General features: G+C 37.1%; 3 protein-coding genes, 1 long non-coding RNA gene and 2 other non-coding genes across 11 annotated transcripts; 2 read left to right on the top strand and 4 right to left on the bottom strand.

Moving 5' to 3' along the window:
* The first annotated feature begins 2,329 nt into the window (after window positions 1–2,329).
* On the top strand, window positions 2,330–5,266 carry LOC122278845 (jasmonate-induced oxygenase 2-like). Its single transcript, XM_043089053.1, has 3 exons — window positions 2,330–2,996; window positions 4,356–4,689; window positions 4,827–5,266. Exons 1-3 carry the CDS (start codon window positions 2,479–2,481, stop codon window positions 5,073–5,075), a joined length of 1,101 nt encoding a protein of 366 aa, XP_042944987.1. The 5' UTR covers window positions 2,330–2,478; the 3' UTR covers window positions 5,076–5,266.
* A 16,860-nt stretch (window positions 5,267–22,126) lies between these two features.
* LOC122280307 lies at window positions 22,127–22,233 on the top strand. Its single transcript, XR_006229884.1, has one exon. It is a non-coding gene; the product is annotated as a small nucleolar RNA R71 (small nucleolar RNA).
* Window positions 22,234–32,977: 10,744 nt separating this feature from the next.
* Window positions 32,978–34,855, bottom strand: LOC122278959. Its single transcript, XR_006229403.1, has 6 exons — window positions 34,748–34,855; window positions 34,458–34,642; window positions 33,949–34,281; window positions 33,767–33,830; window positions 33,582–33,660; window positions 32,978–33,427 (listed from the first exon to the last, which is right to left on the bottom strand). It is a non-coding gene; the product is annotated as an uncharacterized LOC122278959 (long non-coding RNA).
* A 3,944-nt stretch (window positions 34,856–38,799) lies between these two features.
* On the bottom strand, window positions 38,800–43,427 carry LOC122279512 (dnaJ homolog subfamily B member 13-like). Of its 2 annotated transcripts, XM_043090198.1 has the most exons (4): window positions 43,013–43,427; window positions 42,503–42,921; window positions 39,835–40,316; window positions 38,800–39,400 (listed from the first exon to the last, which is right to left on the bottom strand). In XM_043090198.1, exons 1-3 carry the CDS (start codon window positions 43,175–43,177, stop codon window positions 39,875–39,877), a joined length of 1,026 nt encoding a protein of 341 aa, XP_042946132.1. In that variant the 5' UTR covers window positions 43,178–43,427; the 3' UTR covers window positions 38,800–39,400; window positions 39,835–39,874. The 2 variants fall into 2 exon arrangements, with proteins under 2 accessions (XP_042946132.1, XP_042946131.1); XM_043090197.1 differs by lacking the exon at window positions 38,800–39,400 and having other exon boundaries at window positions 39,642–40,316.
* On the bottom strand, window positions 40,509–40,643 carry LOC122280256. Its single transcript, XR_006229838.1, has one exon. It is a non-coding gene; the product is annotated as a small nucleolar RNA snoR111 (small nucleolar RNA).
* A 3,592-nt stretch (window positions 43,428–47,019) lies between the features above and the next one.
* Window positions 47,020–62,348, bottom strand: LOC122279265 (E3 ubiquitin-protein ligase APD2-like). 5 transcript variants are annotated; one of them, XM_043089777.1, is made up of 11 exons: window positions 62,187–62,348; window positions 61,770–62,059; window positions 61,442–61,548; window positions 61,228–61,353; window positions 60,992–61,085; window positions 51,355–51,462; window positions 51,206–51,288; window positions 49,426–49,572; window positions 49,022–49,094; window positions 48,530–48,881; window positions 47,020–47,473 (listed from the first exon to the last, which is right to left on the bottom strand). In XM_043089777.1, the coding sequence occupies exons 2-11, from the start codon at window positions 62,056–62,058 to the stop codon at window positions 47,398–47,400; spliced, it is 1,455 nt and encodes a 484-aa protein (XP_042945711.1). In that variant the 5' UTR covers window position 62,059; window positions 62,187–62,348; the 3' UTR covers window positions 47,020–47,397. The 5 variants fall into 5 exon arrangements, with proteins under 5 accessions (XP_042945711.1, XP_042945707.1, XP_042945709.1 ...); XM_043089773.1 differs by having other exon boundaries at window positions 62,144–62,346; XM_043089775.1 differs by having other exon boundaries at window positions 62,150–62,346.
* Between the last annotated feature and the right edge of the window lie 9,741 nt (window positions 62,349–72,089).

Genomic DNA, 72,089 nt, shown 5'->3' with positions numbered 1-72,089 from the left:
TCTTCAACTTCTTCAAATTTTAAAAATAAAATAAAAATAAAAAATACAACTTTTCTAAATTTTAAAATAAAAATAATATAAAAAAATTATATTCAAACATTTTTTTAAATTTATAATATTATTTTTATTCAACTTTTTTTTTCTAATTTCTCAAAATTTAATCAAACATCCTAACTTAAATTAATTTACTATTATTGATCAATTATTTCAATATTATTCATAAATATTTTAAAATATTTCAAGTGTTCAGATGAATCCTAAAAGTTTCAAGAAAACTTTAGAAATACATATATGATAAGTATCATGTTCGGTCTATTTCTAGCCTTCTAGATAAATACTTTCCCAAACATCCTTACGTGTTTTCTCCAAGTCCATAAGATTATTTGGTACAAAAGTTTCGTAAAGGTATTCCTGAAGGTATAAGTGAAAGTGGAGATTTCCAACGAAATGCGCAAAACCAGCACACGATCGAATCACGTGTGACGATCAGATAGCAAACAACCAGCTTAATTCTAGCGGCCTGATCTTCATTGTTTCTTTCTTTTACTCGATCTCCTCTTTCAAACCAAACTCTAGCAATACGATATTTTTTTTTCCAGAAATGCTACTTTGTCGTTTTAGTTATATTGTTCATTTTATTTCATATCATTGATCTGACTTCATCATGTGATGCTACATGATTTATTAAAATAAAATAAAAATAAAGACAAAAGGAGTAGAGAATTACTTCGAATTTTAATATGATCTTTTGTGTGTTTTCATATATTTTAATAAGATAATTGAGATCGCAAAATAAAATATTTTTAGTAGCTGTTTTAACATAAACACTATAGGAACTATTCGTTTAAAGCATTAGATAATCAATCACATAAAACGTCATTTTCTTTATGTGACATTTAGCGGCTGCATTTAAAATGAGCCGATCTATAATCGTTGCGACTATAGTCCCTTTTTTGAAGTGTAGTGATAATTTCCATCCTCTACAATGGTTGAAAGGAATCTCATTAATTAAAAGAAATATATATATGGACATCTAGATTTTATTTATTTATTTTTCACTAAAATATTACAACCTCTAAAGTCTTCATGTGCATGTGGCATATTGTACAATCACGATCGATCGATGGAGATTGAAAACGAATTTTATGTGACATTTATCACTGTCCATGAGCACTTTTCCTTCTAAATTAGTAAGAAAACCCAACCAAATTCAGTAATCGATCCTGTGCAAGTAGTCACGATCGATGGAGATCATCATTAACGCCAAACGTCAAACATTAAAAAAAATGAATTTTCTTGGAATACCCTATACAGCTAGCTAAATTTTCTTATTTTTATATATTTTCTTCGTTAATATTAATGTTGTTGATATTTTTACGGCCGTAACAGTAATAAGCATTATATACACAGCCTTAATATTCTTAATAATGTTAAATACAATATAAAAATCTAATTTATATATATTTATTTATTTATTTTTAAAACTCCATACTTTTCATGCATGTAATAGCTAGCTACTAGCTAGATAAGGATCGAAATTATTGAAATCCTCTTAACATTAAAATATGTAGGGCCTAGTAATACTACATTTGATGCTACCCATGCCGGCAAGCGGTGCTGCGCGCTACTTCTGGCCATTTGGTCCCTCTCAAATATACTGTACAAGTAGAGTCTTTGAATATCAGTTTCTAAAATAAAAACAGTCCTGCATGCTCGCAGTGCTACTCCTCATGTCCACCATATATAGTTGATTGAAATTCGATAAGTAATAATGGATCGGTGATCGATCTGTAGTAATATATATATATATATATATATATTCCTGTGCCCTTTTCGGCGAATTAGTGACAAAAAGATAATGGAATTTTATGAAATTCACGTTTCCAATGAAATTTATATATACATAGTCTTAACAAAACAATTAACTCATGTATTGCATGAGTTTACGTGATATATATGGCGATCTGATCACGGCGGTGGCCTCTCTCGGAACCAAAAAGTAAATCCACTAAGCATGCACTTCTGTTCATCTGATTACAGCTGTAAGAATTTGACTATACTGCCTCATCTAATGAAAATATGACACGTGTATTGAAAATCTTATTTGTTCCTCATTCTAAAAGACACGTGGATTCAACTGACGTCAGGTATTAAAAACACGTGTCTTGGAAAAATGTCTCATTTTTCCCTTATTTGTCCCTCATTCAGTCAATTGCTAGCGTTTTCGTGCTTACGTACCAAACCCTGGCGCATAAACGCCACGATCTTTATGGGATAGCGCAGTGAACCACCCCACTCATCTCAGCCTTATTTAATGGTAGACCCTCAGCCTCCCAAGAACACATGAAATAAGCCAAGGAAGAGTGGAAGAGAAAGAAAAGTATATCGAAAGAGTACAATTTTCCAATCTTTATATACATATCAAATTCCATACATAAAACCCAGTACTTAATTCTCTGTTGAACAGCAAAAGAGACGATGAATTGCTCGCTAAATTGGCCGGAGCCAGTTGTCCGAGTGCAGTCCTTATCGGAGAGTGGGATATGCTCAATCCCAGAGTGCTTCATTAAACCTCTCTCTGATAGGCCTTCAAGGAACACCGTCACCACCACCACCACCAATATTTCAGAGACTCATGTCAATATCCCAGTAATTGACCTCCAGAACCTGTTCAGCAACGATCAGAGACTCTGCGACGAGACTCTGAGACTGGTATCGGATGCCTGCCGGGAGTGGGGCTTCTTTCAGATTGAGAACCATGGGGTGAGCCATGAGTTGATGAAGAGTGCCAGAGAAACCTGGCGTCAGTTCTTTGGCCTCCCGCTTGATTTGAAGCAAGAGTATTCCAACTCCCCGAGTACGTACGAAGGGTATGGCAGTCGTTTGGGAGTGGAGAAGGGGGCAATTCTAGATTGGAGCGACTACTTCTTCCTCCATTACATGCCTCTATCTCTCAGGAACGAGGTTAAATGGCCAGCAGTCCCGCCATCATGCAGGTACGTTTTAAAACAAACGTGCTCATGATCTCATGCAGCGCACGCTAAACTAATATATATATATATTTTTTTTGTTTAGTTAACTTACCGTACTCATACCTTTTATGCCATTAGGGTCAATATGCCATGTATGAAACAGAGGGATTAAAGTCTTTTATATGGAATCACATGCATTAAAGGTATGTTATTCTTAGGGGTGAAAAAAAAAAAATAAGTGAAGCGGTAAACCGAACTGGAATGGATTGAACCGGTGGATTTGGTCCGGTATCGGGTCGGTCCAATCTAGTAACGGTTCCATTTTTCTCCAAACCAGTTTTGTTTTGATTTTCCTTTTTTTAAGATTGGACCGAAATGGACCAAACCAATTTATATATATATATATATTTTAATTTTTTATATGATTTTTATATATAATATCACTATAGTCTATAATACAATATTAATAATACATATTATAATATACTATAATATATATGCAATATTATATATATTATAATATATTGGAACAACTGAATCAAATGAAACTGGTAAAACAGAAAGTATCGTTTAAGGGGTGTAACTAGTACGGTATTGATTCTTTAAATATCAAAATCGGTATATACCAGTTTGATTTTAAAATATGTTCAAAACCAGACCGAACTGGACTGGTTACACCTCTAGTTATTCTCTCTAACATATAGTAGCACTGTGCTTGACATTGAATACAGGACCTCACTTCTCTGATCTGATGGATTCTTCAACGTTGATGAGTTATTTACTATGCAATTAATAACAACCTAGGTTTTGGACCTTGATGCCGCTGGTGTTGATTTCTTCCAGTTCAGCATATAAATGCTAGCCCATTTGTTAAAAGGCAAAAAAGAAGAGAAAAGAAAAAGATTTTCACTGATTCGTGACTATAATAACCATTCCTAATATATATGAGGGATCGTTGATGTAAGCGCATATATAGGCCAGAGCCCCACGTCATTGTCGAGTATCCAAGTATATATGCGAAAAAGTATCCGTAATCACGAGCTGCCGCCGCCTAAATTGACGCTAGACCTTGGAATTATCTTGTTCTTTTACGTGGATTAAGTATTAATATGAATGTAACAAATTAATATATTAGCCTGACTTCATTACGCTTATAATTTAGAATATCCTACAAACATGTGAAGTATGATTATAATCATGTATTTGTTCTAATACATGTTAAATTAACGTCCATTATTTCCAAGACATAAAAAAATATATATAATATATATATATATATATATAAAGAATGTAATCACTTAATTTTGGATGTTGATTGATCAAGAGCGAGTTGCACGTTAAGCATATAAATAAATAATTATTTTTTTTATTGGATATATATAGGAAAGTGATTGCAGAATATGGTGATGAAACGGTAAAGCTATGTGGAAGATTGATGAAAATATTGTCCATAAATCTGGGACTAGGGGAGGAGTATCTTCAAAATGCTTTTGGAGGCAGTGAGAGCATAGGTGCATGCTTAAGGGTGAATTTTTACCCGAAATGTCCACAACCTGATCTCACTCTTGGTCTGTCTCCACACTCCGATCCCGGCGGCTTCACCCTTCTCCTTCCTGATGAGGACGTGTCCGGACTTCAAGTCCTCAAATGTAATGAGTGGGTTACTGTTAAACCTGTTCCAAATGCTTTCATTGTCAACATAGGGGATCAAATTCAGGTTAATGATCTCTCCTTCTTTCTCTAGTACTACTTAAAAGTACTGTTGCAACTTTTTCTTTTTATCCTCTATTTATACTGACAACTTTCAAACTTATAGTTCTATGCATATACAAATGATCATGTTTCTTAATTTAGGTGCTGAGTAATGCAATTTACAAGAGTGTGGAGCACAGGGTGATCGTGAATGCTGTGAAAGACCGAGTTTCGCTGGCCTTATTTTACAACCCAAAGAGCGATTTACTCATCCAACCTGCCGAGCAGCTTGTGACCGAGGATCGGCCTGCACTTTATTCACCAATGACATTTGACGAATATAGACTTTATATCAGGACAAAGGGTCCTCGTGGCAAGGCTCAAGTCGAATCCTTAAAATGTCCCAGATAAGTTCAAGATATATATATATATATATATATAAAATAAATTAATAGTGTTATTTTTCCAAAACGCCTCGATCGGTACTACCATGCATGCAGTACCTTCTGAGTAATCCCTCCTTTTCAATCTGTAATGTTCGTTAATAAAAACTTGAATTGCATGACCAGAAAAGTTATGACAGACAACTTAAGTTAATTTCATAGTGCTTAATTTTATGATGAAGTACGCACATATTTTTTTTCGAGTTTTGTTATGTATAAACAAAATCTTATACTAATTTGCATTCCTTCATATTCAATAAATTGGTATTGTTTTTAATAAAATTTATTTTTTAATCAATCACATTAATATATTAATGCACATATTATTGTGCAGTTATACTTGCAACTAGATTTTTCTATTTTTTTTCTTACCAATCCAAGAAGAAAAGAAAATAATTGAATAACTTTACTGATATTGTGGTGAATGTAGAATAATTCTATATGCTATACATGCGATCTATCTCTTTTTGTAAAATGATAATAATTTCCATTATTCTTAATTTTATCATTTCTTAAATTTTTTAAAAATTAATTTAAATTTGCTGGATCAACATAATTTCATCATAACGAGATAAGAGTGAGATGATCACGCGTCACTACAAAAAAAAAAATATATGAGTACTGTTAGCTGAAATCAAAACGAATCATATGAATAAAGAGAACGTACGGTACTACTCGATCCGTGTCTTATATATTGCCTGATTACAAACATGCAAATATATAATGTTCCTGATTAATTAAGCCACCTAATTATTATATATAATTAAAGATCGTGCGGGTCGTGTCAAAGTTCATATGGTACTCCATCATGTGTTTATAATCTTGAAAATGAATTTTCATATACTTTTCAAAGCACTAATTTGCCTTTTGAAAGTTGTATCATATTTGACGTGACGTCCATGCATGGGGCTCCACACGCTATACCCACACGTTTCTAATGTTAGTCTATATATATATAGTTTCAATATTCAAAAGCAATAATGTCAAGCCAATATATAATATTAATATCACCTTTCGACTTACCGCGCGCGTGTGCATGCGTACTTATATATATATAGTACGTGACAATAACATATATAACAACCCCGTTTTTGTCTGATTGTACGTGGACGTTCGTAAGACGGTAAGAGTTCTTAACATTCGAGTCCCTCTAGTACTTGTTTTTCCAATTTCTTTTTTTTATTTGGGCTAAAAGTAACGGTAATTAAAATGATTTGAAGGAAGTGAAAAACAATTAGCTAGGGCGGGGCTTCCATAGTTAATATTGCGCAATTTGGAACTCTACATGTCCATGATGAGGGTTGTTGGGCCAAAACTACCAAAAAACAGTGATTTGCTTAAGTTTGATAAGCGCCGGCAACGGTTAAAATAAGCGCAGCTAATCAATTAACGACGTTTTTTTACCAGTATAACCAAACGCCGGTAGTGATTAAATTTTGGAAGAAACAACGATGACATGATATGGATGTTATCAATAAAGGTTATATTTTCTTAAGGGTACAAATCTTTGGTACACTTAATATTAGTCTAATACTGATTTCTATACTTATTCTGCTGCAATATACATTTCACTTCATGTGCACTGTATGCGAGAATGCACGGCTAGACTCGAATTAGGTCTTGGGTGTTGCCAACCGGTTGGCACCGCGAATCCTTGCCAAAATCTTTAATTGCCAAGGAATGAGGGTGATCTATGAAATCTTCTTTTTAAACAAAAAAAAGAAAAAAAATTAAAACTATCGTTTAGGATTTTATTTATTTAAATTAATCCAAGAGCCACCCATTGCACTTTTTTATTTTAATTACAATTCATATTCTAATCCAAATCTTACAAGAAAATCTCAATTTTTCTTATAATCTTTAAGTTCTGGCTTTAGCAATTTTTCTGAAAGTAAAACATATGTATTGAAAAAAATTGCAATATTCTGTAATATTCTCTAATCTTCTTTGAGTCCTCTTCAATAGGGGTGCTGGGTGGGTGCTTGCATCCGACCCCTGCAACAAGCGGGCTTGGCCTTAAATACACTCACCTGTGCACGCGCATGCGCACACACCCATATATGACCTTTTAGGGACCATATAACCCCAACCCCCCAGCGAATGTCCTTCATTCTCTCTTGAGCTCTTGCCTTGTCTGAGTCATCTCTATCACTTTCTCATGTCACCGTAGGCCGATCTAGTTTAGGGTTTCAATTAAGACCCTAATTAAGTGTGATTTTAAAAATATAAAATCTTTTATACTTTGCATTATATTAGGTGTTAGATAGTTTAATAATTATGTGGATAATGGTGATTGTGCTAGTGTCGGTGATGATAATACTTCTCCAAATTCAAACACTACCACTAATGTTACATCCCCTACAGCTAACCTTAAACCTACACCCGTGGGTCCACCAAAGAAAAAAATCATCTCCAACATGTGGGAACATTTCACAAAATTAGAGAGTGGTGACCCTATGACCCACAAGCAAAATGTAACTATTGTGGTATTGTTTATGGTTGTCACTATAAATGATATGACACTTTCTAGATGAAAAACTATTTAAAAGAATAATGCAAGAAGAGTCCTATGAGATTTAAGCTACTTGAAAAGAATCAACGGAGATTGGGTATAAAAAATAACAGATTGAAGTAGTGGGGGTAATACATTGAAAGAATTTGTGAAGTTTGACCTAGAGAGGTGCAGAAAGTCTTTAGCTCATATGATTATAATTGATAAGCTACAATTTCGATTTGTGGAGGTTCAAGGATTCCAACCCACTCTATTAGTTCTCATCTGCGGAGTTTGGATTCCAACCCACTCCATAATTGATAGCTTATCGATTTAGTTCATATATTCTTAAAATATATAGGCTTGAGAAGGATTTGTTAACAAATTTATTGAATAGTCAAAGAGTTTTCCTCGTCACTGATACATGAATATTGATCTAAAATTTGAACTAAATGTGTTTAACTGCTGATCATTTTGTAGATAGTGGTTGGAGGTTACATAAAAATATTCTTAAGTTTTGTTTAATCGCCAATCACAAATGTGAGACCAATGGAAAGGCAGTGGGGTCCGGAATAATATTAGATAATGGCTCGTCTAATAATATCACATGGCTTGAGTATTTGAATAATAGAGTAAAAGAAATTCTAGCTCTAGAAATTTTATAAAATTAAAAAATATATTTTGAAAAAACCATAACATGTAATCTTTCTCTATTCTTCTTTGAGTCCTCTTTAGTCTTCCTATATTTTATCTTTCATATGCATGACTATTTTACCTTAAGCAAAAATATAATTATTTTTATGTTGTGTTGATAATTATAGAAACTTAAGAGAAATTGAAATAGCAAAGAGACATCTAGAAGAGAGAAAAAAGTTAGAGATAAAATAAAGAAAGCTAGCTGTTAGGTTTCATTCAGTACAGCCCTTAGTTACCACGTCATGTGTGTAAGCTTCATATGCTATATATGACTAAAAATAGGTTTCAAGAGCGTAGTATTTTCAACTTAGTGACAAAATCCTCTCTCTTGGGTTTGCTAACCCCAAAGTAAAGAAGTCCTTATTTATTTACCGGGAATCCTTAGTTACCCTTTGTTGGGAGCTTATATATATGTAGCCTAGCTACTACTTTTATAACTCACATGAGCATAAGTTGAAGAACAACCAAACAATAATTTTATTAAATTTGAAAAAGTACACTAAAACAAAGTTTCTAGTTCTCTATAAATCTCTCGCTAAATTCTAGATCTTCACTGTCTGATATCTCTATCTCGATGCATACAATCCTAGTCTATTTATAGGCAAATCTTAAAAGTGTGAATGCCAACTAAAGTTAGCCATATCAAACTTGAATTCTAATTTGACCTTTGACTATGGTTGTAATGCCCCTGACTCCCACGTACAAAAATGCAGGAATTGTGACATCAGGATAATGATAACATGAGTCACACACCCCAAACGACAACTACTAAATGTGTGCACATGCAAAAAGTGTATAACAAAAATCGCAGTGGATAAATAAAAGTTAGTCAACTAAGTACTAAAATTTTAAATACATACTTTCCAAAATAAAAGTACTTTCAAAAGTTATACAGTAATCCAGTAAAAATATAATACAAACCAAAATACATAACAAAAATGGAAAACAGATCTCAAAACACGAAAAGTGACCCCAGGTCCCGACGGAGCCGATACCTCAGGCTCAACGTTCTCATCTGCATCAAAATCTACGATTCCATGAAATGTAACCGTAGGGTTCGAATATCACATGAGATTATGAGTCTTAGTAAGTAATCAACCAAACAACTTAAGAGATAAAAATACATTAATGCAACCAACATGTATAAGACCCAAGACCATCATTTCCTGAAAATGATTATTTTTCCAACAAAAGCCAAAATCTCATTTAGCCTAAAACAATCCATTAAAATACCAAACGTCATTTTTCCAAAAAACGGCCTAATTATAAAATCAGCAATTTTTCCAGAAAATGGTCAACTTGTATCCATTTATAAAAAATCCACAATTTGTTCAAAAAAGGCCTACATATTCAATTGAACCGTATACACCATGATCTCTTCTAGGGACCATCCGCACACCCTAGCTCCCTTCATCACACCATAGGTAATGATCATGCATTTAACTTCATAACAAGCGATGCCTAACTCCTCACCCAGCACATTCGTGATGAAGCATCTTCTAGTCCCTGCCAGTAGAAGGGTCATGAAGTCGGCATGAGAGTATTACCATCTTTTCCAAACCCGTTGTCATCCAACGACAACTAATGAGACGTCACTCAATATATTACAATCCAAGTTAGCAGAGGAGCTCCACTGAGATAATGTATCATTTCAGCTTGGGGTTGTGATACGCATACACCCAAAACTCTTTCTCACATGAAAACCCAGTTTTCATTTACAGCCTATAAACATGTATGAACATATATTGAATGTCATGACACCAACATGACATAAAAATCCAACACAATCCAATTTTACAAACAAACTCATCCTCCTATCCAACCTAACATCCATACTCCTCGGACCCAAAGTCTGGCACAACTAACCAAACTATAGAAAATATATTAATATATTTAAATCTCATAAAATTCTTTGAAAAACTACTTACAAAGGCGGAAGAAATTTCTGAAAGATTAAGGGTGATGCCAAAAGTGGTGGCGCAGCGGCAAAGCAGTGATTTATAAGTGTTGGCCATGGGTCTTGAAACAAGGAAAATTAAGGAACATAGGGGAGACTTGGGCCAGGCATGGAGGAGCTAAGGGAGGTCTGTGGGGTTGGTGGTGGCGGTTGAATGCCGTGGGTGGCTGATCTGGCCATGCGAAGGGGGGGAAAACTCATCTCGGGTTGTACTCGTGTGGGGGAAAGGGGCTACCGTGAAGGGCTGGGGGTTCATTGGTGAAGGGGGAGGTAGCTGGTGGCATGGGCTATGCCACGGCGGCACTTGGAGCTGCGGAGAGGAAAGAAGCCGTGGGTCTTTGGTGGGGCGTAGGAGAAGCTGGCAGCTAGGTGGAGGCTGGACTTGGTTGAGGGTGATGGCCAGCAAGAGGGGAAGCTGCCATGGTGGTTGACAACGTCCTCGGGTGGCGCACAACGGCGCATGGAGGAGAAACCCGTTTGGGTTTAAAGTGTTGTGATGAGTGTGTGTGTGTGTGTGTGTGAGAGAGAGAGAGAGAGAGAGAGAGAGAGAGAGAGAGAGATCAATGAGAAGAGAGTGAGAAACCAAGAGGGTGGAGGCTGGTGAGGGACGTCACCAGTGTGAGGTGGTGGTGGTGGTCGGCGGACTGGGTGGCTCATGGTGGTGAGGGGCTTGGCAGCCGAACGAAAATGCAAAGGGGAGGGGGTGTTTCCGTCGGGTTCAAAGGAGGAGGGAGGAAAGAGAGGAAAAGAAAGAAAATGGGGAAGAAAAGAAAGGGACTTGGGTTTTAATCCAGGCCCTCGTCTTGAGGTCTTAAAACTAATCCAACGAAAATGATTTAAAATACTAGTTTAACTGACTTGGAAAGAATAGATAAATAAGAAGATAAATAAAACACAACTTAGTCAAATAAAATAATAACATCCAAAAGTAAAATAACTTGAAATAAAGGGCCAATAAACAATAGACAATAATTGATAAAAATAAAAAAATATAATAAAATAAATTACACAACTTAAGCAATAATAACGATAAAATACTATAATAATAATAATCAATTTAAAATAAAAGAACCAATAAAATAATTAGTAAAATTACTAATTAAAAACAGTAGGAAATGAGGGATGTCACAATGGCAGTTCCTAGCATCTTCTTTTCTTCTACACATTTATCGAGTTACTTTATAGCTAAATAAGAAGCTCCTGGAAATATGTGGGGAATTATGAAGATATCTGGAAAATCAAAGTTTAATTTTCAACATCCCTTCTTAAACTTGATTCACCAAAGACTATAACTCCAAGCAATTCATGTAGTTTGTAAAACAACATTGTCTTGAGGGGTTTTGTAAAAATATCTGCTACTTGGTCTTCATTTTCTGTATACACCAGATGAACTTCATTATTCTTGATACATTCAAGGATAAAATGAAATCTTGTATCAATATGCTTGCTTCTGTCATAGAAGACTGGATGTTTTGCCAATTGCATTGTTGACTTATTATACACGTATGTCTCGGTGGCGTCTACTTGTTGTTCATGAACTTCTTTCATCAAATTCCTTAACCATATTACATGAAATTTTGTTGATGCGAGAGCCACATATTCTGCTTGTCATGTTGAGAGAGTTACAATTGGTTGCTTCTTTGATGTCAACGTAAAAGCTACATTTCCAAGATAAAATACAAAACTAGCTGTGCTTTTCTATCATCCATATCTCTAGCCCAATCACTGTTGCTATATCCAACTAGCTTGAAGTCTTATGTATTTGTATAACATACTCCAAAGTCACTCATACCTTTACATATCGCATAATTCTTTTGGCAACTTTCAAGTGTGATGTCTTGGGTTCTTCCATATAGTGACTAAAGGTAGGTTTGGTAAAAGTATCTCAATTCATAATTTTTATCTCATCATTACAACTTTTTCACATTTTCACACAAAATATAATAAACAATTTAACTTTTTCAAATTCCAATTCAACATTTTCAAATCCGAAAATAATAATAATACTCAAAACTAATATTTTAAACTTTCATCTCAACTCAAAATTCTCATCTTACTTACCAAACTTGCCCTAATTAAGCCGACTGCAAACAAAATATCAGGTCATGTGGCTATGAGATATCTCAGACTTTTGAGTATACTTTTGAGATATGTCGTGTTAATCCTTTCTCCTTTCTCATACTTAGAAATTTTTCCACTTCCTTCTGTTGGTGTGTTAACAGAATGACAATTTTTCATGCCAAGTTTCTTTATTATTTCTTTGGCATACTTGGCTTTTGATACAAAAATGACTTCATCACTTTGCTTGACTTCTATTCCCAAGAAATATGCCATGAGTTCGATATCTGTCATCTTGGACTCTCGTATCATGGATGCTTTGAATTCTTTGGTCATATTTAAATTGCTGCACGTGAAAATCAAATTATCAACATAGAGGCAAACAATTAAAATATCACATTTCTTGTTTGTCTTGATATACATAGAATGTTCATATGGGAATTTGGTAAATCCATTATAGGAAGTACTAGTCGATCCTTGCGTTCCAAGCTCTTGGAGTCTACTTCAATCTATAGAGGACTCTTTTTAATCTGTAGACTTTCTTCTTTTGTTCTTTTTTCACAAAGCCTAATGGTTGTTCAATGTACACCCATTCTTCAAGATGACCATTTGGGAATGCTGGTTTGACATCCATCTGATAAATTTTCTACTTTGTTGGGTTGCTAGGGAGATAACAAGACGTACTGTCTCCAATCATGCAACTGGAGCAAACACTTCATCATAATCGATGCCATATTTTTGTTTGTACCCTTTTATCACTAGCCTTGATTTATGCTTTTCTATTTCTCCTTTAGCATTTCTTTTGGTCTTGTATACCCATTTGACTCTTATAGCTTTATGTCCATTTGGAAGATTTGTAAGCTCCCATGTGTCGTTTCTTTCTATAGCTTGAATTTTTTTCATTTAAGGCTTTCCTCCATTTTTCTTCTTGTTGTGCTTTTTAGGATCGCTTCCAGAGAAAAGGCAAAACATTGTGAAATCATCATATTCTTCAAGTCTTCTTGTAACATCATATAACTCTTGAATGGTTCTTGTCTTGCCTTTTATGTACTCTGATGAGGATGATGGGTCAACACTTTCTAAAACACTATTTTGTTGAGGTGTGTATGGAATAGTAATAGTATGTTGATGAATAATCCCATTTTCTTTGCAAAATCTTTCAAACTCTTTTGAAGTGTATTCTCCACCACAATCGAATCTTATTTCTTTGATGTAGTATCCGCTTTGTTTTTCAAATAAGGATATAAATTTCTTAAGTTTTTGAGAAGTTTCACTTTTCTCTTTCAAGATGTAAACCCATGTTTTTCCAATAAACTTGTCAGTGAAGGTAAGAAAATACCTATTTCCACCGAGTGTCATAGGTTGTATGAGACCACATATATCTATGTGGATCAATTGGAGAGGTTGGGTTGCCCTTTTTGTTCCTTGATTTTAAAACTCTTCCAGTGTTGTTTACCAAGGAGACATCCTTCACATTTCTTCAGCAGAAACTTGATCCATGAAATTCCCATCACCATGTTTCTTTTTGACATAATATTCAATCCTTGAAAGTTCAAGTGACCAATTCTAAGATGCCACAATATAGTATCATCTTTGATTTTGACTTTGTAACATTTGGATTAAGTACCATGATAAGCTTGCAAATATAAAGGAAACAAGCGATTTTTCATCATATCTATGTGTGTGATCAGCCTGTTTTGTTGATCTTTGATGGATAAACGCAACTCATTTGTGTGGATATTGTAGCCTTTTTCAAGTAACTAACCCAAACTGTGAATGTTACTCTTCATCTCTGGTACGTAATAGACATTCGAGATATATTGTTGTTCTCCATTTTTCAACTTGATGCCAATTGTTCCTTTGCATTTCATGAGTCTCTTTGTTAAATCTCCAAAAGTGACATTTCCCTTGTGGCTTTCGTCAAATGTCACGAACAACTCCTTCTTGCCGCACATATGGTTGTTGGTACCAAAATCAAGATACCATAAACTGCTTTCATTAGCTTCACCACTATCATACGTTGGGAGAATTGTAGAATCTTACTTTACTTCTCCATAATTTACTTCTTTTTCTTCATTGATGGTTTTTCTATATTAACATTGACCGGTGCAAAATTGCAAGTGCACAGTATCGCAGTTTTATAGTAAAGTAATAAGAAGAGTATCGTCTTCAAGAATTAGTACCTTACGTTTGCCAAATACCAAAATTATACTAAACTTGATTTTATCTAGAGGAATCACTAAGATTTTTGTAGTTGCAATCTAAACTAGATCAACTCAAAAGAAAAAATGTGCAAAGGAAATAACACTGACGTTCGAAGATCAAATTAATGGGAAGAAAACTTCTAGGAAATCGATTTCACCTACTTCTTCACTATGCTTTTCTCATCCAGCTAATTTAATTTAAATCTCTTTTGTCTATTAGCAAATCTCTAATTCATCCAAAAGCCTCTTTCGATAGTCAATTGGAATTGACTCTTGGTTATCAATTCACACAAGAATATGCAAATTCAATAATCAAGAACGCAATAAGACCAATGATTTAATTACTACATAGGTTCATACAAGTCTTTCGATCTCTATACTTACCTATGCTGAAATATCCAAGATCTACCCTATGATTCCCTCTTTCGATAGCAAATCACAAGATTACTTATCATCTAATCAATGGCCAGTTAATTAGAAGTAATAAATTCAGAATAAATCAGATAAACAAAGAGAGAATTGCATTAAATTAGCATAGACAATCAAGCATAGTTCGGAAATAGGTTACATCGTTTTCCTAGAATGAAGAAAATTTAGCTCATGCTAGAAATAGAATTCAATATAAACGAATTCACCATAATTGTTCTGAGAAGATGGGAAGAAAATAAACACTGAAAAATCCTCCTTGCAGCCTCAACTAGTCGTCAAAAGCTCAAGGGAACGATTCAACGCTTTTCTCTCATCCGTGCTCGTGTATGATTCCAACGTATATGCAATAATTGGAATTTCCTCTCCAAAAATAGATGATTTGAATCCCTCTAACTGTGTTTTTCTCTCCCAAGAAGTGTTCTCCAGTCAAAACTCGCGGCTCTAGAGTGAAAAATTGCTTTTATATGGTCTCACGGCGGAAAACCTAAAATCTATCAAAATACGATGTTCGCTCGAGCGAGGTGTCAAGCGCGCGTCGAGCGTTCGACTCTGCCTGATTTCGCTCGAGCGTCCTATCGAGCGCACATCGAGCTTTCGACTCTGCCTGATTTCGCTCGAGCGGCCAATGTCTCCGCTCGAGCGATCTTTGTTTTTCAGCAACCCGCTCGAACTCCCTGTCGAGCGGCAGTCGAGCGTTTGAATCTGCCTGAATTCGCTCGAGCGGCCAAAAGCCTCCGCTCGAGCGAACTTGTAAAATCTGCAATATGAAATTTTGCAAGTCATCAAATACCCCCAAACTTACAACTTTGTTTGTCCTCAAACAAAAAAAAAAAGCAAATGATAGTTTAGGCAATATCGATTCAACCCGAAAGAGAAGTATCATCACTCACCAAACTTTTATGAATTTAGATTTCATCTCTAGTATATTACTCTTTTAACATCAAAGATGGCAGGAAAATCAATCAAAAATTTTGCAATTTGTCAAGCAAGAGTTAGGCGTTTACTTCAACCTAAAGCTAAGACCTTGAGTGTGTGTGTGATATAGTCAATTTAATCTCAAACCACCTGCAAACTCAGATAAAAGTAGAACAACCAAAATCAGAAGAATTCTCTTAAAACTTAACCCCATAAGTCCAATTTTCAGAAATCATCTCCATTAATGTAGTCAACACCAAAATCAGAGATCAAAATGTCTTTAATAAGGTTGTAATGATAGGCCATAGGGTGAGGGTTAAGAAAGAACTAGATATGAGAAATTAAATCAAACTGGAAAAATACTTAGTGAAAAGAACATTAAAAGAGAAACTCACATGATTCAAATCATAGCTCTTTCTTGGCAATATGCTCATACTTGTGGCATTATTATTGTTGTAATCACTGATATAATACCAACACTTCCCTTAACAAAATCTAAGGTAATTCACATTCCGCTTGGCGACTTCTTTTTTTTTTCTTTTTTTTTTTTCAGTCACTTCCTTTCTTCTTCTTCTTTTTCTTTGATCAAACAGAGCAAACATAATACGGTTCATCATGAAACCAATTTTCTCTTTTAAATGTAACTCTCCACCAAAGTATTTTCTCAAACTATCAACGGTAGATTCATTGTTTTTCAGGCTTAGAGCGGGCATGGTTTATGTAGTTTAAAGAATTAATAAAGGCTCATGAAGGCTCAAGGGGGTTGACTATGGAAACACACCATGTAATGATGGCATGACATTTAGGACGGCTTGGAAAGCTTTTTGGTTATGCCAAAGAAATGCCTAGATCATTTCTCTGATATTTGGTCTCAACTAGGATTTCGCCTCAAGGACCTATCAACGGATTCTAGAGCAAATCAAAATCGAACCTCCCTCTTTCAATTAATTCAACTTCTTCTCTTCATAAGCAAAATGGAATAAGAGAAAAATGACTATGTGCTCAATTGTGTTCAAGGTCAAAGATTTAAACCAAAGTACCTACAAAACTTCACTTGACATAAAAGAAATTTTTGAAAATTTTTCTCAAAACCATCTTCAATCACAAATTTCAGAGTCATAGAGAATTCAATCTTACTCCAATGCATGCTTGGTAAGAGAATCAAACAACGCATCAACAACCCAAGACTTAGAAAACAAGAGGATCAAATGATTATAGGAGTTTATACCCCCAAACTTAAACTAAACAATGTCCTCATTGTAATGCAAAAGTAAAAAGGATTGAAGAAATAAAAGGAACTTCCCTGGTTGCATCATGAATCTTCCGTAGATTAGAATTTTTTAGCTCTTTATTCTTGCTAAATAAACCTGCATCAAAAACCAATTTATTAAAACTTAAATAAATAAAGATAATAAAATAAATGAAAGAAAGAAAGATAGATCTATGGGTTGCCTCCCATAAGCGCTTGTTTTAAAGTCTACAGCCAGACTTTTCAATGATCATCAATTAGGATCTCCAAGAGGAATAAATGCATAGTTTCTCTCCATTTACTCTCCATAGTAGTGTTTCAATCTCTTACCATTAACTCTGAAAATATTCCCAGTCTTGTCCTTCAAATCTACTGCTCCAAAAGAGAAAACCTCATGAATTGTATAAGGACCAGTCCATCTTGATTTCAACTTTCCTGGAAAGAGTTTGAGTCGTGAATTGAAGAGTAAAACTTGTTGTCCTGGAGCAAACTCTCGCCTGAGAATATGTTTGTCATGCCACTTCTTCGTCCTTTCTTTATAGATCTTTGCATTCTCATATGCATCATTCCGGAACTCTTCCATCTCATTCAATTGAAGAAGTCGCTTTTCACCTGCTGCCTTCAAATCAAAATTAAACTTTTTTACAGCCCAATAAGCTCTATCAACTCTACAGGAAGATAACATGCATTTCCAAACACTAATCGGTATGGAGACATCCCGATAGGTGTTTTAAAGGCTGTACAGTATGCCCACAAAGCATCATCAAGCTTCTTCGCTCAATCCTTTCTATTGATTTTGACCGTTTTCTCAAGGATGTTCTTGATCTCTCTATTTGAAATTTCAACTTGACCATTAGTTTGAGGATGGTAAGCAAGTGCTATCTTGTGCTTCACACCATATTTAGAAAGAAGATTCTCAAACAACTTGTTGCAAAAGTGAGTCACTTCATCACTAATAATAGCTCGTGGAGTGCCAAATCCTGTGAATATGTTCTTGTGCAGAAATTTGAGCACTACCTTTGCATCATTTGTTGTTGTAGCAATTGCTTCCACCCATTTTGACACATAGTCAACTGCTAATAAGATATAAGCAAAACCAAAAGAATGAGGAAAATGCCCCATAAAATCTATTCCCCAAACATCAAACAACTCAACTTCTAAGATTTCAATGGTAACTCATGACGCCTTGAAATATTTCTCATACGTTGGCACCAGTCACAAGTTTTCACCAAATTGTAACTATCACGAAAAATGGAAGGCCAAAAGAACCCACTTTGAAGTACCTTAGCTGCTGTACGGGTGGCTCCAAAGTGTCCTCCATATGATGAGGAATGGCAATGATGGAGGATGTCTTGCATCTCTTCTTCCGGCACACATCTTCTAATGATTTGATCAGGGCATCTTTTGAACAACAAAGGCTCATCCCAAAGATAATGATTCACATCATGCAAAAATTTCTTACGTTGATGGTAAGTAAGATTAGGTGGTAGAACTTTACAAGCTAGATAATTAACAATATCAGCATACCACGGAAGCTTGATCTCACATGCAAACAACTACTCATCAGGGAATGCCTCTTGGACCACTGAATCTGGTCTTTCTTCCTCTTGCTCTAACCGAGAGAGATGGTCAGCCACTAAATTTTCACTTCCTTTCTTGTCTCGAATCTCCAAGTCAAATTCTTGAAGAAGGAGGATCCAACGAATTAGCCTTGGCTTAGCATCCTTCTTGCCAAACAAATAGCGAAGTGCTGCATGATCAGTGAACACTATCACCTTTGTCCCAATGAGGTAAGACCAAAATTTGTCACAAGCAAATACCACAGCAAGCATCTCCTTCTCAGTTGTCGTATAATTCAACTGAGCTTCATTCAATGTCCGGCTTGCATAGTAGATGGCTCTAAACAGCTTGTCTCGCCTTTGCCCCAACATTGCTCCAATTGCAAAGTCACTTGCATCGCACATAACTTCAAAAGGTTGACTCCAATCAGGCACAATCACAATTGGTGCTGAAATTAGCTTCTCCTTGAGTGCATTAAAGGCCTGCAAACAAATAACATCAAAGTCAAATGCAGAATTTTTCTCAAGAAGATTACATAAAGGTTTAGAGAGTTTAGAAAAATCCTTGATAAATCTTCTATAAAATCCCGCATGTCCCAGAAAACTTCTGATTCCCTTCACATTCTTTGGATGTGGTAGTTTCTCTATGGTTGCAATTTTGGCTCGATCTACCTCAATTCCTTTGGATGACACTCTATGGCCCAGCACGATCCCTTCTTGAACCATGAAATGACACTTCTCCCAGTTTAGGACTAGATTTTTATCTTCACATCTCTGCAAAACAAGAGCTAAGTTATGCAAACAATGATCAAAAGATGTACCAAAAACTGAAAAGTTATCCATGAATACTTCCATTATATCTTCCACCATGTCAGAAAAGATAGCCATCATGCAACGTTGAAATGTCGCAGGGGCGTTGCACAATCCAAAAGGCATCCTCCTAAAAGCAAATGTTCCATAGGGGCATGTAAATGTAGTTTTCTCTTGATCTTCATGAGCTATAGCAATCTGATTATACCCCGAATAACCATCCAAAAAAATAATAGTAGGAGTACCCAGCCAATCGATCCAACATCTGATCAATGAATGGAAGTGGAAAATGATCATTCCTTGTTGCTTTATTCAACTTGCGGTAATCCATGCATATACGCCATCCCGTAACCGTTCTTGTAGGAATGAACTCATTATTGTCATTTTTCACCACCGTCATTCCACCCTTATTTAGTACAACTTGCACTGGACTTACCCATGAACTATCTGAAATAGCATATATAATTCTGACATTAAGGAGTTTCAAAATTTCAGCTCTCACTACTTCCTTCATTGCTGGATTTAATCTTCTTTGGTGCTCAATTGTTAGCTTGTAAAGCTCCTCCATTAAAATCTTATGCATGCAAATGGAGGGACTTATTCCTTTTATGTCAGAAATAGTCCATCCCAAGGCTGTTCTATGCTCCCTCAATACACGCAGCAACTTTTCCTCTTCTTCGGGTGTGAGTGATGTAGCAACAATCACTGAAAATGTATTACTATCACCCAAGAATGCATAGCGAAGATGCTCAGGTAATTGCTTCAATTCCGGAGTATTTTTCTACATCTTTTCTTTATCATTTTCAGATTCACTCTTTGGTACCACCGGCTTTAGCTTCCCCACTTCATTACTAAGTGATGTAACCTGCTGCAATGCTCCCAAAGCAAAAACATAGTGGAGAAATTCTTCACGAACAAAAGGCAAGTCAGATTCACAAACAGCAGAATTATTAAAATCAAAAGCATGAGATGAAGAGGTGATACAGCGTTCTAGGTGGTCGGATGACATATCTTCTTGAAAGGCCTCTTCTACACATTGCTTAATGACATCTACCCGAAAGCAAGTACTTGGATCTTCTGGAAATTTCATGGCTTGGTAGATGTTGAACATAACATCTTCCTTGTTTACTCTCAATGTCAATTCACCCTTTTGAACATCAATCAAAGCTCTACCCGTGGCCAAGAATGGTCGGCCAAGAATTAGTGGGACATCTTCATCTTCCTCCATATCTAACACCACAAAATCAGCAGGAAAAATGAATTTATCCACCTTTACCAATACATCTTCTATGATCCCACGTGGATACTTGATGGATCGATCCGCTAGTTGCAAGGAAATTGTTATATGCTTCATCTCTCCAAGTCCCAATTTCCTGCAAACAGAAAATGGCATAAGATTGATGCTAGCACCAAGATCACATAAGACTCTATCAAAAAATGAATCTCCAATAGTGCAAGGCAAAGTGAAACTCCCCGGATCTTTTAATTTTTGAGGTAATTTCTTTTGAAGAATGGCACTGCATTCTTCAGAAAACTTCATTGTTTCAAACTCCTCCAACCTTCTCTTCTTGAAAATGATGTCCTTCAGGAATTTGACATAGTTTGGCATTTGTTCCAAGGCATCTGCAAAAGGAATATTAATGTGAATTTTCTTTAAAATATCCAAAAACTTAGAAAATTGCTTATCTAGTTTTTGCTTTTGAAAACACTGAGGGTAAGGAAGTGAAGGAGCAAGAATAGGAGGATTGTCAGGAAATGAAATTGTAGGAGGCAAGTCGGTCTCCTCTAGTGTATCATTGACAATCTCCTCTTCTTCTACTTGATTTTTGCTTTGGCCATTGTTCGCAGCGGTAGGAGTGGACTTGCTCTCCTTTAATGGTGCCCTCTCAATTTCTTTTCCACTCCTAAGTGTGATGGTCTTGCATTGTTCCTTTGGATTCACTTCAGTGTTGTTAGGAAAAGCTCCTCTTTGTTGGGCATTGGTGGTAGTGGCTAGTTGGCCAATTTGCACTTCAAGATTCTTCATAGTGGCTCCCATATTGCTACAATAAGTCTCAATGTTATCCAACCTTGAATCAGTCTTTTCAAACCTTGCATTGGTCTCCTGAACAAAGGAAACTATGGCATCCTCAAGTGACATCTTCTTCTCGCTTGGTTGGCTATCAAATCCTGGAGGAGGTTGAGGTTGCAACATGTTCTTTGTATTTCCATATGAAAGATTCTCATGATTTCTAAGCCCTGGACGATAGTAATTTGGCATAGGATTACCACGATAGTTGTAGTTCCGATTGTTGACATATTAAACTTGTTCTTGACTCGCCTCATTGCTTGGAACTATCATACTTGTAGATGCAACATATTCTGTACTTTGTGGTATCCTTTGTGTTGTCAAGGCTGAAATCTGATGAGATAGAGTAGCAACTTGAGCTGAAAGGGCTGCTATAGGCTCCAAGTCATGAATTCCAACAACCTTCTTAGCCAAAGTCCTCTCAGTTGGCCATTGATAATTGTTTGAGGCCATTTCTTCCAAAAGTGCAGTAGCACCTTCAGCTGTCTTCGACATCAAAGTTCCACCAGAAGTAGCATCAACTATAGTTCGAGTTTGCCCATTTAACCCATTATAGAACATCTGAACTTGCAACCAATCTGGCAATCCATGTTGTGGGCAACGTCGAACCAAGTCTTTATACCTCTCCCACGCTTCATAGAGTGACTCAAAATCATTTTGCTTGAACTGGCCAATCTCACTCCTGAGTTGGGCTGTTTTTGCAGGAGGAAAGAATTTAGCAAGAAACCTCTCAGCCATGTCCTGCCAACTAACGATGCTTCCCGGTTGTAGAGATTGTAGCCAACCTCTAGCCTTATCCCTCAAAGAGAAAGGAAACAATCTCAGTCTAATGGTGTCTTCAGTAACACCATTGATCTTCACAGTGTCACAAATCTCCAAGAACATAGCCAAATGAATATTGAGATCATCCAGTGGCGATCCGCTGAATTGAGCCTGCTGCACCATGCTAATCAAAGCTGGTTTGAGCTCAAAGTTGTTGGCATTGATTGGCTGGCGCATTATGCTCGAGTAATTTCCATTCACAACTGGCCGTACATAGTCCTTCAAGGTGCATGGTAGTACCTCACGTTCTTCTTCAGCCATGACTAATATCTTATTTCTTCTTAGTGATCTAAGAGTTCTTTCAATCTCCGGATCAACTGGAATAATATCACGAGATCTAGCACGACGCATCCAATGTCAAAAACACACCTGTAGAACAAATTAAAACAAAATTCTAAATTAAAACCAAGATTACTTTGTATCGATATTGACAAAAAGAATAAGAATAAACCAATCCCCGGCAACGGCGCCAAAAACTTGACCGGTGCAAAACTGCAAGTGCACAGTATCGTAGTTTTATAGTAAAGTAATAAGAAGAGTATCGTCCTCAGGGATTAGTACCTTACGTTTGCCAAATACCAAAATTATACTAAACTTGATTTTATCTAGAGGAATCACTAAGATTTTTGTAGTTGCAATCTAAACTAGTTCAACTCAAAAGAAAAAATGTGCAAAGGAAATAATACTGACGTTCGAAGATCAAATTAATGGGAAGAAAACTTCTAGGAAATCGATTTCACCTACTTCTTCACTATGCTTTTCTCATCCAGCTAATTTAATTTAAATCTCTTTTGTCTATTAGCAAATCTCTAATTCATCCAAAAGCCTCTTTCGATAGTCAATTGGAATTGACTCTTGGTTATCAATTCACACAAGAATATGCAAATTCAATAATCAAGAACGCAATAAGACCAATGATTTAATTACTACATAGGTCCATACAAGTCTTTCGATCTCTATACTTACCTATGCTGAAATATCCAAGATCTACCCTATGATTCCCTCTTTCGATAGCAAATCACAAGATTACTTATCATCTAATCAATGGCCAGTTAATTAGAAGCAATAAATTCAGAATAAATCAGATAAACAAAGAGAGAATTGCATTAAATTAGCATAGATAATCAAGCATAGTTCGGAAATAGGTTACATCGTTTTCCTAGAATGAAGAAAATTTAGCTCATGCTAGAAATGGAATTCAACATAAACGAATTCACCATAATTGTTCTGAGAAGATGAGAAGAAAATAAACACTGAAAAATCCTCCTTGCAGCCTCAACTCGTCGTCAAAAGCTCAAGGGAATGATTCAACGCTTTTCTCTCGTCCGTGCTCGTGTATGATTCCAACGTATGTGCAATAATTAGAATTTCCTCTCCAAAAATAGATGATTTGAATCCCTCTAACTGTATTTTTCTCTCCCAAGAAGTGTTCTCCAGTCAAAACTCGCGGCTCTAGAGTGAAAAATTGTTTTTATATGGTCTCACGGCGAAAAACCTAAAATCTGTCAAAATACGATGTTCGCTCGAGCGGGGTGTCGAGCGCGCGTCGAGCGTTCGACTCTGCCTGATTTCGCTCGAGCTCCCTGTCGAGCGACAGTCGAGCGTTTGAATCTGCCTGAATTCGCTCGAGCGGCCAAAAGCCTCCGCTCGAGCAAACTTGTAAAATCTGCAATATGAAATTTTGCAAGTCATCAAACACTCAATAGCATAATGTCCATATTTTTTACAAACATGACATTGAATATGAGATTTGTCATACCTTGTGTTTCGTCCTCTTCCTCTACCTCTTTGATTATTCTGCATTGGAGGTCGATGATTTCTCTCATATTGTTGTTGTTGAGAACGACTTGTACCATTATTTTGGAAATATCTCCCTCTTCCTCTTTCTCATTGGTATTGATTGTGATTTGATGTATCTCCTCTTCCTTTTACTAAAAGCTTTGGTTGGAGAGCTTGCTCAAGTGAACTTGCAATTGTAGACTTTTTCTTAATTCTTTGCTCATGAATTTCTAATATTGCCAGAAGCTCATCAATTGTCAAGTCATTGAAGTCTTTTGATTCTTCTATTGTGATGACCACATGTTCGAACTTCAAACTGAGAGACAGAAGTATCTTTTCCATGACTTGGATGTCTTTAATCTTGTCGCCGAATCTTTTGATCTGGTTCACAATGGCCAAAGTCCTTGTAAAGTACTCAAAAATTGACTCATTGTCCTTCATATATATGTAATAACTCAAATTCACCTTGTAAGACTTGGAGCCAAATCCTTGTGGTTTTCTCAATTCCTCGATTGACTTTCAAAGAATTTCTCATGCTTCTTTTGAGGTGCTGGTAGTGGAGATCTTCTCGAATGATGCTTCATTAATGCCTTGATATATCATATACAAGGCCTTTTTATCTTTCTTCCTTGAATCTTTTAATGCGCTCTTTTGAGCTTCTGTCAGCTTTTCTTCATCTTCTTTAGATGTAGGTTCATCATATCCAAGTTCCACCAAATCCCATAAATCTTATGATAATTTCAGTACTTTCATCTATATGCTCCAATTCTCATAATTAACTTTATTTAATTTTGAAAATTGAGATTGAAAGAAATTTTCTGTAGATGCCATCAAAAATCCCTAGAGTAGTCAAGTTTAGCTTTAGACAACTTTATAAATTGAATCTCTAAAATCCAAACGTACGAATGTGTCCATAATATTCAATTGAGCTGGAAAAATGTTTGGAGAGTCAAAATCGGCTAAGGAATGGCAGATAATCAAAATCCAACTTTCGTTTCTAGGCAAAATTCAAAAAAGGCCTCTTTCTAAATTCTTTTGGCAACTCGTGGCTATGATACCACTATTGGGAGCTTATATATATGTAGCCTACCACTTTTATAACTCACAAGAGTATAAATTTAAGAACAACCAAACAACAATTTTATTAAATTTGAAAAAGTGCACAAATAAAAAGTTTCTAGTTCTCTAAATTCTAGATCTTCACTATCTGAGATCTCTATCTCGATGCATACAATCCTAGTCTCTTTATAGGCAAATCTTAAAAGTGTGAATGCCAGCTGGAGTTAGCCATATCAAACTTGAATTCTAATTTGACATTTGACCATGGCACTTCCTAGCATCTTCTTTTCTTCTACACATTTATCAAGTTGCTTCATAGCTAAGTAAGAAGCTCCTGGAAATATGTGGAGAATTTTGAAGATATCTTGGAAATCAAAGTTTAATTTCCAACACCCTCTACCCCCTTGTTTACATTAATGACATTGTGTTAAAAATCTGATGATTGTGCTCATAACTCTTTCATTACCACTCTCAATTTGGATTTTTCGTTAAAAGATTTGGGATATATACTTACAATACTTTTAATTGGGTATTGAGGCACTTGACTTCTTTAAGGCTCGCCTCTTTCTTACTCAACAACGCTAGTTGCATGCATACTTAATCTGCGTCCTTATAGTACTAATATTTTGGATCTCAAATCTGTCTTATCTGCTACTCTCTCTCTCTCTCTCTCTCTCTCTCTCTCTCTCTCTCTCTCTCTCTCTCTCTCTCTCTCTCTCTCTCTCTCTCTCTATGATGTGAATCGTATTGAGGATGAACAACTATATACTGTAGTATAGTTGGTGCCTTACAATATATGTCACTAACTAGGTCGAACCTAATATTTAAACTTGCTAACAACAAAGTTTTCCAATACATGCATCATCCAACCAAGACCCACTATACTGTTGTCAAATGTATTCTTGGATATTTGTAATTGAGTTTTGCTATATACAAGCACAGTTACGTACTAATTTGTGTACCAACACTGATTCATTCATACATAAAATTTAAATTAACATTGTTTTCAATAAAATCTACTTTTCGACCAATCACATCACATTGGTGTACAGATTAGTACACAATTGTACTTGCAACTATATTTTTTCTTTGTAATTTTGTAGTCTTCTATTGATCATGGCGTTGCTACTAACATCAAGTAGCTTTTTTGAGACATGATATAGTATATAGCTTGAGGGGGTGTGTAAAAGATAAAGACCATACCGCACACCAAAGCTGTGATCATAGTAGTAATGAACACTAGAATGAAAATGAACTTTTAAAATTTGATGTAAAATCTATGGGTGCTACCAGCACCATACAATGTGGGATAGCCCCCTCTACGCACCGGGGGAGGGGGTTGGGGTTTTCACTTCCGCTCCCACATCCTAGGGCAGGGTACCTTGTCGCGCTAGGCGAGGGGTGGGGTTATAAAACTGCAACCCGCCCCGCCCCCCCCTCTAAACCCAATGACCCATGGGGTCTATAAATTATTTATTGGTCTAAAATGTTTTTTAGACCCAAATTATAACATAATTTAAATTATAAATTAAAATTTATACATTCAAAAAGAATATAAAAATATTAGAATTTATTTTGGATTGCCCAATAAATCTTATATTGCTTAAGTATGACTATTGTATTACCTTGGCCTCCTATTTAAAGGTTGGCCTAAGAGGCCAAGGCAATCCATTAACTTGAATTCAATTTCAAATTTTTAACAAATTGTATATATTTATATACAATATATTTATATAAATTATTTATATAAGTATTAAAAATATAATGTTTTATATTAAATAGGTAAGGGGTGCAGAGTGGGGAGTAGGGTGGGGCCCTGCTGGAGTTAGTCTACACCCCAACCCCTCTAGAGGTCTTCGAGACGGACGAGGGCGGAGTAGCAGGGGGCAAGGCCCCGCTATCCACCCCTAGTAAATCTACCATTAGATAACTTATTTGATGCAATATGTGTTATAAGTACTGTTTGGCGAATATGATGTATAAGTGTATTACACTCATATTAATTAGTCTCAGGTTTCCTAAGATTAATACTGCCAATTCTTTTGGAAAATCCAACCAATATAAATGGTTGATGGTATAAGTATGATGATGATCAAGAAACTCTGCTGTCAACTAGTCGAGGAAATTAGTTCTTGTAATGTTATGTACGTGAGTTCTTTGGGCATGCAACTTACCCATATATATATAATCTTAAAGAAATAAATAAATGTAGCGTGCACATTTTTTCTCTGTGCTCGTTGATAAGCTCATTTAAGTTAACTTATAATAATGTTATATATGTACGTACGTTGCTGAACATGTGGTTGTATATTCAACTAACATAAATTCTGAATAATTATATATGAGATTGTAATGAAACTTTTAAATCAGAGGAAAGCTAGCTAGATCAGGCTTCCAAATAAGGTAAAGATCGTCAACACACCAACCCATTTGATGTAAAAGACGATCAGTACAGAAGCGATTGATCAATAGGTTTAATTTGCTTCCCTTCGTTCTTTGAAATTGAAGTTATAATAATTAATGAGAAATAGTACGTACTAGTGTATTAATTTCAATATTCATCGGTAGGTGCATTCTTATCTCTCTAGATAAATTGATTATTATATATTATCCTCAAGTTTTGGTGCATTTTGGAACGTTTGTCTGTCAAGTTTTTTCCAAAATGCACACATTTGTAAGGCACAAAACAGGCACAAAACAATGAGCATGTGTTATATATATACATATATATATAATCTCTGTCATGAACCCCATTTTGAATCGCACGTACGTTCACGAGTATGCCCGATTTTTATTTATTTTCTAATACAAATAGAGCAGTATATAATGCAGCGCATGCTGATCAACAAATACCAAAACTAGGAGAGAAATTAAAGATCCGATCTATACATAATGGTTTTTTTTTTTTTAATCATAAGTAGTGTCACCATGATATATCCTACAATTTTATTATGGCGATCGAACAGCCATCACATGCATGCAAAGGTGTTAATTTCCTTTCTTTCTTCCATGCATAGAAGAACTACGCCCAACTTCAATAGATAGTACTACTACTTATACTCATCGTACCTTTTCATAGGCCGCGCGCACTAGAAGCAGCCAAATAATTATCTCCGATTATATATATTTATCATTGTGCCTTAATTTTTATTTAGCAAATTAATATATCGTTCCATTTGAAAATTTTAGAAAAAGGTGGTTGGCACCAATGGAGATCATCCTGGGCTGAAGGGCAGGCTGTAAGCTGATTACATGCAAAGTTGATATATATCATGATCATGGGTAGGGTTAGGGTACGAGACTTGAGCTTCATATTGCGAAGAAACATCCCAGCTTGGCAGTAAGATTCCAAATTGAGTACTGAAGCAATGTTGTTAAATCTTGGAGACAAAACATCCTCTTCAAGTACCCTAAGTCTCTTTGGGGCTCTATGTAAAGCTGGTTTGAAAACCACCACTTGTTTCAGTAGTGAGTCATTGTATATATAGGAGTAATTACGTATATAGTCGTAGATGGTAATTATTACATGTATGGAATGATTACAAATAAATGGAAAGAATATTGAGCTACTACAATTATGGGTCAATGAGTACACAAATGGAAAGTCTTAGATTAAGGCAGAGGATCCTCAATATGATCCTCAACACCCCCCCCCCCCCCCGGAAGCTGAGAGTTCGATTTGAGCGGACGTGAAGCTTGGATTAGAAGAATTCAAAGAGAGGGCGAGACACACTTTTGGTGAAAATGTCAGCAACTTGCAAATGAGAAGGCCCATACTGGGTGCGAAGCTTGCCAGCAAGAACAAGTTCATGAAGAAAGTGGTACTCGAGCTCAACATGCTTTGCCCGTTTGTGAGAGACGAGATTGGAGCTTAAGAAGATTGCACTCTTATTGTCACATAGTAGTAGAGGCTGTTGAGAATGAGAAACGTTGAGGTCACGAAGAAGATGTGTGAGCCAAAGCAGTTCGACAGCAGTGAGAGCCAAAGCACAATATTCAGATTCACAATTGAAACGAGAAATAGTAGGTTGTTTCTTAGCACTTCAATAAACCAAATTATCACCAAGATAAATAGAGTAACCAGAGGTAGAACGGTGAGTATCAGGGCACCCAGCCCAATCAACATCCAAGTAAGCAACTAAAGCACTAGGAACAACAGAGGAACGAAAAGTAAGACCAAAATGCAATGTGCCCTTAACATAGTGAAGAATGCGTTTGATAGCAAGAAAATGGTCGTCAGTGGGGGAATGTAGAAATTGACTGACAGAGTTAACAGCATGAGCAATATCAGGTCGTGAAATAGTCAAATATTGGAGAGCACCAATGAGAGACCTATAAAGCCTGGGATCCGAAAATAGAGAACCATCAGCAAATAGGTGCTGGGAAACAACCATGGGAGTGTGGACTGGTTTGCTGTCAAGTAACTGAGCTCGTGTGAGAATGTCTCAGGCATATTTTAGCTGACTAATAAACTGGCCATCAGTAGTGGGTATAGCTTCAAGACCAAGAAAGTAATTAAGTGAACCCAAATCCTTGGTGGCGAACTCAGAAATAAGCTTGCAAGTGAAGTTGTCAAGAGTAGAAGAATTGTTGCATGTAATAATGATGTCATCAACATAGAAAAGCGAATAGATCATGTCAGACTGCTTATGAAAAACAAAAAGAGATGTGCCGACACAACTGCAATAAAAACCAATTTGAAGGAGGAATGAACTAAAACTCTGAAACTAGGCATGAGGAGCTTGCTTGAGACCGTAGAGAGCTTTCTTCAACTGACAAACATGGTTGGGAAAGTGAGGGTCAATATATCCCGATGGCTATTCCATATAGACATGTTCAGTGAGATGCCCATTGAGGAACGCATTTCGACATCTAGTTGGCGAAGAGGCCATTTGTTGGTCACAGCAAGAGAGAGAACAACACGAACAGTGGTAGCATTGTTGACTGGACTAGAAGTGTCAGTATAGTAAAGACCAGGGACCTGTGTGTAGCCCTTGACAACAAGACGGACTTTGAGATGCTCTATAAAACCATCGAGCAAGTATTTGGTCCTAAACACCCATTCGGAACCCACAATGTTGGTGTTGGTAGGTCGAGGAACCAAAGTCTAGGTACAATAGCGTTGCAGGGCTTGAACTTCTTCATCCATAGCAGCAAGCCATGCAGGATTCTTAGCAGTGGATTTAAATCCTTTAGGCTCAGTGGATGCAAGAAGAGCAGAGAGAAGACCAGAGGAGCCCACAAGACCGAGATGCGTTGGGTGGCGAGTTTTGAAGATGTCGGCCTTGGCACGTGTGAGCATAGGATGGGAGCCTAACGGAGTAGCTAGAATAGGAGTGTGAGCAATGAGAGGAAACTCAATGACGGGCTCAGGAGAAGCCGGGCTGGAGTCCAAGTGTTGCAGAGAAGAACCTAAGTAGTTGTCTGCACAAACTCATCCACGAGATCAGTACAAATAATACATAGGGTGAATCCGGATTAAGAGATGTCTCTGGAAAGTGGTGCAAGAGAGGGCAGGGACATGGCTGCATGGAGAAGACTCGGTTCCAGAAAATTTGAGATTTGAATAGAGGAAATGGATTGAGCCTGGGAAGTATGGTGGAAAGGAAAATAGTGCTCACCAAATTGGGCATGTCGGGTTATATAAATTCAAGAGGTGGCGAGGTCAAGACAATGAAACCCTTTATAAGAGGAACTGTAACCCATAAAAATGCAAGGAATACTATGAGGGGAAAATTTGTTAGTCATGTAATCACGTAAACAAAAATAAACACGACAACCAAATGGATGAAAGTTTTCATAATTTGGAGAGGAGCCATATAAAAGCTCAAAAGAAGACTTATCTCGGAGAAGTGGCATGGGCAAGCGGTTGATGATGTAAGCCGCAGTGCTGAAAGCATCAACCCAAAAATGAATGGGAATATGAGAATCAAAAAGGAGGGCAAGACCTATTTCAGTGACATGATGATGTTTCCTTTCAGCACGACTGTTTTGTGCAAGTGTATAGGGACAAGAGATTTGATGATGAATGCCAAAGAGGTACGGAGATGAGCTTGAAAGTAGTTGCTAGTAAATTCTGCACCACCGTCACTTTGAAAAATTTTTATATGAGCAGAATATTAATTTTTCACAAATTTTTGAAATTGAAGAAAAGTATTAAAGAATTCAGATTTCAATTTCAATAGGTAAAGCCAAGTGAAGCGGGAATAATCGTCAACAAATAAAACATAGTATGCAAAATTCAAATTTGACTTGGGCCCCATTTATCACAATGAATAAGATCTAACACATTTAACGATTGATGTTCATTACGAGTATAAGGCAAACGGTGATTCTTTGCAATTTGACATGTACTACATAACACAGGAAATGGCAATAAAGAAGTAAGATGAAGCTATCCTTGTTTATTCAAAAAAGAGATAATAGGATGATTCACATGTCCAAGGCGAGTATGCCATAAATCATACGAAGCATGAAAAGATTTATTTTTGAGGAGAGAGACAAAAGCAGAGTTTCCGCGTTCAAGCGCATATAAGTCGCCATCTCCTTTACCAATTGCCACCATGCTTCCAGTTTGGCAATTCTGAACAGTGAAAAAATTATTAGTGAATGTAACGGAGAATGGAAAATCATTCGTTAATTTACCAATGGAAAAAAGATTTTTAGTGATATGAGGGACAACCAAAAACATCTAACAATTGAAGATCAGGGGAATGTGAAATTGTACCAGCGTGAGTAATGGGTAGAGATGCATTGTTCCCAACAATAACACAATCCTTACCCGTATAGGAGGTGGGCTGATCCAAATTGGATTGGGCAGAAGTCATGTGGGCCGAATCCACTGTGTCCAAATACCAATCCGAGGCCTCACTTCCAGAGAGGGACACAATGAATTGAAGGCTTCGGCAAGCTGTGCTTCAAGGGCATGACCATGGTGATTGTACCGTTGCCTGCACCGATCCACATAGTGGCCTTCCAAACAGCATATCTGGCAACACGGAGAGCGTCTACCAGAGGAGCGTCCTTGTCCTCTTCCGTGGCCACCAATGCGGCCTTGAGAGTTGCGAGAGGAGGAGTTCCTCTGATTTGGTTTCTAGGAGTTGCGATTGGAAGCAACGAACACTACAGTGGACGGAACAGCAGGCTCTAAGGATTTTTGGAAGAGCTCGAAGCTCTCTGCTTTGGGCACCAAATCTGCACAACAGGGCAAAGGGTTGAGGGCCATTTGAGCCATGGAGAAGATCAAGAATTCCAAGCCGAGGCCTTGGAGGAACCAATGCACTTTGTTGGTGCCATCAACAGCTCGGCCGATTGCATGAAGTTGATCACATATGGCCTTGAAAGCACGGGTGTACTCTGAAACCATCTTGGTGCCACGTTTCATCAGTTGCAAGTCATCTTTGAGATGGATTTCACAGTCTTTGGAGCGGTGACTGAAGGTGTTTTCTAGGGCAACCCAAACCTCGCGTCAAGTGGAGAGTCCCACAATTTCAGCCATGGCCTGCTCGGTGAGGGAGGACAGCAAAAGACTAAGCAGGGGCAAAATGGGGTGGGCGCTTAAGAGTTCCATCCACATGACCAATTAATTCTTGGCTTTCTAAGAGGGGAAGCAATTGGCTCTTCCATACGAGATAGTTGGAGGAGGAAAGTTTGATTGTAACCATGTGGATAAGAGTGTTGAAGAGGAGAAGAGTGGATGAGGGTTAGGCAACCATGGAAAGGGAGGGGGATCATGGGAGGTTAATCCACAAGGACTCTTGATACCATGTAAAGGTTTGGAAACCACCACTTGTTTCAGTAGCGAGTCATTGTATATATAGGAGTAATTACAAAGTCATAGATGGTAATTACATGTATGGAATGATTATAAATAAATGGAAAGAATATTGAGCTACTACAATTACGGGTCAATGAGTACACAAATGGAAAGCCTTAGATTAAGGCAGAGGATCCTCAACTTGATCCTCAATACACTAAATATTATTCCTTCCTCAGACTGTATTTCGCTCTTTTTGTCAGCTTCTGAATCATCAGATTCAAACTCTTTTGCATTTGATCCCGACTCCTCGCAAAGGGAAGGCAGTGATCTAAGAGAAGAAGGCAGCTTTTGGCCAGGTTTTGTTGTAATGACATTGGTCGTGCGGTTTTGACGGTCTTCCAAAATTTTGTCAAAGAATCTTCCTTGGGCTTCAATTTTAAGCTTCAAGCTGCTGCTCTTATGAACCTTCAATACGTACATAAACCAAAGAGAGATGTTATTAACCTAAATATTTATGTCCTTTTCTCTCTTGTAGTAATTCTTTTGGTTCCTGCTGATCATCACATGCTGTGGAGGCAAAAATATGGGTATGTATACGCAGATATATTTAATGACAAACCTCAAGTAATTGATGATCAGTACTCATTCGCCTTTGTACTTCCATCTGCATTTTTAGTACTTCATTGGGTTGAGCAGCACTGCAAATATTAGGCATTAATTGATCAACAGGACAAGTCCAGATTTAGGGTATTCATGAATAGAAAGCACATGAAGCTAATTTAGAGAACTTGCTTTATTACTCACGATTATTTTGTGCCGAAATGAGGCAGTATTTCTGAAATCGTTCTCCTCTCCAACTTGCCAGCTTCTATAGAAAAAAATAAATAAATAAATAAATAATTATATTTCAGAATATATAATTTAGAGAGGTTTACATGATCATACATATATGAACTATATATATATATATATATTCTTTAACTTACTACTGATCGATTCTGGAATAAATTTTGAGAGCCTGTACTTCTCGGAAAAAGGAAAAGCAGAAAGATTATCAGCATTAATAAATCTAGACTAAATGAACAAATTTTGATCTGATACTTTAACAACAGATTGGGTTAAATACCATGATCTCACCCTTAAACTATGATAAGTTACACAGATTAAATCTCAAAATTAACACATTATTTTAACACAGCGAGAGAGAGAGAGAGAGAGAGAGAGAGAGAGAGAGAGAGAGAGCTGCAAGTGGCTTTTGACATGATAAATGTTTAGGCCAGGAATGCACATGGCTTTCAGGATACCCTTTGGAGTTGCCCCTACAAAGCAGCAAAAGAGAGAAACACATATATAGTATATATCAAGTTACCGATTGAGATATTCCCACTCAATTATATACAAGAAGTACTGCACCGACAATTGTAGAGAAACAATGAAAAAATCATGCGGAAACCAAATTCGCAAATATTATGAGCTAGCGGATCGGATCACTCACTATCAGGGCCACCAAGCTTATTAACTGCCTCTACGAACCCATCATGTAGCTCTTGTGTCCACCGCAGGCGTTCTTTCCCGGAGCCATCTGATGAGCGACTCGAATAACCCATATCGGAATTGGAAAGCTGAGGCAGGCAGGCCCAAAAATTGCATGAGCAATTGCCTATCAAATAGGAGAGAATTCTACAGACAGGAATTCAGACATGATCAGAAACAGCTGTAGACAGATAAAAACAACAGAAAACATAAAACAAAAAACATAAGATATTGGCGATGGGTACTACGTACGGTTGATTGAGAGGTTTGGATGCCGTCATATGTCTGTACTTGTAGTTGTCGGAGTTAACCAAGCACAGGTTTTCCAAATCATTCAAACTAAAAACTCTTCTTTTCTCGTCTTATGTCGTTGTCTTTATGTAAAATATATCTATATATATATATATATATCTATATATTTCAAGCTATACAGTCCATTCAATCTCAGACTCTTCTTTAATTCCTTGTCTTATGCCAAAAAACTAAAAAAGACCATGCATTCTGTTAGGTTCTTAGGAGACGTTTATGTTCAAATGGGAAACACTTCCGCTGTATAATAAAATCTGGATATATACCGATTCACAAATCTGGAATATTGATCGATCATGATCATGATTGGATGCTCAGAAAAAAATAAATAAATAAATTAGTACATGATTAAGGTAATTTTGAGAGAGAGTAGTCAAAATCTGTCTATGGTCGAAACAGATCATATGATTCTATATATATCTGAAGAATAACGTGCTCGGTTAATTCGCATTCCACCAGCTACTCATATGACCTACCAAAAAATAAATGCCGACATGCCACTCAAGCGCACTATTTCCATCACCCTTAAACCATTTTTGATTTTTCTTTTTCTTTTTTCTTCAAGTTTAAATGTTGACGGGCAATACCACCTCTTCATGATGCATGGAAATTGGAAATAATCGTAAGATGATGGTGTAATATGCAATATTTTCTTTTTCAAATCATTATCATTTAGATTTTAATTTTTATATATGAATTAAAATTCACATATATTCATATAAATGTAAATGGTTGAACCAATTCTTGTCACTTTTCTTTCATTGGATTATTTATATTTCTTTCTTTTGTCTGTCTAGTTTCCTGTTTGTCCGCTTTTGCATTTTATTTACAAGACTAGTCGTTTTCTTTCTTTTCTAATCAAGACTATTCGTTTTCCTACGTATATCAAAACTTTTTTTTTTTTTTTGAGAAAAGTAAGAAGCTGTATTAATAAAAGAATAGGCAAAATGTCACGTTCAAAACAAAGAATGTCCTACACTATGTAGAATCAAGAGAAATAAGAAACTCATGTAAATTTTGGCCATTGAAACTAACAACAATAGACCAAGTACAAAGAGTTCTAAAAAAGAAAACTTTCAACTCCTTCATTGATCTCTCTTTATCCTCAAATATTCGTTCATTGCACTCTTGTCACACATACCACATAATGCATTCAGAATCATCTTCCAAATTGTCTTAATCTGGTTGTTGACTCTCAGACCTGTCCAGCTAGCAAGAACCGCCACAACTGTTTCTGGCATAACCAAACCCAAGTCTAGTCTACAATAAACCTCGTTCCATAACCCTCGAGCTACCTCACAATATAATAAAAAATGGTCAACAGATTCTCCCCCCCCCCCTTCCTGCACATACAACACCAATCTACGATTATCACCTTTCATTTTCTCAAATTATCCGTTATGAGGATCTTGCCCAATGAAGCGAACCGCACAAAGAAATCCGCTTTGAGAGACGCCTTGTGTTTCCAAAGCTTTTTCCAAGAAAACTGAGAGAATTGCTCTTTTGTTAGGGCTTTGTAGAAAGCACGAACCGAAAACAAGCATTTTCCCGATAATACCCACCACAACAAATCTAGAAGCTGGTTACTTGGTTTGGTTGAATACAAGAGGCTGAAAAAGGTTTCAAAAGTGTCCATTTCCCAATCTTGAGCAACCCTGCTAAAACTGATATTCCACTAGATTTGCTCCCCTATTACCACCATGATTTCCGCCACTGATTTCTCTTTGTCGCTTGCAACCAAGAATAATTTCGAGAATAAATCCTTAAACGCACAATTACCACACCAGGTGTCATACCAGAATTTGATCATGTTTTCCTCTCCTAAACAAAGCCTCGTATAGTGAGAGAAGACCCCACATCCCTGTCTAATATGTTTCCACAATCCCACACCATGTGCCCCTCGCACTTCCTTAGAACACCAACCACCCCATATTCCCCATACTTACTTTCAATCACTAACTTCTAGAGAGCTTCTGGTTCTCTATGGTATCTCCATAACCACTTTTCAAGTAGTTATTCTCAGCTTTCTAATGCCCAACCCCCCCTTCGAGATGGGCTTACAAACCTGTTTCCACCTGACTAGATGAAACTTGAACTCTTCTCCTATTCCACCCCACAAGAAGTCCCGTTATAGTTTCTCAATGCGGAGTGCCACCCTTGCTGGAATAGGGAACATGGATATAAAATATTTTGAAAGGTTAGATAGAGTAATCTTTATTAGCGTAATCTAACCCCCTTTTAATAAGTATATTCTCTTCTAATCTGCTAAATGTTACTCTACTCTCTCTATCACTGTATCCCATAGCGCGACTACTCTCGAGGGAGCCCCCAACGGAAGGCCTAGATACGTCATGGGAAGTGTAGCAGTCTTACACCCCAGAGTATTCGCCAAGTGTCTTAGACGCTGAACACCACCAATAGGCACCATCTCCGATTTGTCCAGATTTACTTTCAAACCTGAAGCTACCTCAAAGCAAAGTATGAGTGCCTTCAGTACTATAACTTGGAGTTGATTCACCTCGCAGAAAATTAGGGTGTCATCTGCAAACAACAAATGAGATACTACCCCCTCCTGAGGTTCCAATCAAGTAACCAATCATATGCCCATTTGCAACTAAGACTGAGATCATTCTGCTCAAAACCTCTATTACAATGACAAAAAGTAATGGGGACAACGGATCTCTTTGTCTTAAGCCACGTGTGCTATTGAAAAATCCAGTAGGGCTTTCGTTTATTAGGATTGAGAATTTCACCGTAAATATACATCATCGGATCCAAGAGCGCCATCTCTCCCCAAAACCACACTTCTCCAAAATGTCAATAAGAAAATTCCAATTAACATGATCATACGCATTCTCCATGTCTAGCTTGCATATAATCCCTGGATGACCTGCTTTCAATCTACTATCTAGGCATTCATTGGCAATGAGCACTGCGTCTAGAATTTGTCTATCGTTTACAAAAGTATTTTGAGGCTTTAAAATTATCTTTCCTACGGTCTGACTAAGGCAATTTGCCAGAGAGGAATGCTACACATCATCTCATATCACATATTTTATATATTAAAATATTATCTTTTATTTTTTTATTTTTTATTTCATTTTATTCTTATTAAAATAATTGAATTATTTTATTTATCATTTACACACTACATATTTATTATAAAAAAAATTAAAATAAATATGATATGTGAAATATGAAGATAATAAAAAACAATTTTCGTTTGCGAGAACCGTCTATCAAAACTTATCTAACATGTGTACTTTTTGTCATCTTTTGTCGACTTTCTTGCCATTTGGCTTAGTTTCTTGCTTTACACAATTATTTTTGTTTTTTCCAACGAAACAATATCTCGCCTCTTATCATGTTTAGGGGCATGGATCATTCACATTGGGCTGAATAAACTATTTGTTACAATTTACTTAAAAATCGGTCCTCTATCTTTCGAAAAAAGAGAGAGAAGATTTTTTAACTTATTTCTTTTCAATTTTTTAGAATTGTTTAATTATTTGTTGTGCCCGTAATTTCGACTTTTCATCTATATGGAATTTTTTAAATAAATATCTCTCTCTAAATGATAATATTTTCAAAATCACTTTTATAATAATGAAAAATTATATTCACCATATTATCATTTCATTTTCATCATACTATGTAAAATATGACATATTTATAACTATTAAATGATTCTTTATTAGATAATAAAATATCATCCAATAATGATAAATATGTCACCTCTTATTTAATAGAATAAAAATAAGATGGAAGTATGGAATATAATATATTTTTTTTAAATCATCTTTTTCCAAATGGTCAATTTAATATTTCTTTTCTCTCTTCTTTTTTTTTTTTTTTTTTTTCTTTTGTCCGAAGTTAAATATTTTTACTAAAGGAAGCGCCATTACCGGTAAGCATAAAAGTATTCGTGTCCCCTCGATCCGGTCTTTCAATGTACCCCATTATCTAAGTCGAGTTATCAAAGGTGGATGCCCCAGTTCAAGTGGAAAGCTCTCTTGCAAGCCAGTCGCAAGCAAGCGATCTATATTATGTTCCGAGCAGAAGTATTCATTCGTAGGGATGCCCAAGACAGCGCGCTTCAGCCCTCTTGGTTGTGCCCTATCAAAAATTTCCCACAAATAAGCCCTACTAATCATCTAAAAAAACCTGGAAGCCTGCGCCCCCTTGGTTTTCCATGAATTTAGGCAGCAAGCTCCCATCCTCAGCTGGATGGGAATGCTCTAAAGGATGGAACCTTAAGAAATGGTCTATTATCTTGTCTTTGGACTATTCCTACGTAGAGAGTGTGTTCTTCACGTTAACTTATAAGTAAGAAGACTCATTCAGAAATGAAGGGACCATGAAAGCATATGATCGTAGAAGCTTACAAAACCATTGCTACTTGATCAGAGTCGAGCTCGAGTTGGCCCCTCCCTCCATCCTAAAGGTTCGAAGTGATCGGATTGTATTTGATTCGAAGAAACCAAGTTAATGAAGTAGCTGTAAAGCAATCGAGATCTTGCACTACTGATTACAATGAAGAATCAAGTCAAATCCAAATAGCCAGCCTACCCAGAAGACACCCTCATATTTTGATTTCTGCAGGCACAAACCAGGAAGTAGCAGTTTTAAAATGTCATTCCACTACTAACGATATTGCACATTTTATGTCACCCAAATTTAAACGTGTGCCAAGCTAGGACCTGGTATCCACTTTGCCTAAAAAGCAGCATTTCATAAAAATAAAAAGACTGGTGCTGTTGCATTTTATCCAGTCACCAATTGGGCATCAAGCTAGGTGCAAGCTTCCATCTCACTAAAAATCGTAGGCAAGCTCAAGTAATTATAATCATTTTATTCTTCAATGATGTGGTGTACAGCGATTAAAAAAACCAAAGAGAGCAGACACGGGAAATGAGAAAAAGATGAACAATATTCAACTACTAAACTTTTTCTATGAAATCCTCAATTCAGCAGAGCATGAAATTTCTCTCCAGCATATAAACTAGCAGAGAAAACAAATGAAAGCTTACAGGAGGTCGGAAGATTTGTAGGGTGAACCGCTACCAGTCCTTAAGAAGACATTAACAATCGCTTGATACCCGATTTCTGCTCTGATGTAAGCCTGCTAGGGAACTTGATGTTGAATTTGATTCTCAAGTTCCCTTTTCTCGAAGGATCCTTGGGGATTGGCATCCCCTCTCCTTTAACAACTTCTTCATAAGTGGGACTAATGATGGAGTTGATGGAAACTGTCAGATTTCGACCATCAAGGGTTGTCAGCTGTGCTGTATAACCAGTCAAAGCCTCCACAAGTGATATCTTCTGGGTGACGATTAGATCATTGCCATCCCTCTTGAAGACACCATGAGGCTTCTCATCAACAATAAAGATGAGGTCTGCGGGTATGACACCTCGCTGTTCATGTCCCTTCTCTGGAAAGGTGATTTTTGTGCCCTTCTTCCAACCCGGCTTGATGTCAATGGTAAGAATTTCCTCAACTGTGGCAGGTCGCCTGTACAACAAGATAAAATAAACAAAACCAGTCTATCATACTATTTTATTTTGTACTCCTAAAGGTCAATAGATTCATAACCATGAATAAGTGAGATTTTCCAGAAATGGAAAAACAGAGGAATGACTGACTCCTAAAAAAATTTTTTTTTTTTTTTTTTTTTTTTAATAAGTAAAACAATGAAAGTAACAAATGTGGACGAGCAACAATCGAATCACCAATAAAAAAAGATGACGAACGAAACGATATCTTGGCCATTGATTTTTTTGCTATATCTCAATGTTCCTCCGAACGCAGGAGACACAGACCTGCCTCCCCTTTTCTGTTACACCGAACAGAGGCTTTGATTTGAAAAGAAAAATGAAATAAAATCCAAAATATGAGCGAATATCAGACAAGGTTGAGAGATCCCTAAACCCCATCGGCAAACCTAACCCTTACATTTCAATCAGCTGTAGATAAAGAACGGAAGTTCATTCTGCTGCACACATGTAGTAAAAACAAAAGGTGGAAAATTTCATTCTGCTGCACACATGTATTGTAAGTTTGTTAATGCAGACAAAGTAACAGACCCCTCCATTCCCTCACTCAGTTGACAAAATAAAGACTCATAATCATGGATTGACAAAAACCAAATCCTGAAAACACCATTACAACAGGAGCTCTTTCCTAAACCTATCAAGTATCTAAAGTGCCAGTAGTTTTGGAGCGATTATTGACCTGCAAGTGCCAAAAGAGGAAATTGAAAATATGCAGCCAAGCAGACTTCTTCATGCCGTCCCATCTCAGATCTTTTTTTATAAGTAACATCTTAGAAAGTTCTAAAACAGGCCACATCTTGATTAAAAAGAAAAATTGATTTCCAAGGTGCAGCAGCCTAAACAATACCTGAAGTATTGAAATCTTCCATATAGAATACATAAGGCAGCAGATGGTAGTAAAAAGCATATCATTACAATTCACTTGTATATCTAACTGTGTATCTTTCTGTTCACCAGCAGATAAAGGAACATTTGACATGCATTAGATTATGGCATCATTACCCCTCCTGAATGCCACCACATATATCTTACCAGATGCCTATTGGGCATATATCTTCCGGAATTGGAATAGAGTTACAATACCCTGAATTTTGTCAATTATGGCACAAAGAATCACTGTATCATAATCTACATTTCCATGCATGTACATGCCTTGTGTACCATGATACAATTACATTGGTCTCACCCAATAAACCAATTATTTAAACATGCATTGTAAACTACTATAAATATGTCATAAATACATGTAGATGTGTATACCTCTACCAAAATGATGAAGATCCAAAACCAAAAGAACTTAAAGCATTTTCTTGCAAACTGCATTATGAACTAAAACCATAACAAGTTGCAGAAAAAACTCCAAAGGAGTTAAACAGGAGAAACAGCATATCTATTTACATGACACCCCACATCACTCATGAAGTCCACTCCCATTGTCTTATTTAGTTGATAATTCTATCAATGAATCCTTTCATCAAAGGATCAGGGAAAAAAAAGGTCTAGACCTCCAACGGGAATGATTCAGAGGATCTAAAGCCAAAATGCTAGTGGTATTTACTAGCAACAGCAAAACGGAGGAATACTGTTTCCCATCCATATGATTGAATCCTTGGGTTTCCAAAATAACATAAGTGGTTTGAATCATTGCTACTTTGACTCAAATATTTTCAGATCAAGTTTTGATTTTTTTTAATGATCGGTAAACAAGATTTTATTGTATTGATCATAAGAATAGACAAAAGCCCAAGTATATGGGACAAAGAGCAACGCTTAGCAAAGATCAAGTTCTGAATTATATATACTTCTCAAAAAGTTATGAATTATAGAAAAGAAACACCAAGCGGATTGATTCTAAGAGACGCCATTACACAACCACGTATAAGAATAACATGGTATACCTAAACAAATCATAACCATTCTTAAAATCTTCAAAAACTCCACTAAAATCTATCAGTCATAAACAACAATATTATTTGGTTTAGATAATTGTGGACTTGCAAAAGAACGACTATGTGTAGATCTAGAATCTAAACCACCTAATCTACATTATTACCTGTACGAATGTGAGACAACATAACTATCAGTACAACAACAAATCCAAACCACAGCCTATAAAAAAAATGATTATAGCATCCCAAAACTTACCCACTGGCATCGATAACGTCCCTCGAAATCTTCATCTTCTTCGTAGTCCCTTTGCACATATCCTCCAAACTACAAGGCAGCGTGCGCTCTATCGCAGCGGCTTTCCTGGGCACGTTCCCTGAGGCCTCCCCGCCTCCACCTCTAAACGAATTGAATATATCGTCCCCGAACATACTCCTCGAAAACCCAGGCCCGCCGGCGCGGGACCCACTACCGAAGTCGCCCATCCCTCCGAAACTCGAAAACCCGAAAAGCTCAGAGAAGATATCGTCGGGATTCCTCGTGGAGAACCGGAACGATGACGGTCCGCCATCAGTCCCACCCGGAAACCCACCAGCACCAGGCGGTGGAACCTGCCCCTTCAACCCCTCCTCTCCGTACTGATCATACACTGCTCGCTTTTGCGGATCACTCAAAACCTATTCACATATACATACACCAATCATCAGATTCTTTCTCCATTTTCACAAATAATTAAGAGTGAGAAAAAACGAATTTTGATGGGTTTACATCGTAAGCCTCGGAGATTTGTTTAAATTTGGCTTCAGCTTCTTTCTTGTTGGTGGGATTCTTATCGGGGTGCCACTTCATGGCTAGCTTCCGATACGCTTTTTTCAGGTCATCGTCCTTGGCGTTCCGGTCTACCTGGAGAATCTTGTAGTAATCCACGCCCATGCCTTTCTTTTTGTTCTTCTTCTTCCGTATCTGATTTCTTAATCCCAGCTATCTGATTCGGATTCTTTGTCTGGCGTGGATTTCTTCGGTTTTGTCTTTACGGAGAGCTAGCCTGCCGCCGCCGGAGTTCACGTCCGCGAAGGAACCATGTGCGAGTGGGGAGTTATCCCCCCGATCTGAGAATGGGCTGGGCCCCTCACTACCATATTTGTTACAAATTGGGCTTCGAGTCTTGGATCTGCTTTTATTTTCGCCCCAAGCACTCCATATCTCTCTTTTGTTCACGAATAGTTCAAATGGAAAAAAGAGATGCTTCGTCTATGGAGAGTGGTGGTCATTGAATGTGTAATTTTTTTAAAATATTTTAATAAAATACAAATTAATTAAAAAAATATTCTCTTAACAATTAAGTTAAAAAAAAAAAAGCAAATCGATGACCACTCTCAATGACCACCATCAATGGGAGTAGCATTATTCAATGAAAAATCTTCCAAGAGTTTGCTTGGAAAGAAAGACTCGGAAGTTAAGGAGTAAAATATAATTTTCAGAAATCAAGGGATCATTTTTATAAATGGTAACTAAACCATTAACCCAACAGAGGTTTATCATTTTTTTTCCCCCCAAGATCAGCCCTACCCAAAGCATCCTTGTAAATGCTCAAATTGTAGTGAGCAATTTGGAAAGGAGAAACAATGTGCATTATAGCCATATGAAGGCCTTCATTCTCACAAATTATGCCTTTCTTTCTTCAAATTGCACACTTGAAGTTCAAAGAATACAAATCCCCCTACAAATTTGCTTAAAATAACAACTACCTCCATTTCTACCTCTCCATCATCCATTCTCTTGAATTACTATAACCATGTCACCCAATTAAATGCTAATACAAATACATTCTCCAAATTAACCTCGAATTTAGCTTGAAGCATTTATTAAATAAGTCACGCAAACACAAAAATAAACTCAATTATTAAATGATATAGACATGTTCAAAACTCACTCAACTCGATTAATGGTCATGAACATGCTTATTTCAACCTCAACTTGACTAATTAACTCATTCATATATATTTTCACATATTTTCACATATTAATAATACCAGTGGAGGCCAAACGTGCTCTGCACGTTTGCTTAGTTGTGTTTTTTGATTGTCTTATACAAAAATTTGTTCAGAGTAAATTTGAACAAAAAACAGAATTTTATTTTATTTTATTTTTTTCATGATCATTATAGTTCTCAGCCATATTGCACAGGGCCAATAGAGAGAATATTGAAATTTTTGTATTGTTGCTAATTGAATATTTCTGGATCTGCAGCAAGTTGAATCACCCACTGTTTTTCTGAAACTTGTACTACAACAGTCTCTATAAATGGCAGATGCTTCTATATGTTAAATATTTAATAGGATTACAGAATGAATAAATGTGTAAATAATTAATTTACAAAAAAAGCAAAATAAAAAAATAATTAGTATGCTCCTATATGCTATATATTTAATGGGATTAGAGAATGAATAAATGTGTAAATAATTAATTAAAAAAAAGTAAAATAAAAAAATAATTAGTATTTTATTATAATTTAAAGTTGTAATATTTTATGTATAGTATAGAAATTGTAGGAATGAAAAATTTTATTTTATGAATTTTAAGTTGTGAAATTTATTTTGATGTGTTTTCTTGGTATTAATTATTGTGCATTTAAACTGATCTTTACTTTAAATTAGTTTAATGTTGGACTTTAATTATTTTATTTTATTAATATTGAGTTGTGTTTTTATTTGGCTCTTATTTATTTCTTTTATTGTACATTTTTTTCTTTTTATGTGTATTTGCATGGAAAGATTATTTTATTTATTATGATTTATGACTCTTTTGTTTTAAATTTAATGTATTATTCGTTGGGTTCATTTATAATTTTAAGTCGTGTAAATTATTTTAATGTGCTTTCTTGTTATTAGTTATTATTTCGCATTTAAATTACTCTATGCTTTAAATATTCTATTATTGGGCTTTAAATATTTTACTTTATTAATATAGAGTTGTAGTGTTATTACTTGACTTTTAATTATTATTATTGTACCTTTTTACTTTCTTAGAACCTTATTTTCTAAGTGGGCTTTATTTTAGTGGGTTTTTATTATGATTTGGGTCGAATTCCCTTCAAACTTAGGCCAGCACGTAGCACTTAAACCCGGCCCAGTGGATCCCTCCAAAATGACGTCGTTTAGAAGACATTAGGGCTCCTTTTTCTTCTTCTTCTTCTTCTCTCCTACACCGTTTCCCTTCTCTTCTTAATTCCCGTTGCTTTCTTCTACTGCTAGCCGATTCATCTTCATTTCTTGTACTGCATTCCCCCATTTTCCTTCAGTTGGTTAGTTACATTTATTCTCTTGCATTTTGTTTCTTTTTTTTTCCACTGCAAGCAGATCTCTCTCTCTTTTTCTGCTGTTTTTATTTCATGGTTTCTTCTTCGTTGTTGCAGGTTTGGTCAAGTTCCTTGTATGCTCATTTTCTCTTCCTTGTTTCTTATTTATCTCCTTTTTATTGTGGTGTAAAACCCGCACAACCTCACCGTGGATTGTGTTGCATTGCTCCTCGCGCGACACAACGGCTTCGTTTTCATCCTTCTCAGTTGCGGAATCTCTGGTAGTGAGAGAGACTGTATGAAAGCAAAGTTCAGATTCTTGAAGAAAGGGTGTTTTTTCACGTCGGCAGCTCCGCGCTTCGATCCTAGGCGTTGAACTGGGTCTTTGTCCACCAATCAACAGCGTTCCCGTGCAAACCACCAAATGCGACCTCTGGTGCCACGTATTCGTGGGTTCTGACGAAGAAGCACGACCAAGCGTTTACCGGCTTAGCCAAGAAAAGCCGGTTGGAGGTTAGGGTTTGTACCTTGCATGACCGAAACAACCTGTTGGGGAAGTAGGAGAAGGCAGTGTGCACGGCGCGGTTGTACTACAGTGTTTGTGTGGTCGATGGAGCCAGGAAGGAAGATGGGGATTCGACGGCTGCGATCACACCGAAACAACTATGTTTTGTACGGAATGTAAAGCAGTGTAAATCTTCTATGTACACAAAAACAAAAATGGAATTATAATTCACTGTTCATTCCTGTAGCAATGTGATACACTTATTATTATAGATAGATACATGATACTGTATATATATATATTATTTGTTATAAAAGAAAATAAAAGAATGCGGATACGCATATATACAACAGTTATTATCAATACATACAAACCACATTAACACATGAGTGGAGATTGAGCAGCTCAGAAAGTCAAAGAATCAACTTTGAACTCGAACTCGAGCTTGATTTCAATAAACCGAGCCAAACATGACTAGGCATAACTTGCTGATCAAACTAGAGTATTAAAGAACTAATTTCTTAGCTTGAAGTGAGAAGGTGGCTGCTGACAACTGACAAGGACTCTAAACTCCTTGTATCCTGTAGGCTGGCATCTGATAAAATGTGCATGCATATTCAGCAGGCCAATAGAGAATTTTTCTTTGGTTTTGTTGCTGTGATTTCGGTCCATTATGGCAGTTACAAAGTTCCAGTATGCTACAAACAATATGAGGGGATTCCTACTATTTCCTTCTATTGCTCATTTTCTTAGAAACGGTGGGAAAGAGTAATTGGCTTATTGAGTATTGATGATGGTGTAAATTGGGTTCAGCTTCTTGCTGTATTGAAGAAGCTGCGGGAAATTATGTTGTTTTCTAAGCAAACAGACAATACCACTACACAAGAATTACCAAAAAGAGAGAGAAGATCCGGCCTAGTGCCTGAGGGAGCCTGAGAAATAGCATTCCATATGAGGAAAGGTCGAAGACACTTCAGAAAAAAGCAAATTGAATGACGTAGCGTTGTTTGTTGCTACAACAAGGGGTCAGTACAAAGTAATAATAGGTAGAATCATGAGCCAGGGGAAAATTGAAACCCCAAAAAAAAAAAATCTCTGAAGGGAAGATAAAAACGTTTCCATGTGCATTATGGCATTTCCTATACCAAGAAATCGTTTTACATTGTGGAAGGTCCACTGATAAAAATACGCAGAACATGGTCAATCCACCTTCGAAAACTACCTGATGTCCACAGCTACAATATACTTACTGAATGCCATTGATCAGCACAAAAACAATGGCGTAGAAAATGAATCCATGTTGCGGAGTATTCCACTAGGCTTTGCCTGTCTGACAAGAAGCTATCTTGCTTAAACTGTAAAAATCATTCTCACTTTCTTCATGTTCCTATGGCAGACTGGGCAAGTGCCAGCTGCCTCTGCTATCCTGCAAGGATTCGAGTGAACAATATCATAAAAACTGAATCTCCATTCCCCTCATAATATTTCAGAACAGGTTCCACAGAGTAATATCTGTACAATCACATTGTAACAAATAGACTTGCAACATGGAAGAAGCCAAACTTTCATCATGTTTAAGCTAGCATATGAGAAATAAAACGTTTAAAACATACTGACAGGTTATAGTCATACCTTCATTAACTACATTCAAATTGTGCTAGTTGCAAAATCTAATTTACATGCTTTTTTGTTCTGAGAAAATCTGGAATATTTTTTTTATCGGTAAATAAAGATAAAAACTAGGCATAGCAAATCTAGAATATATCAATTCTGAACGACTTGTTTTTACAAATTTAGAAATGGGGGACAGCCGGGGGGGAAGTTCAACCCTATAACAATAGAATGTAAATTATGTCGGAGGAGATATTAAGATGCTTGTTTTACCAATTGAAAAAAAGGGGGCAATGATTTCAAGTCAGCATTTAATCTTATCAAATGTGGGCGTCAAGAAGTTTCAGGGTTGTTGGATATTAAATACATGAAAAAAGCTAAACAAATGTAATTGCAACTTACATTGTGAGCAAGTGATATTCAATCTACATCATCATTGTAATATAATGACCTTAAATTTCCTCGATAAGTATCTAATGCCCGATTTGCTTCATTTTGCAACTATCCCCTAAGAATGCAAAGAGCCCAAGAAATAGACTGATCAACAGTATATTTCTAATGTAGCCATCTTTGTATAACTATGCAGCAATCTTTGCTCAAGCAAGCATCATGCACTGTTGTAATTGTTAATTTAGATCCCAAACTAGGTCCCGGCAGGGTTTTCCATGATAGGCAAAACATGCAGGCACATCCTACTAACATCTTTAGTTTGCACACCTATGTGTAGCAAGCTAGGAACAACAACAGTGTTGTTGCTTTTGGACTTTTAACCACATGGTAAACGGCAGGATGAGGTTGGAGTAGGTCCTAGCTCCAAATTTCACCCATCAGAAAAAACAAAAAAGGTAGAGAAATAATTGATAGTACTTACCTAGTTCCACATGCAAAACACGCCACACAGTGACCGCATGGAAGGAAAAAACAGTCCCTAGGAGCATCAAAGCAGATTGCACAAAGACGTCGGGTATTGTTACTGTTTTCACCGTCTCCTAGTGACTTCCCTCCAGGGGCACCCAATGCAAGAAAGTCCTCAATATCATCCTCATCATGTGACAGAGAATCATAAGAAGAACCCCAACTTGAGAGATCATCATCTTTGTATGAAAGCAGAGGGGCTCTTTCAGATCCCACTTCCCCATATTGAATACCTCTTCTTCGTTCATGGGTAAGTTGGAACTTGTTCAAGAAGTGGAAGGCCGAGAACATGAGCATGGACATTCCACCTGCAAGCGGAAATACTTTTTTTTTAAGAAGTAAACAAGCGGATATACCTAGGTACAACATGTATACATTTTTTTTTTACAAGTAAAGGTACAACATGTATACATAAAGATACCCTTAGGCAAGGAATACGAAAGCATACCTATGCCAACAATATACGTGGCCCATCTTGGTCCATATGACAATTTGACATGCCACTCATTACTGGTTTTTCCCTAAAGCAACCAAAGAACATTCGGAATAATTGTACACTTGGAGTAGATAATATTGGATTCAAAAACTGCTTGCTCCAGTAGGAAGTGCGAGAAGGTGTTTCCAGTGAGATACAATGCTGGGATACGAAGTGATTCAACGATTTTTTTTAAAATAGATTATGTGATTCAATGAACAACATGAGATTGTCACTGGTACAAATCATCCACACTGATATATAAAGTGTCATTTCAAACAGTTCTTTTTGTCTATCTATGTTCTATTTTATGAATGAGCGAATGATAAAAAGGCGTTTAAGAATGAAGGTAATCACCAATTAAACTGCAGTTTTACCTGTTCTGTACTAGGAGAGGTTAAGACAGCAGCATTTCCGTTGGGAAACAAAATGTCCAAACCACACAAACCGCCAGTGAAAGTACACTTGTAATAAGACTCTGTAGTGTTGAACAAATAAGCCTCTACTCTGAGGTTTAACAGCACCTGATTGGCGTAGAGATAATCTAACTTATAAGCATAACCAGTAAAAAGGAAAAAACATCACAATTGCTTAATATTAATAAATCAAAGCTAACAGAAATCGGAAAAAATTAGTCACATTTTATTATGGAATATATTCTCATTGAAATTGAATGAAATAATGTAGTAACCTTGTAACTATCCTAACCCTCATTCTTTTACAAGCGATTTGAATTTCATCAAGAGTGCAAAGGGGCACAACCCAAGTACACATGGTGTATAAGATAGAAAGCACCAGATTAGAAAGGAGGAAAACAAAAACTAGGGGAGCCAGAGCTACTATGTGCTGAAATATCACTAAGGAATTAAGCTCCTCAACTGTCTTCTCACAATCGAATAAGTTCATACACTTCGATCCATCCATAAGCACCACATTAGACATGAAGGAACGAGCCTCCAAGCTTCCACACCGCAATGACCCACAACCTCACTTCTCCAAACAGCCAGTTACTCGCAACCCTTTGGAGTATCACCCAAGAAATGTCAAAAATATTAAACACCAAGGCCCAAACTCTACTTCTACTTCACAGTGCAGTAATAAGAGATTAACTGTTTCCTCGCTCATCTTGCACATGCAGCACCAGCACATTACTAATACTCTCATTCTCAAATTGTCCATCATAAGGATCCTTCCCAATGCAGCTGTATACCTAAAGAACGTCACCAACAAAGGGGCTTTATTCCTCCAAACTCCTTTACAAAGAAAAAGTGTTGTGGGCTGTAATGCATGATAAAAAGGGCTCATCTCGAACCTCCTCGTTTTGCATGGAATCCACCTTATCTTATCCTAGCCAAAATTTCCCATCTTGATAGGGTACAAGATATTGAAGATTGACAAAATGGACTCCAAATCCCAATCGTCAGCAGATCAGATAAAGGTGATATTCCATTGTCTAATATCATTAGAGAATAGAATAAATCATATAAATTACAGCATATTAGTCAATGAGTTTTAATGACAGAGCATGTGGGTTCGTCTATATAAAAAAATCAAATCAGAAAACATCCCCAAAACGTTCATACAAAAAATTGGTTTGATTATCAAGCATAGACTATGGAATGAGAACATTCTTGTAGATTGATAAAAAAATAACTGGACGGTTAGTGACCATCTCACTCCAATTCTATGGCATTTACCATGATGTAAAAGCAATCTTTTCAACTAATTGTCTAAAATATATATCATATCCCTTGGATGTTGCAATCACCTTGCTTGGTTAAAAATGGTTCTCCCTCGAAATGATTTATGTATTACTATTTAAGCTTGCTCAATTGAGCAGAACATATCATAATGACAGAACCAACCAACCAAAAACAATAATAGTGGACTTATTATCATAAATGGTTCTACGATAGATCAATTTGGAGTCCATGAACTTAACAAACCTTTAAATGCTACTCATCATCCCTTTTACCATCATCCTCTCACCATCTCATGATGTGGTATTAAATGATTGGAAACTATTTATTATGCTTCACTTGTAGGCCTATCATTTAATGTCACATCAAAGGATGCACAGAGGATGATAATAAAAAGGATGATAAATAGAATTTTCCTTAAATTATAGCGAAACAATATGCATTTTTGTAAAATTACCTCCACTTTCTCTGTGTTTAAGTTGCCCAGTGCAACATAATAACTAGAAGGCTTGAATATTTCCTGTGTAATCATACCATTTCCTGGTGAAGCAGAAGTTGTCAACATCAGTACAAGTTTTTTTTTAAAAAAGGACAGAACATGCATACCTTCAAACTTCCATCTCACCATGAATGAGGTTCCACGATAAGGTGGTATTTGGATATGTAGGGTCCTCAAGCCATTGAGCAAGGCCTTCATTCCCTGCAATGTGCCGGCTTCAGAATAAATGGAGAAACAAATACATAATTGCAATCAGTGTACAGAAAACTGAGAAAAAACCACAGGTAGATTTCACATTATGCACACAGAAGTTTTAATGAAAAGTGGGAAAATAAGTTTTTCATACCCAAAACTAAGGTTTCCCCTTTTAGGAAACAAATTTATGATTGCAAGCTATTATTAGTGAGTCATTTTTTTCTAAATTTTATGTCTGGAGATATATATTTTGAGTTGCACAAATAGATTGTTTTAATTAGTACACTGTTTGTGAAAAGAAAATAGAAGGAAATTGGTTTTATTTTATTTTTTTTATAGGTAAAAGAGATTTTATTGATCCACGTAAAAAGGCAAAACCCAAGTATATAGGAAGTATACAAGAAAGAGCCTAATTACAAGCTACATGCTACGGAAAGTAGCATAAAAGTCATTAAAACTCATTCTGTTCAGTACAATAGAAGAGGCCCATAGTAACAAAGTATGAAAGAAAAAATCCCTAAATCCAGCCTGAGAGCGTTCCCTATCCTCAAAGCAGCGCCCGTTTCTTTAGTTCCATGTGCACCACATTAGACATAGCGGTATCATCTTCCAAACAACGGCGATTTGCTGATTGCCTCCAATCCTTTGCCAGCAGTACAATAAATCTATTACCCTCTTTGGCATAACCCATGCGATGCCAAGTCTTGAGAGGATTTCGTCCCATAAGACCTTGACTACTTCATAGTGAAGGAGAAGGTGATCTGCTGATTCACTGTTATGTTTACACAAAAAACACCAATCCATTATAATTAGACCGTGCTTTCTTAACTTGTCTATGGTCAATATTTTGCCGTGAGAAGCCAACCAACCGAAGAAAGCAACCTTGAGGGGGGCATTACTCTTCCAGATGCTCTTCCAAGGAAAGGTATGAGGGGGGTGACCTGTCAAGGCCTTGTAGTATGAGCGAACTGAGAATTTCTTGTTCCCTGTGTGTGTCCATAATAATCTGTCCTCCACTCCTGCCTTGTGTTTCAGTGCATATAACACACTGTAGAAATCAGTGATGTCTCCCACCTCGCAATCCTGAGCAGCGCGAGTGAATCTCACAGACCAATGAATAGAATCAGCAGTATTACACATATTCTCTGCCACCGAGGAGTCTGGATCAAAAGCAATCCTGTAGAGAGAAGGGAAAGCGCTTTTCAAAGCAACATCCCCACACCAAATGTCATGCCAAAATCTAATTCGTGTGCCCCTTCCCATCTCATATTTGCAGTTGCCGAGTAAGTCATCCCAAACATTCCAAATAAATTTCCAAACTCCCACACCATACGCACCTCTTACTTCCTTTGTGCACCAACCACCCCAGATGCTCCCATATTTGACATCTAAAATAATCCTCCAAAGAGCATTTTTCTCATGTAGATAACGCCATAACCATTTTCCAAGAAGTGCGTTATTGAAGGTTCTTAGTTTTCTTAAGCCCAAACCGCTGCAGGCCAAAGAAGTGCATACTTTGTCCCATTTAACCAAGTGGAATTTCTTTGTATCTTCTAGACCCCCCCAAAGGAAGTCGCGGAATATCTTTTCCATTCTATCTGCTACCCCTGCAGGAAAAGAAAATAAGGAGAGAAAGTACGTTGGGAGATTTGATAACTTATTTTTAACAAGTGTGATTCTCCCTCCCTTAGACAAGTAAATTCTCTTCCAAGCCGCCAATTTGCCTTCAATTTTCTCAATGATCCCTTCCCACATTAGCTTGGATTTATGAGGGGCCCCCAAAGGAAGCCCAAGGTACCTCAGAGGCAAGTATGAAACCTTACATTCCAAGATGACAGCCACTTCGTTTAGGTTATAGACTCTGCCAACTGGGACAATTTCCGTCTTTGAAAGGTTCACTTTTAGGCCAGAGACAGTTTCAAAACCAAAGAGAAGTCCTCTTAAAGAGCGAACCTGATCCAAATCCGGGTCACAAAAGATCAACGTGTCATCGGCGAAGAGAAGGTGGGAGACTGACATGCTTCTATGCGAGGAGCCGCCCACCGAGAGGCTCGAAATGAGTCCTCTATCCACCACCCCTTCCATCATTCTGCTCAGTACATCCATGACGAGAATAAATAGGAGTAGCCATAATGGATACCCTTGTCTTAAGCCACGAGAGCTGTTGAAGAAGCTTTCGGGAGTGCCATTAATTAAGATAGATAATCTGGCAGTTGTGATACAATGCTTGATCCATTGGCACCATTTTCCCACAAAGCCATACCTGTCAAGGATGTATAACAAGAAATCCCAGTTCACATGATCAAAAGCCTTTTCCATATCCAACTTACACAAGATACCTCGAGTGTCGTCTCTGACTCTGCTCTCCAAACATTCATTGGCGATGAGGACCGAGTCTAGTATTTGTCTTCCTTTCACAAATGCATTTTGCGACTTCAAAATAAGCTTCCCCATTAGTCGCTTTGCTAAAACTTTAGAAATGATCTTGTAGGCCCCACTTATCAAACTTATGGGTCGGAAGTCATTCACTTCCACCGACCTCGCCTTCTTAGGGATGAGGGCGATAAAAGTGACATTAAGGCTCTCCTCAAATTTCTTAAAAGAGTGAAATTCAGATAAGACCTTCATTAGGTCCTCCTTAATGATGCCCCAACATGCTTGAAAGAAAGCCATGGGAAAGCCATCTGGTCCTGGGGCTTTATCCTTGTTCATACATTTTACCACGCCAAACACCTCGTCTTCTTCGAAAGGCCTCTCCAACCAAGATGCACTTCCGTGGTCGATGGAATCAAAAACTAGACCATCCACCTTGGGCCTCCAAGAATACTGCTTTGTCAGAAGCTTATCATAAAAATGGACAATGTGATCCTTGATGGCATCTCAACCCGAAATAACCCTGCCCTCCTCATGAAGGACCTCTATGGCGTTGTTCCTTCGTTGAGAGTTTGCAACCTTATGGAAAAACTTTGTGCTTCTATCTCCTTCCTTCAACCAAAGAGCCCGTGATTTTTGCCTCCACGATATTTCCTCCATAAGGGTGATTTTTTTCAGCTCAGCAACTACAATCAATTTTCTTGCCCTGTTCTCGTCTGATAACACCATTTCAGCCTCTCTTTCATCCAATTGTTGTAGTTTCGTAAAAAGTTTGTCCCGCTGATCCTTAATGTTCCCGAAGACTTCCGAATTCCATTTCCTTAGGTCATTCTTCAAAGCTTTAAGCTTTCCTGCTAGAACATAGCTAGAAGTTCCCATGAACTGATAATATGCCCACCACAAGCTAACTTTTTCAATAAACCCATCTGCCTTCAACCACATGTTCTCAAATTTGAAGTATCTTCTCCCCTCCTGAAGGCCCCCACAATCTAGCAAAAGAGGGAAATGATCCGAACAGAGCTGAGGAAGACGTTTTTGGCACAAATTGGGGAATTGAGTCTCCCACGAAGAGGAAACGATGAACCTATCCAATCTCAACCAGGCCCTTCCATTTGATCAAGTGAAATCTCCTCCTGCCAAAGGAAGATCCATCAGGTCTAACTCAAAGAGAAGTGCCAAGAAATCCGCCATAGCTTAACCCAAGCTGGAAGTTCCCGACCGCTCACTCGGGAAACGAGTGATATTAAAATCACCCCCTATTCACCACGGGATGTCCCAACAACTGCATAGGCCAGCTAAAAGAAGTTTCCTACTGCTATCATCATTTGGCCCGTAGACACCTGCAAAACCCCAAACAAAATCATCATCCACATTCGAGAAAGAGCAGGAAATCGAGAAATCCCCAACGCAATCCTCCACAAAATTAACTGCTCTCTTGTCCCACATCACCAAGATACCCCCTGAGGCACCCTTTGAAGTGAGTGTGGTCCATCCTATATGAGAGCAATTCCACAAACTTCTTATTAAGTGCCTATCAATAAACTGTAGTTTCGTTTCCTGCAAATAAATGGCATCTGCTTTCCAATCCCTGAATAAATTCTTCACTCTAAGACGTTTATTCGGGGCATTCAGACCACAGACATTCCATGAAAGAATCTTTGGTTTCATGGATAGCCAATATTCACCCTATCCTTTGGACGTCCCCTACTCGCGCTGCCCTTCCGTGTGTCATAGTTTATGGAGCAAGTAAGTCTCCTAAGCTCCCTCTCCTTCTTGCCTGTGGATTTGTCGAGGAAAGGCTAACCTGCTCTTATTGCGATGAAAAGAGCTTGCATCTATTTCTCAAAACCTTCGCAGGACATCCCCATGAAGTGACGCATATCATTAACCTTTTGAATGACCCAATGAGGTTGCGAAACATCCCAAGGAATTGTTGGTGGCAAAGAACAGAGAGGACTAGGCACGTCCTCAGCCTCATACATATCAGTTAAGTGGATATCTGTCCCAAGCTCCTTACATGTTAGCTGTAGATCTGAACCATAGGATGTTTCTTCATCTGAGATCCCTCCTTCTGCAAGAGAGACGTCAACCGCTTCCGTTTCATTGCATAGGACCCTGGACAGGTTGTTGGAGAGGCCCAGATGCGTAAAAAAACTTTCGGGAGCTTCCCCCTTACCTGGCCAAGGTGAAGAACAGTCATCGGAGCTTGGGATGGGCTAAAGTAAGCAAGCCGAGGGGTCGCAGGTCCCCGTCTACCCCTTCTATGTCGAGTTTGCATTGTCATGCCAGTCGGACACTCCGACGAAGAGAAGCGCAGTCACGCCGGTAGTTTTCGGAGGATCCCCATGCCCGTCTGAGAGAGCCTTGACGGTCGTCGAAGGCTTCTGTGTCGCCAGCACAGCCACCGGCATGAGAGGTTGGCTTAGGCCCATCGTGGAAGAGCCAGGAGTGGCCTCGACGGTCTTCGATCCGTGCATTTCGAGGCGGGATGAAGATGGGTTAGAGGCCCTTGGAGATGGGCCCGTGAAGGTTGGTCTTAGGCCCATGTGGAGATGCTGCTAAAGGTCCATAGGGTGCGAGCTTGAAGCCCTGGGAGGTGGGCTTGAGGCCCTCTGAAAGTTGGGCAAGAATCCATTTGTCCCGCCTGAATTGTCCAACCCGTGTGATGGTTGGGTTATGACCCTCTTAAGCCCGTTAGGCCCACTCAAGTCCAGCCCCATTCCTTTCAATGGGTTCAGACCGCTGTCTGTAACCAGCCCATTTCTTGTCAAAGTACCCGGCCCAAAAAACCCATTGCCTTTCTCTTTAGGAAATGTCTTCTCAGAGACCTTTTTAATCTCTTTAGGAAATGTCTTCTCAACTTTTTCACATGCAATTGCTATTGTTTGATTTTATAGATGTTTGGGGCTTTTAATTATGCATATTAGTGAATGTATTGGGTTAGTGGGCTTGCTGTCCAGCCCACTGGACTTTTTGTGGTGCCAGATTGGTGCCCAAGTTAATTTAGAATATCTGACACATATTTATAGAATGAATCCTGCCACTCAAAATGTCAGAATTTTTACATAGTTACAGGACTGCAAGCAATCCTAAGCTCTCAGACTTTGCTTACTTAAATAAGGAAGGCATTCTGTGTTTTATCGCTGGAAATAGGACCTGGGGAGTTTCCAAAATCTGTTGGACAGCAGGATTTCGAATTTCCTGAATGCATTAGGCAAGACTTTATTCTTGTTAGCATAGGAGTAAATTAGGGAAGAGGCTGCCAAGATATTGGACTAAATAGGGAGGAAGTTGACTCTTCAGATAGCTGTCCAGACAGCACTGAAATCTCCAGCAATCAATCCCCCAACCCATTATAGCAAGTATAGAAGATCTTTCCTAATACAACTCAACGGAACTATCTAAAATTGAGGGATCTGCAGCCAGCTTAGAAACCCAGCAATTACTCAATCAAAATTAGGGATTGTCAGGTTTATACTAACAGCCCCTATGCCCATACTTCAGCCCTTAGGTCCCAAAACCCTACAGCATCCTCCTAAGCCTATTAGCAAACCAGAGGCAGCCTCATACACGCACTTGTACAGACTTCTTCCTTAGGTTTAACTCTATACACTCCACTAGGTTTCATATCATGAAAGAGTTAAAGGATTCTCAAGGCTGCTACTGCCATTGTGCCACCACTCTCTACCACCCTAGGCTGCCAGAATCAGGAATATACCATTAAGCCTATCAAACAGGCACAGTGACATGTGGTGTTGGGCGATGGATCTAGAATAAAATTCTAGACTGACCTGTGGTGTGGAGATCAAGCCCTAAAGGATTCATTCCCATCAGTTTTTAGGATTGCAGGTGAGAAAGATGCTCCAGTGGCTAATTGCATGGAGTTATGTGGGGACTTAGTCCAATGGAACGTGAATTTCACTAGAGTCACCCAAGATTGAGAAGTTGGCAGCATTGAGGAATTCTTTGGTCTTCTATACACCATGATGCCGAGAACCCAAGAAGCAGATAAGATGTGGTGGATACCCATAGGTAAAGGTAAATTCTCTATCTGTTCTTTCTATAAGTTGCTTACACAACCACAGAATACGCAATTCCCATGGAGAAAGATATGGAGAAACAGGGCGCCTCCCAAAGCAGCATTTTTTGTATGGACAACAACATTAGGTAAGATCTTGATGACAAATAATCTATGGAGACGTAAGGTGATCATGGTAGATTGATGTTGTATGTGTAGGAAAGATGGTGAAAATGTGGATCATTTACTGTTGCATTGTCAGGTGGCTAGAATGTTATGGAATGAGGTGTTTAATAAAATGGAGTTAGCTTGCGTTATGCTTGCCACAGTGATAGAGCTCATGGCCAGCTGGATAAATCTACGAGGTCTCCCACAAATCTCTAAGGTGTGGAAAATGGCCCCGAGTTGTATCATGTGGTGCCTAAGGAAGGAGCAAAATGGCCGGACATTTGAAGACAAGGAGCGCCCATTAGATGAACTTAGATTATTTTTTATTAGCACTCTTTTTCTTTGGGCCACAGCTATAAATTGGCGTGGCCTCGATTTTCATGATTTTCTTGTTTCTATTACTTCTCTCTAAATAAGTGTGACCTTTTGTATACCATCTTTGTGTACTTGGTTTATGCCTATTCATATCAATATAATTGTTTGCTTATCAAAAAAAAAAAAAAAAGCACAGTGATAGCAATGGCAAGTGAGTATTTCTTACTCTCTATAGGTAATTCGAATTCTATGATATCTCCTCTCATAGTATATTGCCTTTCCACAGCCCTCTCTCAAGTTCTCTCCACCAAAGCTCTTAGAGGGAACCTCTTAAACTCTGCTGCAAGTTAGGTAAGGACTTCTCTTCAATGGACTTCTCTTCAATACACCAAAACTTCCATGTCTTAAGCAATAGAAAAATCCCTATGTTATATTATGGAAGTTTGGACCTAGAACTCACACCTTAGTGACATTGTAGGGACACAGCTGCTGTTGAGGCAGCCAAGGACGTCCTCCCAACTCCTCCTCAGGTTGGAAAAGGTGAGAAATACCCAACTTTTAGAAGCACTAAGAATCTAGGTTGCTACCAGCAAACCAAACAGCCCTTATGTGATACCCCATATGATAAGGATAAGGGTAAGTGGTGTATAGAATCTCACATTACTTGGGAAGGAGAAGTTCTTGCTCTTTATATAGTTCCAATGGAGCTCCAATTGTATCATTGACTAATCCTTTTGGAGTAGTGGCCATGTGATTTGGGCCTTCCATTGGGAATACAACTTAGAACCCTATCCCTACCTAGTACTACATGTATAGAGGCTTAGAAACATGAATGAGAGATTCCTATACATACTACTTTGACGTCATAGGCATAGCACACAAAACACATGCTGTCAGGAGCCCGACAGAAGCACAGAAGCATCACACAGCAAGTAAAGTCGTGGATTTTCATGCTTGACATGTTTAGAGGTAAGGAACACTTAAAGCATATGCATGACACCCACTCACTGCATGTAAAATGTTTTAAATATAGTTGTGTAAATCAAACCAGATTTTCATTTAAGGTAGAAATTTCATTATATAAAGCATAAATACGATCAATCATTCATTAAGCCATGATTTCTTGCATATTGACATATCATTTTCGATTAGTTCTCTGTTGTATGATAAACAAACAGCAGCTAGTGACTAGGAAGAAAATTGATTTAAAACATGTGCATACCCAAGACATGTTGGCATGTCAGCAATGCCAAGTGGACCAAACAGACCCTGTTTTCAGATTTACATGCCTTGCATGAAGAAGTGTTTTCTACCTAGCTATATATAGCCATATTCAATTTTAGCCCTTTTTATGAACCCTCAATGAATTATGACAATGTGCTTGTGGATGCAATTATGTGTGATATGCTGATTTGGTTGTTTGTTTAGAATGAATGTTATGTCATGAAAATCACTCTTATGTTACGTTATGCTTATTGATTGCCATAAGTGGATACCACATCACAGTGAAGGAAGTTAAGAAGGTATAGCCCACCGCATTCATCTAAAAAGCAGCTCCTCTTGTGGCCATTGGTGCCCACAAGACTTTACCAAGGGGTAGTTTAGGAATATTTTTATTTTGTATTTTTTTCACCTTTTGTAGGTCCCTAGGTGTTGCTCTTGTATATGACCCGTGTACTTGGGCTTTGCCGATTCTTATGGTCAATAAAATCTTATTTACCAATAAAAAGAAGTGTTAAAAAGTTACTTGGAGCCTAAAATTAAGGGTCAACAAAACCCAAACCTAGTCCTAATAGGATTAGTCTAAAAGAACCTAAGAAAACGTAAATTGGATCAGATCTGCGACCTTTCTTGTTTTTTGATGACGTGAAACCTCACCAATGCATGGTCCATAAGGCCCCACTCCTGGGGAGTTAATCCTTGATACACCACCTCACCTACTAGAATCATGTATCAAGTAGTCTAAGACTCCAAGAGTACTCCAAGAGTGGAAACAGGGCCAGGATGCCTGAGTTCCTATTTCTAGCAATAAAACCCAAAAAATTGGACTTTCCACTTTCTTAATTAGCTACCAGCTTGTCATAGGGATATTAGGATAGGTTAGAAATATTTATATCATGGAAACCTTATTAAAACACTATATTCATCAGCCTTGTTATATCCCAAGAAATTTTCTAAAGTTTCCTTATAAATAGGACCCTATTATTTCAACCCAGCCACAATGCCCTATTGATATTGTACCCCAAACACAAAGATTTTCACAAAATCCCGGCCCTTCTCCTCCCTCCCATGGCTTTATGTGGGTTTTCTTCACGTCTTCTCAACTCTTTTCATCAAGATTTGAGTTTAGATGTCAAACCTTACAATGGATTTTTATATCACTCTTAAAATCTTGTCATCAAAGTTAGGACAAGATCCAGTCTTTCACACCAAACTCATCAAGAACTCAGTACCCAGGCACTCATGGTGCTTTTCCTAGGGCTTTGACCAACTTTTCCTTTTAACGGCCCCATTCACAAACATAATCATACTCAAGCTCATAAAAACAAAGTGAAAAGAGATGGAATAGAATATGAGTGAATTTTCTACGTGGGGTACAAAAGTTGAACCAACAATGGAAAATAATCAGAAAGCCAGTAAAAAAAACTTGAAGACTTACTAGAAGAATATTTTACCTTCGGCAATTATGAGAAAAACAGAGGAGCTTGGGGAGTTCACGCTATAAGAAATATTTATTTGAGACCCCTCATTTAGGAAATATACCCACACCTGAACAACCAGAAAACAATTAAGCCCACCTGATCAACAAGAATATATGGAGGTTCAATATAAAACTACAAAGTTTGTGTATTGGTGAGCAAAGTTAAAGAAAATGATAATGGTGTTGAACATTTTGAAAAAGCACACTTACCTGGTGAGAATCAACTTGAATTGAGACATTACGAGTTTCAGACCAAGTGGTAACAGAATCAAGTGGTGGAGTTTTATAAAAACCATATAACATTGGCCCAACGGCTGACTCATTTAATTCTTCCACCTATTATAGACCAACCAAGATTACCACACATCACCTAGAAAAGCTATTAGAAAGATAAATTGCTAGAGTACAAAATGGGGTGAGTTACCTTTATATACTGCACAAAAATGGGGTTAGGTTGCAGAAGCAAGGAACAATTAGGACCGAGGCTCAAATTGGCAGGCCCATAAACCCCCAGGATCAGAGTCATTGACACTGTAACACGGAGGTTTCACTAAATTATTTAGCTAAGAACCAGAACATTAAAATGGAATGTGTGAAATACTCAAAACATGATCAGATTATCACTTAAGAATCACAATCAATCTAACTATATTAAATATGGAGGAAAAAACCTAAGTAACGACTCGTTGGAGTACAAAACTCAAATAACGTAAAAATTACTGGGACGACTAGCAAGAGGAAGAAAGACTAACCGAAGAACCAGAAGGTAAGGAGGACGATGATGCAAGACCACGCGTCGTCCCCAATCACCGTAGATGCGTCATCAAAAGCCAAAGGGTTAGCGTTCCCTCGGTAAGACGTGCCAATTTGTTGAGGCTCTAGCCCCGGGTGTCGAAATTGAAGTTGATGCTGGTCGCGGTAATCTGCCGCTACGCGAACTTGCGACGAGCTCGAGGACGACGTCGCATTGACCGAAGACTCCCTACGAATGGCCGAAGAAGAAGAGGGAGCTGTACTTGTCCCCTGGTCTGGTTCTGCCATTCTAGAGATAGATAGAAAGAAAGATAAAGTGAGTAAGAGATTCAGATGAAGAAAGAGATTAGAGAAGGGAAATTGAAAATCTAACCCTAACTCTAACACTAGGGATTGATGATAACGAAGGGGGAAACCTTGGCGTCGCGGAAGAGCAAGATCCATGGAACAAGAGAGACACATAGCGGGAAAGAAAGAAAGCTGTGAATTTCACCAGTCGGTCGTCGTCTTCTAGGCAGGAAAGGTTGTTGGGAAGAGTGACGGTTAATAGAGGTTAGTTGTCAAGGTGCGCTTCTCTGATTTCCGTCTTTGACACCTGCACCGGGAGTCCGGGACAGACCAATGGCAATAGGCGATATCTTGTACTGTGTAAACTAGCCATGTAAGAATAGAATCTCCACCAAATGTCGTTTTGGCATGTAACGTTGACTCGAGTAGAAGACAAACGGTTATCACCCTCCTTCTATTATTTCTGCATAATTTATCTTTGGGCTGCGTTTCGATATTAAGCTTAGCTCAGCCGATTTTAATTTTTTATAAATAGTAATAAGTAAAAATAGTATAGTGACATATATATAGTTTATCCAAAATAAATTTAGATATTAAGATGAATTTATTATTATTTATAAAAAATTAAAAAAAATTATAGGTTTCACGTATAAAGAAATATTAAGTTGAAAAATATTACAGGTTTCACGTGTAAGAAAGTTTTAAATTGAGATGAGTTTAATAATTTAAGAGTTATGTATTTAAATATTAAACTTAAGTTAAAATTAAATTTAACTAGGTTGATTTCATAACATTTCAACAACCAAACTAGCATCATGCAAATCACATTTCAAATAAAAATTTATAGAAATAATTTTTCATTCGACTTGTTCATTCAACATTTCGAGAAGGGTATCCTTTTTCAAATACGGTAGAAGATGATTGTTATTTTTCAAAATTGTATTTGATTTCAAGTTCTTCATTTTTATAGTAAGGTTAAGAAAAAAATTTATAAGATGAATTGTAACTAGGGGTGAAAAACGGTCGGTCCAGACCGGAGAAACTGACCAGACTGACTATTTCGATCCGGACTAGACCAGACCGACATGGTCAATCGGTCTCAGTCCAAGGTTTTGTTGATTTTTTTGTTTTCAGTCCGATCCCGGGGTGGGGTTTTCCCAAATCGGACTGAACCGACCAAATAGAAAAATGTATTTTTTTAATTTATAAATATATTTTATATATATTATTTTATATAATATTGTATAATTAATTATGTAATTTTTATCTAAACTATTAATACATTAACAATATAAAATTTTAAATAGACCACTAACATATACTAGGATATATAAAATGGAAATATAAATAGAATAATTAATAATTAGAAGCGGTATAACCAGCCTAATAATATAAAGGAGAAACAAATATAAAAGGTGGTACAACCTACCCTTTGCATAAAATAAAAGACAGAATATAATAAAATAGAATTTATTGAAAATATAATACTTACAAGAAGACTAATTCTCAGAGGAGTTAAGAGCGGAAAATATAAATAATAGAAGGTTTACAAGAGAGTGAGAGTAAGAAGGACAAGAAAATGAATAGTTCCAAATGAGAAATTCAGAATGTCTTCCTTACTTACAAACTGTCTAGTTATAGATACCAAAACAATAACAAACAATATTTTACAATAATATCTCAGACATTTTTGTCAATAATAAACAATAACTTAAATAATTCTTAAATAGTAAATAGGCAACTGCTGGCTGGGTAACTTTGCTTGCCTTTTTCCTAAAGAGATAATACTTCTGACATAATTCTGATGAGGATCTTGACTTCTGAAAAGCAATCTTGATAATAGATGAAGTTGCTTGTCTTATTTAATAATTATGATAACAGTAATCTTTTAAAATCACATAATTTAATAATCGTAATTTGTTAATTCCAGATCAAATGGATCTTGAGAATCCATTAAATGTAGAAAATAATAGGACGAGTTGTCTTGAGAATGAGAAGTCTGTTGGGAATAAAAGGCCTATTGGGAATGAGAGGCCTGTTAAAAAAGAAATGTCTACTGGACTATTGTAATAGAGATCATCTTTGTTGGCGATCTTCTTCATCATCACTATTTGAGACTTATGATATTGTCTCAGCTAATTTCTTTGAGTTTTTTTTTACTAGTAATGAAAGCTAATTGAGTTTGAAATCTACTCCGTTGGACTAGTACTTCAAGAGTCTTGGTAATTTTTTAAAATATTTTAACAACATGATCATAATTGTACTTTTCCCACCATTTGACATAAATTTGGCGGACCAAGAATATAATATTTTTTAGAGATAGATGAGATTTAATGATATCGTTTCACTTCATAATTCAATTTAATTTTATCTTGAATAAGAAAAGAAGAAGTAGAGAAAAATGCAATAAAGAATGTGGATAATCATTTTGCAGTGTAAAAATCTGAAGACTTTCCTATGAAGGAATATGAAGAATAAGAGATTCTGGTCTAAAGTAATCCCACCATAATAGGAACCATCGTGTGAGTGTTTTAATTTCTCGTAATTTATCAAAATGAAAAAACCAAAAATGACACAAATTTTTATTTTGTCTAAAGAACATTTTTGTCTATACCTCTTGATAATCATAATAATCGAAATAAGGTGGATCATAAGGCTGTGAAAATTTTATGGTTAGATAGGGGTTCTTTCTTCATTGTTCTAATATGAGGATTTGTTTAATAGTAACTTTGTGAAAAGCAATAATTGGAGAAGAATGTGGAGATAGTTGAGTTCGAAGAAAGCATGGAATTTTAGAGATAATTATAAAATTTGTGTCTACTAATATGAATTTATAAATTTGAGTTTTCTTAATGTTTTGTGGAACATAATGCCAATATGGTAGAGAAAGATATTGAGTAACTTTTGGAGATCAGACAGGTGCTGAATTTCTGATTAAATAAGAAATATTGGATGCTAATGAGTTTTAATGATAATAAGAGTTGAGGAAGGTTGAGATAATGATGGCGAATTAATTATTTGGGAGGGAGTAGAAGAGGAAAAAGAAACAGTTTTGATCTTTATGAATTAAGATGGAAAGAATATAATTTAAAATTTAAATTAAGCAACTTAATAGGAATAATTAAGCATCTAAAAAAATAATTATTAATGAGATCAAATTATTGTTCAATGATGAAAAGATATCATACATATCAAAGTAGACAAGTTGCTATAGAAAGATTATAAGATTACTGTGATTTCTTAAGAAAAGAAATTAAAAGTGTAAGATATCACCTAAGTATTCTAACTTTATAAAAATAAAAAATAGAAAAAAAAAAGTAAAAATTCACTCATACAGATTTTTAACAACGATAACCTGTATAAAATAAAATGAAATATATTGGGAGTCTTGTGTTGGTAAGTCATGGAAATATGTTGGTCAACCCATTCATATCAGGAAGGCTTTAAGGGTGGTTACGATAGTATTCCTTCAAAATCTTGATCTACTTATTTCTCTTTTATTCTAGAAAATCATTGTTTAAAAGTCATGTCTCAATGAATTCTTTATTCAAATTTGATACACTCAGTTCCAGTAGTACTAGTATACGTATAGAACTGATAACGTAAATCATTATCTATTATAGCATAATAGATATAGAAAGAAATTTACAATATTAGACAATTCCTTGATATAGAAAGAAATTTTTAAGATTGGACAATTCCTAATGTACTTAAAAGCCAAATCTACAAATAATAAACTTTCTCTTCTAAATTATCATTTGTTAGTAATTATATTATTAAAACTGTAAAAAAAACTATTAGTCTAAATAATGATTATGAATCATTATAATTATTAACAAAAAAACCATTAAACATCATAAAAAACAAAAATATTCATTTATACCTATTAGATTAGTACAAATAGTTGTAAAACCACTCACTAGAAGTAGATTAAATGCATTAGTATTACTTTATCTAAAAGATGAAAGACATTATAATTTTCATGATTCATTACTTGGTATGGTAAAATCTAGCTTATTTCAAGGACCGGTTTATTTCAATTATTATCCCAATTATTCACTTTCATTATTCGATACTAGTATATTACATGCTTTAACATTAAATATTAAGATAAATGATTATCATAAAATGAAATTATCACACCCTTTAACTATAGTATATAGGATCAATTATAAACTAATGAAAACAATATTAGAGCCGCAAGCTCTTACTACCAGTTTAAAAGGCTACACATTATTATTACAATCTAGTACATCAAATTATAGTATATAGATTCCTAAACAGATCTATTGGAATTAAATTACTCTTCCTAATAAATGGCAATTAGAAAATATTATTCAATTACCAAAGATAGAAAATAATATTTAAGATGATTTGGATTACATAGACCAAAAATATGACGGAACAGTCCAAATAGTTTTTCAATTTTTTAGAAGGTCAATATCCCATTATTTATTTCCAACACCCTCTAGTTATCATACACCCAGATCTGCTCTCACTTCAATATCTAGAACCAGATCTCAAAATTTTGATACCGAATCTCAAAATCTGAATACTTAATGTGACGCCCCCAAAATCCCCACGCCCGAACACGGGGAATTCGAGACGTCCGGATGGTGACAACCCGGATCACCATCCTATCGACGGGTGCCAAGTGTGTGCAAAGGCAACAAATGTGCACAAGAAAAACGCAGCGGATAACGAAAGTCATATAACTAAGTACCAGAATTTTTCTTAACATAATACAAGCTATTTAAAACGTACATAGATAAAATATTACAAAACACAAATACAGTTTTAAACAAATAAAAAGATAACATCTGCAACCCGGCGGAGCCGCATCCTCGGGCTCAGCCTCCTCCTCTTCATCCTCTAACTCTGCACCAAAAGCTACGGAACCACGAATGGTACCGCAGGTAAGTAAAATCCAAACACTACCAGATAAAAACACATATAACTCAAACAAGATGCATGAATCATGCCCAATGCACAAAGCCCATAAAACACAGTTTTCCACACACTCCAAAAAAAACCCATTTGGCCCAAAAACACATCCTTTCCGAAAAACACGCCAAAGGTCACATTTGGCCCAATATCTCGCCGGAAGTCCATCCGGCCCAATATCTCGCCAGAAGTCCATCTGGCCCACGCCAAAAGTCCCATTTGGCCTCACAAACCATTATCCAGTTTTTAACCGTATGCACCATGACCTCCCCTAGGGGTCATCCGCACACCCTGGCTCCAGTGTCACACCGCAGAGTACCACCACGCATGTGACACCTAACAAGCGATGCCCAGTTCCGCGCCCCGCGCGTGCGTAGCCAAGCATCCTCTAGCCCTCGCCAGCAAAGGGCCACGGAGTCGGTGAGTAGGGCGATGCCCAGTTCCGCGCCCGGCGCGTTCGTAGCCAAGCATCCCCTAGCCCCGCTCCCGTCATCTCTCTCGACAACTCAGGGGACATCACTCAGTTTATTCCGCTCCCGAGTGACCAGAGGAGCTCCACCGAGATAATAACCCATCCCGGCTTGGGCTCGTGATACACACGCACCCGTAAAACCACTCACGCCAATACACAGGCTTTTCACACAAATCTCACAAACACATGTGCATGCACCATGAAATGCCATATCAATGCATAATAAAATAATCCAACAACATAAATCAATAAAACAGACAACTCCGTCCTCCATCCATCCGACCCCCGAAACTCCTCGGACTCAGTCCGAAATCAACAACCAACAACAAATATTTATTGAATGAGCAATATATATTTAAATCTGTAAATAGGGTTTGGAAAATACTTACAGCGCTATACGGTATTTTTAGAAAGCTCGCGGCGTTGCAAACGGCGGAGGAAAAGCAACGTAACAGTGTAATTTACACTGTGTCCGTGGGTAATAAATTACCCATTTTTGAACGGGGACAAACCAGGGCTTAGGATTGATAGGGAATGGTTTAGGGATGATTGTGAAGCTATTGGAAGTGGTGGTTGGCCGTGGGTGGCGGCGAAAACGCCGGAAATAGGCCGGAAAACTCAAATCGGAAAGCAAGCTCGTAGGAGCTGTTCCGGTGGTCGTTGGAGGCCGGAAATAGGTGGGTTAGGACGGCAAGGAGTCGGTGATGAAGTGGTGAAGAAATGGTGGCCGGAGGTGGAGAGACGGCGGCGGATCGGAGTAAAATCCGTGGGGAAAGAAATGGCTCTTCCGGCCAAACGGCCGGCCGGATGGGGGAGATATTTGGTGGGAAGGTGCGCCGGAGGGAGGGGGTTCGAACGGGACCGGCGGCGGGCCAAACGGTGGCCGGACGGCGGCGGTCTGGGCAGAAAACAGTTCCGGCGACAGGGGCAAAAACAGGGCAGGTGCAGCGACTTCCGGCGGCTCTCGAAAGCAAACGGCTGGTCCGATGGCTCTGAAAATTGGTGGGGATGATCTATGGTGGAAGGGGAAGAGAACGGTGGTGACGGTGCATCAAACGGTGGCCGGACGGCGGAGAACCGGCCGGTCAAAGGGGCAGCGACGGGATGGATAAAATGGGAGAAAACGCACGGGGAGAGAGAGAGGAACCGGGAAAAGAAGAAGAAAAAGAAAGAAAAGAAGGAAAAAAAAAAAGAAAAAGAAAAAGGAAAAAGGGAAAAAGAAAAAGAGAGAAGAAAAGAAATGAGGTCCAATCCTCACTCCGGAAACCAAAACTGATCCGCCGAAAACGATTTTAAAAAACCGTAAAACGATTAAATAAAATAAACACATCAAATAAATTAAAAACCAATTTAAAACACATTAATTCAAAATAAATAAACTAATATATTAATTAAATTAAAAACAACCCTTCAGTGAAAATACACGTAAAAGCGGGTCATCACATCCTCCCCCCCTTAAAACAAATTTCGTCCTCGAAATTTGCGAGATCAAACCTCAGCACCAAGCAGGATACCATAAACAACTCCGATTATACTTGAGAAAATCATACCATCATCAATTTCCACACAAGAATGAAGAACGCGCTTCCCAAAAATACTCCTATAAGCAACTCCATCATATTCGCACTAATCTCCCAGAAATGCATCACGTCTAGAACTCTTAAAGCGGCCACGTAAACCGAAATCACCATGTCCACAAGAACTTCAAAACCGCACCCAAGCAAATTTCAACAATTAGTACTTCTTATTAGAATGAACTGTATTAATCTCAATCAACTCTTATGCTATATTATCGAAACTTTCATTGTATACCATATCTTGGTAATCTAATAGTCACTTCCAAAATAAACCATCAATAATCATCATATGCACAACTAAAATATTACTCTCCAATTACAAGTACCTGCTTGAAATTTCGAGTCGTCACTAATTACCCAAATTCAGCACAAAATTTAAATACCTAATTATCTCCAAAATATCACGCTTCCGTGCACACTCTGATAACTCGCCAAAATGTAAAAAGACTATATCCTCATAAAATAACACCCTTGAGTACAAGCTAACTCTAACACCTGGAAGCAAGAAAATCCTTTACCACACTTTGATAGAAAATAAAATCTCCCAAAATCGTGAATCATCACTCCTATCCCTCAATTATCTCTAGCTACCTTAATCAAATCAAAATCATTTCCTAAATTCTGAATATCGTCTAAATTTAGAGATGACTAAACACACTACGAACCACGATTGAATTCACCATAACCTTAATAAACCCTTCTTATAAACTCACTTACCTACTTCTATTCTCATAACCCTAATATTAGCACGACTATTTCCTTCAATTGCATACAAAATTAAATCTCAAGATAGGCCATGCTATTCAAACCTCCAATCCATCAAAACTATGGCACTACTCTCCTGACTTCTACTGCTTATTACCTTACGTACCTGTTTAGGTTAATCACCGCTGATTCCCAAACTTCCACTTTCAAGATTTTATTATCCACTACACCTGGCGACTCAACAATCTCTCTTCTAGTTAAATAAAATGTATATAATTCTCCCAATTGGACACTCAAAACTCCAAAAGAAAGTATAGTCTCAAAATTTAAATTCCTGTGTGACCTCAAGTCACAATTAATTCTCTAAGATAGTCTCCACAATAAATGCCAACTATCACTCCAATTGGTAACCCACTTCAACTGTACACTCCGATCAACTCACTAAGAACTCGAAGTTAAAATCTATTGAATTTAATACTATCACATCTAATCCATTTTCAGTACTCACCAAAGCCATTTCTCTCAAGCCCAAAAAGAGACTAGGATTTGTACTCTCCGAAATCCATACACCCTCACCACCACTATAAATGGATCTCATGTATCCTTAGCTAAGATCAATAATCATTCTAACGTATAAGTGATCCATCACTTCCATTTCCAACATCCGTACCTTATCCTCAAAATAAACAAAATTTCATTTCCCAAAACTGCATCATCTATTATCCTCAACTCGGTATGAATCAATCCTAAAACTTGTCACTATAACCTCGAGCTATAACAATTATTGCCAACCCACATTCCATTGAGTAACACGCTTCGACTGAACGCCCCAATCGATTTACCACTATCACGTGTCAATCTTATACGTCCTTAGCCGAAACCAATAGTCATTCCAACACACAAATAGTCTACTACCACTATTTCCACCATCTCGACTTATATCCGCAAATCAACATGACTCATTCCTATATCTGCTTAACTTATACCCTTAATATCAGTAAATGGTTATCGCTTAAAGCTTTGTACTGAAAATGACCTTAAACCTGCTAATAATCCGTTCCCAAAAGTTTATAGAACATAAGGTCTCAACTTCAATCGAATTCAATACCAACAATTAAACTATTGCTTCCAAAACCTCAATGGATCTATTTCTTCCGAACCGACAAAAATCATTTCCTAAAATCGATTACTACAACCTCGAGTTAACAATAGTCATTTTCTGAACTAAGTCAATATCTACAATCCTCAAAGAAGTATATGAGCTAAATCATTACCTTCCATTCTCAAAGAAATGTACCCCAGGAAAATTTTATATTATTAACTAAACTCTGATCAACCCCATTTTAATGGTTGCAAACTAATCACTCACTAGAGTAGATCAAGCTACAGCACTAAGTCTGTAAAACTAAGAACTCAATTCTTATTACCAATCAGTCATTCAACTCTACAATTCTAAAACCTTAAATCAAATAAGAATCATCTTCCGGAACTTCTAAGATCAATGAGCTTACACCCCATAATAGAACAATCGGCTCCCAAAACCTTTAAAATCTAATACATTAACGGATAATAAGTCATTTTCTGAAATCCTCGAGATTGATAGCTTTAATCCAAAACATTCACCTTAAAACTTGTAAATTTTTAAAACCCCAATTGCCACCAAATTGTTCATCCGAATAAGCGAAATTTAAAACTTGAAATTTAATTATTTCCCCCAAAGCTTGTCGAACCTAAAACCTTAATTACCAAAATCTTATTTCCTAAAATCTATAAGGCCTCAAACCTTAGATAAAATTTTCTTAAACCAATCCTTAAAGTTCGTTGAACCTACACTCTCCTATTCTATAGCTTCATTACATAATTTCTACAAAACCTAAGACCTCAACCGTCTTAAGCGACTTAAAGCTAACTCCCCTCCTTAGTTGCAACTTACATTCCTACTCCCAAGAAATTGCCTAATCCATGTCGTTCCCTTCTAGCCACAATATTATGAAAGTAACCCACCTTTATAAAAATTCAACCCTACTTCACTAAGTTTTTTTTTTTTTTTTTTTTTTTTTTTTCAACAACATTCTCAATAGTACCGTCCTCCTGTCATAGCACAATCCTCAATCCCACTTTAACACCGGACAAAACAAAACAAAACAACTTAAAACAAAATAAACAAAACAAATAAACAACATACTTGCAATTCAAATAAAATCAAATCAAGTTAAAGAAAAACAAATAAAACCATCGTAAAACCAAAAACCAAAACCAACATCACACAGCAAGAAACAAAAGAAACCAGCATGCAAAAACATAACCAAATAAATAAAAACAAGCAAACAAGT

Source organism: Carya illinoinensis, chromosome 10 (genome assembly GCF_018687715.1).
Source record: "Carya illinoinensis cultivar Pawnee chromosome 10, C.illinoinensisPawnee_v1, whole genome shotgun sequence".
Classification (NCBI taxonomy): domain Eukaryota; kingdom Viridiplantae; phylum Streptophyta; class Magnoliopsida; order Fagales; family Juglandaceae; genus Carya; species Carya illinoinensis.
Note: the sequence above shows the minus strand (reverse complement) of the source record. Positions and strands in the feature narration are given on the sequence as shown.

What these genes read in the sequence shown, in the direction of transcription:
- LOC122278845 (XM_043089053.1), top strand. Translation starts at nt 2,479, where the DNA reads ATGAATTGCTCGCTAAATTGGCCGGAGCCAGTTGTCCGAGTGCAGTCC. An exon ending in GCAGTCCCGCCATCATGCAG is followed by an intron (nt 2,997 to 4,355) that starts GTACGTTTTAAA and finishes GGATATATATAG; the next exon opens with GAAAGTGATTGCAGAATATG. An exon ending in ACATAGGGGATCAAATTCAG is followed by an intron (nt 4,690 to 4,826) that starts GTTAATGATCTC and finishes TTCTTAATTTAG; the next exon opens with GTGCTGAGTAATGCAATTTA.
- LOC122279512 (XM_043090198.1), bottom strand. Translation starts at nt 43,177, where the DNA reads ATGGGCGTGGATTACTACAAGATTCTCCAGGTAGACCGGAACGCCAAG. An exon ending in AAATCTCCGAGGCTTACGAT is followed by an intron (nt 42,922 to 43,012) that starts GTAAACCCATCA and finishes ATATGTGAATAG; the next exon opens with GTTTTGAGTGATCCGCAAAA. An exon ending in GACGTTATCGATGCCAGTGG is followed by an intron (nt 40,317 to 42,502) that starts GTAAGTTTTGGG and finishes CTTGTTGTACAG; the next exon opens with GCGACCTGCCACAGTTGAGG.
- LOC122279265 (XM_043089773.1), bottom strand. Translation starts at nt 62,232, where the DNA reads ATGTGTCTCTCTTGTTCCATGGATCTTGCTCTTCCGCGACGCCAAGGT. An exon ending in TCCCTAGTGTTAGAGTTAGG is followed by an intron (nt 62,060 to 62,143) that starts GTTAGATTTTCA and finishes ATCTATCTCTAG; the next exon opens with AATGGCAGAACCAGACCAGG. An exon ending in TTCAAGTTGATTCTCACCAG is followed by an intron (nt 61,086 to 61,227) that starts GTAAGTGTGCTT and finishes CTGGTTGTTCAG; the next exon opens with GTGTGGGTATATTTCCTAAA.